The 72,089-nt window shown below is 39.3% G+C and overlaps 3 protein-coding genes and 1 pseudogene across 4 annotated transcripts in view; 1 reads left to right on the top strand and 3 right to left on the bottom strand.

Moving 5' to 3' along the window:
• LOC149827108 (ATP-citrate synthase alpha chain protein 1-like) overlaps positions 1 to 3,507 on the bottom strand; it is an 8,096-nt gene extending 4,589 nt beyond the window's left edge. Inside the window, exons 1-7 of the mRNA XM_090020226.1 lie at positions 3,409 to 3,507; positions 2,246 to 2,422; positions 1,871 to 2,032; positions 1,375 to 1,455; positions 987 to 1,038; positions 743 to 857; positions 62 to 143 (exon numbers count right to left, since the gene is read on the bottom strand). Coding sequence (XP_089876352.1) covers positions 62 to 143; positions 743 to 857; positions 987 to 1,038; positions 1,375 to 1,455; positions 1,871 to 2,032; positions 2,246 to 2,422; positions 3,409 to 3,507 — 768 coding nt within the window. The remainder of the gene's footprint in view (positions 1 to 61; positions 144 to 742; positions 858 to 986; positions 1,039 to 1,374; positions 1,456 to 1,870; positions 2,033 to 2,245; positions 2,423 to 3,408) is intronic.
• A 16,408-nt stretch (positions 3,508 to 19,915) lies between these two features.
• On the bottom strand, positions 19,916 to 23,891 carry LOC149827107 (protein FAR1-RELATED SEQUENCE 5 pseudogene; annotated as a pseudogene). Its single transcript, XR_016435137.1, has 2 exons — positions 23,578 to 23,891; positions 19,916 to 22,561 (listed from the first exon to the last, which is right to left on the bottom strand). The product of XR_016435137.1 is annotated as a protein FAR1-RELATED SEQUENCE 5 pseudogene (transcript).
• Positions 23,892 to 54,570: 30,679 nt separating this feature from the next.
• LOC149827106 (uncharacterized) lies at positions 54,571 to 59,484 on the bottom strand. The gene is made up of 8 exons (XM_090020225.1): positions 58,951 to 59,484; positions 58,095 to 58,128; positions 57,691 to 57,888; positions 56,779 to 56,868; positions 55,402 to 55,467; positions 55,207 to 55,298; positions 55,083 to 55,130; positions 54,571 to 55,004 (listed from the first exon to the last, which is right to left on the bottom strand). Exons 1-8 carry the CDS (start codon positions 59,376 to 59,378, stop codon positions 54,887 to 54,889), a joined length of 1,074 nt encoding a protein of 357 aa, XP_089876351.1. The 5' UTR covers positions 59,379 to 59,484; the 3' UTR covers positions 54,571 to 54,886.
• Positions 59,485 to 64,949: 5,465 nt separating this feature from the next.
• On the top strand, positions 64,950 to 65,645 carry LOC149827105 (ubiquitin-ribosomal protein eS31 fusion protein-like). Its single transcript, XM_090020224.1, has one exon. It carries the CDS (start codon positions 64,973 to 64,975, stop codon positions 65,441 to 65,443), a length of 471 nt encoding a protein of 156 aa, XP_089876350.1. The 5' UTR covers positions 64,950 to 64,972; the 3' UTR covers positions 65,444 to 65,645.
• The last annotated feature ends 6,444 nt before the right edge of the window (positions 65,646 to 72,089 follow it).

Genomic DNA, 72,089 nt, shown 5'->3' with positions numbered 1-72,089 from the left:
GCTCAATGCAAAAAAAAAAAAGAGGTGAAAATTTAATAAAAGGAACATGGTTTTCACTTACTTTCTCGTCCAGCCCATGAATAAAACTTTCAGTAGGACTCATAACTCTACCAAAAGGCAATGGAAACTCCACGTTATCCCACCTATAATTGAAAAAACAAGATGCCACTAAGATACTTTAAGTAAGCTAACATTTAATAGATACCTGCAGTCCTCTTTGCAATAAATAGTGAAATGTAAGAACCTATGTCACACGGACTCGGCTAGGGGGTCGATGCACCCACGTCGACACGCCCCGACACGGGTGCGGCTTCGGACACAGGACAGACTCGATCAACCGGTGTCAGACTCGATCAACGCACCTGAGTAGAGTCCGTCCCCTTTATAGACTCGAGCAACTTTGAACAAGTCTATATTAGTCTATTTTTTAGGGCAAAAAACTAAAAAAAATCAATTTTTTATATATTTTTTTAAAATATATATATAGCCAGACTGTGCACAGTCAGTCACAGACTGCGTGCACAGTCACATGGCCAGTGCTATCTTATTACTTTGATTGTTCCCAATGCTATCTTATTAATTTATTATTATATATAATTATATATATTTAAAAAAAAAATTATATATATAGCCGAGTCCCCGTATCCAAAATTTTTGAAATTGCGCCGCACCCGTGTCGCACCCGCACCCATTTGACGTAGGTAAGAACTCAAATGGTTACTAAGGCAAGATAATGCCATACTTCTTGAAGTTCTTGAATGCTGCAGTATCATCCAGCTCTCCTCTCATGTCCAATGGATAAGGCTCTCCATTGACCAAAGTAAATGGATTCATCTCTAGAAAAGTAAAGTCCAGATCTGGGAACAATAAAATGCAAAATTGCGACCAGATGTTAGAGGCATTAACTACTAAACCATAATTTAAAACCACAAGAGATCAATCACTAGGTTGAATGTGAAATCATCAAAATAGGAATATCTAAGTACCTAAAAATAGAGCAAAAACCCCCTTGATAAAACCCTCAACTTTAGCACAAATCTGCACGAAAAAAGTTTTAAGCATATGCCTTAGGAGCGCTAGCATATTACAAGTAGCAATTATATTAACATATTGAGACCAGAATTGAAAGACAATTTTGAGGAACTGTCACAATTTACATTCTAGCTGCCAACTACTAAGTTATAAAAAGAAACTAGAACACTCAACAATGTTAATGTGATGCAGCAAATAGGTAAACAGAAGTGTAAGGCTAAGCTCCTTAAAGGTTATACACAAACATATCCTGGATTCTGTCAACAAACAATTTTCTTAAGCATCTCTGCGCATGGTGTTCCTATATAATGTGAGCCTAAACCATCAATCAATAAAAATTACCTCCGAACGAAGGGTTACAATCAATGGGGTACATAACTCAGATGTTAGTGACTGCTCAGTTGGAACATATACAGACTTCACCTGAACAGCATAAGCAACAAACACCAAATGATCATAACGAAATCACATAGAGCTTCAAAACTAAAAATATCACTAGCAAAGAAAAGCCACAAATTGGAGATCAATCAGGAGAAATTATATCATATGAACGGCATAAATCTTCAGATATATATATATATATATATATATATATATATATATATATATATATATATATATATATATATATATATCACTAAAAATCTGTGTAAGATGACACTGCTGTAATATGAATATTGAAAGAAGGCCTAGCCCAACAGTTGAGAGCATGAATGAGTTTAAAAAGGTAGAACAAATAGTTCTACAAAGTCCGTTCCAGATTTGCACCATCAATCCGTTGTTATAGAGGGATCGTTGGAACTATAGGATAAAAAAGAACAAAAGTCCAGAAACCTACCTTTTCCCAGTTCTCTTCAATTTCAATTCCCCCACATTCTGAAAAGCTTATGTTGCACCCAAGCCTCTCAGAAACAATTGAAAGATAAAATTCTTCAGTATGTGGGATAAAGGGTTCTACAATGAATGTAGTTATAGGCGCCCTACGACCTCCCATCTCAACCTGGAAAACAACATAGAGAAAAGGAAAATGTCAAGAAGCTAAGGCAAGTGATTGATGTGATCAACATTTTAGCATACCTTATAGCACATATTGCCAGACATAAAGATGCAAACCAATGTGCAGCAGAAACGCAAGCATTAGAAAGGGAAAGGTAATAAAAGTGAGCACAAAAGTTAAGCATTCAGACCATTAGACAACTTAGCAAAAGATTACCTCTTTTCCTAGGCGCTCCTTTGTAAATGTAGCAACCTCAGCCAGATCTAGATTTAATCCCACCAAACCACTCTTCCCCCTCTTACCAAACAACATGTCGGGCTTCACAACCAACCTTTCTGATGAGAGCCATGGTTCTTGGGCTGATAATTCGTTGAAATCAGTTGCCTCCGTGATCTAAATCAACAAAACAAAAGTATCACAATAGAAAAACTATTAATTACAGAGTCCAACTCTATGGTACAAAAATTTTTAACCTAGTAATATATTTCCTCAAGAAGCCTGATCTTTACCAATCACTCATCGTTAATCTTCCTCCAATAAAAACAAGAAGATATAACGTCTTCCTAATTATTGTAGATTTATCTAACTACAAATAAACAACCAATGGCATTTCAAAGTCCCCGCAGAAAAGTTTTTTCTTTTCTTTTCTTTCAGTAGCCATGTGGGGAAATAGTCCTGGCGGGATACAAACCCCAGAACCCTTGGTTAAGACTGTACCAATCCAGCTTATCTCAATCAACCAGACCAGAGATTACCTATTAGATAAAAGCTCGTTATCTTCATTCCGAACTACGGAAGACTTTTCTTTTTCTCTCAATTCACTTTCTCCGTTAAAATATAAGCATTGGTATTTTTTCCTTTTTTATGCCATCCACCATTTGTGTAAACAACACCATTGTAACCCATTATCACCATTTTAACCCTTTTTTTGTTTCGAAAACCTCCTAATGTTTTTTTTTTAACTTTAATGATAGAAAGGGTTAAAGTCAAGATATTTCCTTTCTATTTGACTTTTAAGTAAACCCATTTAAACTGTTCTTAATCTCTTTTTGGTAATCTTCCCTGTTAGTTTTCCTATTTCTTCAGGTTAACCCTTTTTGCAATTCAAACTCTTCGAGAAAAAAAAGAGAAAAATAAGAAAGCTTTCAAATACTGGTTTTAAAATATCGAAAGTCCCAGCATTTTTTTATACATTTTACGCCATCTATCAAACATTAGCACCAAAGAAATGCACCAAAGCTTGAGACTTTTCGACGCATTTCTGCATAAAAGTTTGTTCAAAACCCCATGAAATCACAAAACCTAACCTTCCATCCAGAAACTCACAACCTCCAGACCCTAACAAAAACACAGAAAGGAGATCCAAAGAATGCAGGCACCTGAGCCGATCTGATCTGCAGTTCTATCCCAGAGATCCTCTTCAGGTGCTCCTTCAGCAGCCGCTTCGAGTTGTACTCTCGAATCTTCTTCCTCGCCATAAGAGTCCTAGATTTCCGTCAAAATGAAGACTGGAAAATGAGATTCCGGCAAGGATCAACGGGTCCAGAAATCTACACAGAAAACGAAGCGACAAACTCAAACCGAAGAAGAAGAAGAAAAGAAGGAAACAACAACGTTCCAGATGGAGAGAGGGAGACCTCGAGGGCATGACCTGAATAGTCTCGCACGTGAAGGGATGTCTGCAGGGAGGAGGGATGTCTGCAGGGAGGAAGAGGAAGGGAGAACGATGAGAAGCGTAGCCTCCAACGGCTAATTTATAGATCAGACAACTCGGGTTAACGACCATCGTATCGATTCGGTTTTGAACTCCGAGTGGCATGGGATGGCTCGCACGAGACGTATTGTCCGCTCCGTCGCATTTCATCCGATTCATTCTCAATGGGTTTCCCACTGGCTCGGGTAGGCAGTGAAAACGGATCGGGTATGTGTCAGATTATGTTCTACCCAAACTTGATTCCAATTTATGCACAAAATGGACCCCAATTCCGAGTCTGGATCTGAATTTGATTTGATGAAGTGGGTTTAAATGGAGTCGGTAAAAGAAGACTGAAGGCAAACAGCTAGGATTCGATCTGAACATAGGAAATTTAAAGCTGATTCAAACGCACATTTGGATTTTACCTTAGGATCCGTTTGAAAGCCTGAATCTCAAGTACGATGGATCTGATTTAAGAATCGAGTATTATAGATCCAAACATCTATTAATCAGTAGACTAAAAAATAAATATGAGATCATAAAAAAATGAAGAACTAAGGCCGTGTTTGAAAATTTTGCATCTCAAATATGAGGAAGAACCTTGAATTTGAGATCCGAGGATCTAAGAACATAACCCCTCCCCTCGAGGATTTGCCCAGAGATCTCAAATCCTTGATCTGATCCTTTATTTGAATACCCTCGAATAGAGATGTCAACGGGTCGGATCCAACTCGAATCCAAATCTTATTAGTTGGCTTCGTTTGCCAGATTTGGATCCAATTAATAATCAGATTCAGGTTCAGTATTGAGTTTTTAGCAATTTAACCCAAATGCAAATTCTACTAAAATCCGAATCTGACTAATACATCAAATTCAGTTAAGTGCAAATAGCGGGCTTTAAGTTAGTCAGATTCGGACTCGGTTTTAGCTTGTTACATCCAACTCCAAATGTGAATCTAATCCGATTAAGTCAGATTCAATTAGGTCGGATTCAGTAATCCCTATATCCAACCCCGTTTACATCCATACCATCGAGTCTAGGCATGAGGGCCCATGCCACCTCAAATCTTTGGGTCTGATACCTGAGGTTTTCAAGCACCATCTAAGGTTCAATATCCCCGATATCCAAATCCAATTCAGATCCACATATTTAAAAATAAAGCCTCATGGTGATTCCCTTGGACGAGGGGTAAGCCCACAGAGTTTTATTCTGTCAAGACAGATCATAAGGCAGGCAGAGTCAGCGCGGCTAGGTGACTCTCTGATCTTGTGGGCGATTTTTCTATATATATATATATATATATATATATATATATATATATATATATATATATATATATATATATATAATTTGTAGCGCTTATAGAGAATCGGAGTCTTATGTGTGATGATATCCGATACTGTAGAGAGAATCGGAGTCTGGTGGATACCAAAAAGCAAATATCGGGTTCGCGACGTGCAGCACACAAACCTTCCCTCTCACGTGGCACTAACGAACAAAAGAGGACTGATCCAGTAGTGCAATGCTCCTATGAACTACCGAGACCAAGCAGATCTGGCCGTTCATTTTTAAGAATAGACGAGCGGATGCATCTATACAAGTCCACATCGCTCCACCTGTAGGAAACTCTAAAAGGAGGTTATTGTTTTATAGTTAAGCGAATTCTGTGGGCTGAAATGGACCAGGACGATTAAATGACCCGAGTGGGTCAAGTTCCTTTCATTTTTGGACCACACCTGACTGTGCTAGTTTTTGGACCGGGTTTGTTAAGTGGGTCAGATCCATATAAACTTAGTCGGGTAACCAAGTCTTATGTAGAGATGTAAGTGGGTTAGTATACCTGATCCGAACTGAGAACTGAATTGGTTGGACTGGACTCAACTCGACCAAATTTTAGTAGACCCATGAATCCTGCTCAATTTGGAGCTTGGACTCATTCATAAATTTGGCCAGCACGTAAGTATGAAACTTTAGATAATGGATAGAGACTAAATACCGTCTATGTGAATTTGGAATGAAATGATCATTTCCGGTTGTTTTTTCTTTAGGTTTGACCCTGAAAATATGTTCAACATGATCTCCTAGAAAGCGACACTTTTTTATATAATTACATGAAGAAACCGCTTTCAGGATCATAGACCTAGCCATGCTGGCTCTGCCTGTCGTACTTACCATCACCTGACAGAGTAAAAACTATGTGGGCTTGACCCTTGCCCCCAAGGTAGGGATGGTAGAGACAGGAGGACAACGGGTCGCCCCACCTCGCCCCGTTTGGACCGGGAATGAAGGGCATGAAATGGGGATAGAGATGGGGATGAAGGTTAAAATCTATCCTTATGTGGGGATGGACTTACGCTTTTCCCCGCCCTGCCCCATCCTCGTTTCAATCCCTGCCTTTGCCTGTCCTGCCCGGTCCCGTCTCCAATCCTTTACAAAATAACTATAGACCGAAGGGAAATGGAGCTCCGCCCTGCCTCACCCCGTTTAGACAAGGAATGAAGGACATGAAATGAGGATGAAGGTTGGGGTGGAGGTTAAAATCCATCCCTGTGCGGGGATGAAGGTTCAGATTTTGAAACAGGGCGGAGGTGGAGACCTTGTCCCCCACCCCTGGCTACTGCCATCCTTACCCCCAACGAGTAGCCATAAGAATCCAACTTGATTTGTGTTTTTTTTTATCAAAAATATAATTTTTAAGCCTTAAAAATGTATGAAAACTTATGAGCCATTGATTTGTAAAGTTTTCGAGAATACACTTCAGGTGTTGTAATTAAACGACACAAGAGCAGGTTCCTATAAAATCAAGCATGTAGAATATATTTATGCAGTCAGATTTAAAAAAAAATTTACAATGTGCTGAAAATGTGGATTTATTTGGTAGATCATGAGGATGGTTGTTTGTACATATGCGTTGCTATGAAATTCTCATTTTCCATATGAAAACGAGGGGGGTGACACTTTAATTACAAGTAAAATATAATTAAAAAGACCTCTCACATGACATTAAGAAAAAAATAAAAAATAAACACAAAAAAAGAATATTACTAGGGATGGCAGTGGACCCGGGCAGGGGCGAGGGACAAGGTCTCCACCCCCGCCCCGTTTCAAAATTCTGCCCTCCATCCCCACACTGGTTTTGATTTTAACCTTCACCCCCATTCACGTTTCATGTCCTCCATCCCCGATTCAAACAGGGTGAGGCGGGGCGGGGCGGGGCAGGGCCCCCAGTTTTCCCTTGATTCATTGCCATCTCTAAATATGACTAGGCAAAATGTAATCACTAGGACACACACTCTAGATGTAGGATTGTCAAAACAATACTATACATCATGGCACTTACTGGACCATACAATCACAACTCGTTTCAATATCAGCAAACCCAACCATACTGCCGTCCAAGCAAGGAAAACTGCAACCACAAAGAAAACAAGAGCTTAGATCTCCACAATTAGTGATTAGTGATCGAATCCAATACTTAAAGACTCGTCCACTCGACTCGAGAACTGGGCTCATATTGCTCAAAAGTTGACAAGACTTGGCGACGAGTAGGATTCTGACCATTCTAGATCAAGTCCAAACCAAGTTGCAGTGAGTTCAAAGATAGTATGAGTTCTTGGCTTGTCCGGGGCATGGAGTTGCCTCAGTGTCAGAACTTCGAACTAACAGATTGAAAGACCCACAAAACCTGTTTTTAACCTGGTTTTGGGTGTTATCCAAACGGATCCTATGTGTCTGATAAGATAGCTGGACCGGTTGGAGTTACACTATCTCAACCGAACCATCAGGTTCGAATAACAATGGAGGCACCCCTAGCTTGACTATCAAACCAAGAGAGAGAGAGGGAGAGAGAGAGCCTGTAATAGTATTCTCCAATGATAATCAAGGCTGCACAATCAGAAGTGTTGTTTAAGCATTAGAAACCCTGATTTAAAGATTAATATGATGATTAGATGTGGTCACTTAGAGGGGTACCGGACCGGCTTTTCGATGACCGGCCTAAGACAGGCCTAGTTGGGGATAGGTGTTTTTTTATGATCAAGCTGGGGGATTAAGGCCCTCCTCTTTTCTAGTAGACAAGCCCTACTGGTAGCTATACAACCAGGCAGTTATACAATCACCCATACCAGTTGAGTCCTAACTTGCAAAGTCCCATCACATGGTGACTTACACAAACTGCACCTACCAAACAGATGGAGCCCCAGTTGGTTAGTTGGGAATAGTTATATAAACCAAAACCTAACCAAACCGAACCAGATAACACTGGGCTCAGCTATAACCCAATATGGGTTGGGTCCGGTCGTTGGCAGATCCGTGCTGGGGCTTTGGCTTGCTGGGCACTAGTCATGATCAAGACAGGTTGGGTTTGCTTAGCCCAATGTTCACCCCGTCTAATGATCAGACCAATGTTCACCCCGTCTAATGAACCTAACAAACACTTATGCAATGGTTCAAGATGCCCAATTTCATAAAAGTAAGAGAGGAGAGTAGTATAGTCCTTGATAAGACAAAAAAAGAGGCACCAGTATACTCTTGCCTAGGGATGGCAGTGGAATTGGGGGGGGGGGGGGGGGGGGGGGGAACGGGGCCCACCCCGCGATGAATGTTAAAATCAAAACCCATGCAGGGATGGACTTACGCTTTTCCCCACCATGCTCTGTCCCCATCTCGATCCCCGCCTTGCCCCACCCCATTCTCAATCCTTTTAAGGATGGCAATGGACCAAGGGAAAACAGGGCTCCACCCTGCCTTGCCCCGTTTGGATTGAGGATGGAGGACATGAAGCGGAGATGTAGGTTAAAATTCAAACTCGTGTGAGAATGGAGGTAGGGATAGAGGGGTCCAGATTTTGAGACGAGGCGGTGGTGGAGACCTTGTCCTATGCCATCTCTACTCTTGCCATGTGTTTGTCAGCATTATATTTAGAGAGCAATAAAAATTTGATAAGATGAGAATATCATATTTTTATCTCCACATTAATGTTTTTTACTATCCTTAATTAAAAAATTTCCCTATGCTTTTATATATTTTGTTAGAACTTTAAAGTGACCTGAAAATTTCTTGAAAATACATGTTTTAAAATTTATAGTGAGATGTAAATCCCTGTTTGCTTACGAGATCAATTCAAGAAAATGTTCCGTGGTGTATGTTGTTTGCTGATGATATTGTTTTGATTGATGAGTCTAGAGCTGGGGTTAATGCTAAGTTAGAATTATAGAGACAGACATTGGAAGCAAGAGGTTTTAAGTTGAGTAAGAGTAAGACAGAATACATGGAATGTCGGTTTAGTAAGCAACGAAGTAATGATGAGAGTGTAGTGAAACTTGGTGAGCAAGAAATATCGGTGGATGATTGTTTCAAGTATTTGAGATCTATCATTCAAAAGTATGGAGAAATTGATGGAGATGTAAATCATAAGATAAAGGTTGGGTGAATGAAATGGAAAAGTGCAACTGGAGTGTTGTGCGATCGTAGAATGTCATTGCGGTTGAAGAGAAAGTTTTATAGGACGACTATTAGGCCTGCTTTACTATATGGTACGGAATGTTGGGCTGCCAAGAGACATCATATTCAAAAAATGAGTGTAGCTGAGATGCGTATGCTGAGATGGATGTGTGGAAATACAATAAAAGATAAGATTCGGAACGAGGAGATACGTAAGAAGGTAGGCGTTGCACTTATTGAAAATAAGATGAGAGAGAATCATTTACGGTGGTTTGGACATATTCGGCGAAGGCCTAATGATGCTCCAGTTAGAAGAATGGAGAAATGGGAAAATATATTAGTTAAAAGAGGTCAGGGTAGGCTTAGGAAGACATGGATGGAGGTGATAGGAAAGGATATGAATGCTTTGAACCTCACCAAGGACATGGCATTGGATAGAAATGATTGGAGGAGAAGGATTCATGTGGAAGACCCATAATGATTTTCTGTTTTGGTTCATATCGCCGACCCCAATTATTTTGGGATGAAGGCGTAGTTGTTGTTGTTGTATGTAAATCCCTGTTTCTAGGTTAGTGATATTAGTTGAAGAATCAAACATAGCTCATTCTATAGCCACGTGATTCATTGGAAGTTCACTTGTGGTTCACAGGTAGACCTTGCAAAAATAAATGAATTACCCTAAGTCTATGTCACAACGACACGCCATTTAGAGGGTGTCTCATGCGTGATGTGAGTTGGAAACATATGAGACACTGATAAGATTCTGACATGTACGAATATTATTTTAATAATTTAATATTTGAGTAAAATAATGTTTTATTTTTTTCTTTTCTTTTCTTTTTAAATAAAAAAACCGCATCAAGCTAAATTATGAGTTCGTGTGTCGAACTAGAGATGCGTGTCAGGTTGGACCCTTATCCTTGTGACGGCCCCAGTGGCAACCTATGTTCGCCTTGACACAGCATATTGGATCTGCCTAGGTCCAAGTCGATCAATCAAGGAACGAACCGCATCAAGCTAAATTATGACTCGTCTCAATTTCCCTAACTGCACCAAACCAAATTCATGGCTTAGCCAAACACAAAATATCCGAATACTCAAAGTTTATGTTCTAGATTATCTCACCTGGATCACAGCTTATCGTTGAATTCCAGCCATTGCACAAGCACAAATCTCGGCCTGCATTATCGTCATATCTGCACGTGCCGCCAGTAACCTCGCAAGCTCTGTGACAAATATCGCGAGATTTATAAAAATTGCAAGTTCTTATTATGGAAGCCTTGGACCAATGGTGACTCTGAGCTACAACCAATTGACATGAACACATTATCAGGGGTCGGCTTCAAGTACCGCATGTGCAACTCTTCGAGCACGAAGCCATTGCCGGTGCCTCGCTTTAGCATGCTGCATGTTGACATTCCAGGATCAGAGAGTATTAACACTCTGTAAGCATAATCGATGCTAAATACAGGATAAGAACCAGATTGTATGTGTAACATAAGCACATCATTGATGCAGAAGAGTAGGTCCCTGTATCCAGCATTGCCGCAGCCATGCCGAATGCCGAAAGGGTAGTCGACGTTGATGTTGCCGCAGTAGGATCTACATTGATGATCAGCAGTTTGGGCTTGGCTTGAAGGTGCGTCGCATTCCAGATGACTGATTGACAGGGTACAGTCAGGGGGCAACTTAGATGACCCTTTGATGAGTTGGTGCAGGATAACTGAAGCCTCATGCTGCACATCTAGACCCAACTCAGGTTGGGTTGGGTACAATAAGATAGCTGAACTGGGCAGAGACACTATCTAAAAGGAGAATACAAATCCAGCAGAGAAGGGCAAAACAATCTTGGTTTATTCTTGAGTCTTCATGATCTTTTTCTATATCCTATTTCTTTTGGACTAAGAAATTAAACACTTTAACGGGCAACAAAACTTTAAATACAAACAAAATAGCCTCCAATTAAACAGATTGAAACTGTGAAAAAGATACCAAGTAACTTCGAAGCGTGTAGGCAAGGCCTTCTTTCTCAATCACCAAGAAGAAGTCACACCTTCTCTTTCTATGCCTTCTTAAACCCTTTTTTATTCAATCACCAAGATGAAGTCACACCTTCTCTCTCAACTCCTCTTAAAAATACTGGAGAGCCATTCAAGAAAGCCCAACCACCTTTCTTCTTTTTTTTCTCAATCACTAAAGGCCAAGAGATACCTCACATTTTGCAAGAAAGAACTCAAAAAACCAAGAGACATACCTCTCTCAACACCAAGAAAGTGTAACGAAGTACAATGAAACAACAATGCCAACAAAGGGATTTAATAAACTCATTTAAGGTTGGTCACTAATGGACCAAATACAATCTCAAAAGAGATAAAAATATCAAAAAGCATAGAGGCATACAAGCCTATAAGATAGAAAAAAACTCTAGAGAAAACCCTTAAATGCTTCTAAGAGCATTGAGGAATAACAAGGGAGTGAAACTCTATTTATAAAACCTTACTCTAGCACATGGAAGGCAGTCCAGCTCTTTGGACTGCCTTCCAACCGTCATTATTATGATTGTTGGGTGGCAATCCAACGTCTAGTGGGACTGTCTTCCAACAGTCATATTTTGACGGTTGTGCCTAACAATCATAATATTGTTGGACATGTTATTTATTATAATGCTAAATTACATTTCAGTCTCTAGTGGATTGTACTATATGATAAAAGATAGAAATATCCTTATCGGGTATTTGAATATAATTTTATTTTTAACACTCCTTCTCAAACTTATGAGAAATCACTGAAAGTTTGCTAGGAAGATACAAAAATTGAGGCAATGGAAGAGCTTTGGTGAAGAAGTCTGCAATCTGAAATTCGGACTGAAATATGGCAATGTAATAGTCCCCTTCAAATATTCTTCGCGAACATAGTGACAATTCATCTCAATGTGTTTTGTTCGCTCATGAAATGTGTGATTGTTGGCTATATAGATGACACTTTTATTATCACAACATAGCTTTAAAGGTTCTGAGACATCAACACCTATATCGAAAAGTAGTGCTCTTATCTACACAACTTCAGTGGTTGTGATAGTTACTGCCCTGCACTCAGCTTCCGTAGAGGATAAAAACACTTTTTGTTATTTTTTGCATCACCAAAAAATGAGAGAATCACTTAAAAATGCATAAAAGCCAGTAGTTGAGTGACAATTATTAGGATCTCCTCACCAGTCAGAATCAGTGTAAGAAATAAGACTTAAGGATAATAAAGAGGATAAGAATAGTCCTTTAGATATAGTTTTCTTGATGTATTGAACTATTCTTAATACTGCACTCATGTGGATAGTTGTGGGCGCATGTTGAAATTGACTTGTAGAATGTATGGCATGCACAATATCTGATCTTGTAATTGACAGGTACATCAATGATCCAATAAGTTATCGATAAGGGGTTGGATCATCTAATAATACTCCATCTTCAGCTCGCATTTTCACATTTATTACTTCAAGAGTATCATCATATTTTGTGTTAGTGATTCCTGAATGCTCAACAATATCAGCTGCAAACTTGATTTGAGATAAAATGTATCATCTTGGTGAGTAAGCTACTTCAATTCCTAAAAAGTATCTCAAAAACCATGATCAGTCATATCAAGGGATTTTTTAAGCAAAATTTTAATATCTTCAATTTTCTTTTGATCATTCCCTGTGATGATCATATCATCAACATACAAAAGAAGAATGATCAATGAGGTACCTGTAGATCTCACAAAAAGAGCAGTGTCAGTGTAACAAGATTTAAATCCAAGTTTTAATATCGTACTACTGAACCGATCATACCATGCTTTAGAAGCTTGTTTAAGCCCGTATAGGGCTTTTTGAAGATGAAATACCATGCCTTTCTCAATAGACAGACCAGCGAAAGGATCCATATATACTTCTTCATTTAAGTTTTCATTCAAGAATGCATTTTTAACTTCTAACTGATATATTGACCATTTTCGAATGGATGCTATAGCAACTAGAGTTCTAACTGTAGTCATACGAGCTACTGGGGCAAAGGTCTCTTCATAATCTATACCATATTCTTGAGAATATCCTTTTTCAACAAGTCTTGCTTTATATCTCTCAAAAGACTCGCCACTTTTTGTTTTAATTTTAAACATTCATCTACACCCTATTGTCTTCTTTCCGATAGGAAGAGGTTGAATTGCCCAAGTGTAAGCCTTGTGTAATGCATCTAATTTAATTTTTATGGCTTCAACCCATTCATTTATATTTTTGGCCTCGTTATAGTTGGATGGTTAATGATAGAAATGAATGACTAGAAGACATGCCCTATAGTTTGGTAAGAAGGATTCGTATGAGACAAACCTACTTGGAGGCCTATGTGTTCATTTTGACCTTCTAACACTAGTTTCTTCAGTATTTGTTAGTTGATTATATCTGTCAAGGGAACATGGATGCTCCCTAGTATTTTGTCTAGAGTATTAAAGAAGATCTTGAGATGGTTCGCTACTTGAGTTATTAATAGACTCAAAGGTTTCAATATCATTACTAATACCTTTATTGAGTAACAAATCAAATAAGAAAGCATACTCAGATTCTTTCTTAGGAACTTTAAAATCAAATCTATTGTCATTTTCTAGAAAAGTAACATTTCTAGAAACAGAGAGTTTATCATTTGTTTTATCATAACATCGATATCCTTTTTGTTATCAGCATAACCAAGAAAGACACATTTTATGGCTTTAGGAGAGAGTTTGTTATATTTTTCAAGAAGCACAAAGCATTTACAACCAAATACCCTTAGCCTTTTTAAATCAGGAGAAATTTTAAAGAGTTTTTCAATAGGAAACTTGTTTTCCAAATTTTGAGAAGACATTCTATTTATTAGATAAACTACGGTTAGGGCAACTTCAGCTCAAAATTGCTCTGAAATTTCTTTTGAAATAAGTAGGGTTCTAGTAGTTTCAATGATGTGATGATGTTTTCTTTCAGAAATCTCATTTTGTTGAGGTGTCTTAAGGCATGATTTTTTATGCACAATTCCATGATTTTTTAGATATAATTGAAATTCATTTGAAAAAAACTCTCCCCCAGAGTCGGAGCAGAAGACTTTAATATTTGTTTTAAATTGATTTTTAACTAGATTATGAAAGTTTTTAAAACATGAAAAAACTTCGGATTTGAGTTTTAGAAAGTAAATCCAAGTATGTCTACTAAAATCATCTATAAATGTAACATAGTACGAATAACCACCTTTTGACATAAGAGGAGCGGGACCCCACACATCTGAATGCACTAATTCAAAAAATTTATGTGTCACAAAGGTTCTAGACCTAAAATGTATCATTTGCATTTTTCCAAGTATACAATCTTTATATACAAAATTTTTATCTTTACAAATTTTTTTCAAAAATGGAAAAAGAGATAATTTGGATATACTTGGGTGTCATAATCTTTTATGCCAAAGATCTATATTAATGTCTTTGACATGATTACAAAACAAGTATTTTGGTAAACACAAGAAATCTATGTAGTAAAGGTCTCCTTGTCTATGGCCTACACCCAACACGCCTTAGATGAGAATAATACTTTACAACCATAGTCAACATTTTGGAAGACCGAAAAAAAAAATTAAATTCAGTTTGGGAATGACTCTCACTTTTGGAACAAAGATTTTTTTTTTAAATATCATCAAGGTTTCCTAAGCTTTTGACTTTTAAAGAGGTACCATCGACAATTGACACACATGAGAAATATAATTTAGTGCGATCGGATAATAGAGACTCATTATAAGTCATGTGGAAAGAAGCACCCGAGTCTAGAATCCAAGAGGTCTTACATGAAGGAGACGAGGAAGAGATGGCAACCCTGGATGTAGAAGGTGTAGCCTTGAGAAGTTGTGAGACGACTTCTGCTATTTGAGCAAGATTTCATGAATTGAAGTTGCCCCCTTTTCTTGATTCTTGAGGTTCTTCACTTAAGGCTGCCACCTTTTTAAATTTAGGATATTCTGGTCTTATATGTTCGAGTTTCTTACAATGATGACAAATAATTTTACCTTTGTATCCTCTCTTGTATCATCCTCCATTGTGTCATTCCCCATTGAACTTCTTCTCAAAGTAAGGTGGTTTATATGTTTTCACAAAATTTTTAGGTCTTGCCATGGCAATGACCTCATCATTAGACTTGTGCATTCCAAGTCTTGTCTCTTCTTGACAAATTTGAGCAAGGGCCTCACTTATAGAAGGAGAAGTGGTCCTATAAAGTAAGAAAAATCTTGTTCAAATTTCGATCGAAGGACATAAAGAAAGGAAAAAAGATTTTCTCTTTCGATTTGGGTCATTCTCATATCAATAGCTGACCTTTCCCATTTTGGTTCTAACATTGTTAATTCATCCCAAATAGAAGATAAAATATCATAAAATTCTCTTACACTTTTATCTCCTTGTTTTGAATTTTGTATCTTGTCTGGGAGATAATAAAGTCTAGCCATATCCTTTTGGATAAAGGTACTTCTTAGAAAGCTCCATGTGTCACTTGCCTTCTTGAATTTGATGATATTGGTGGCGATCTTGAACTCCATGGTATTCATAAACCATGAGAGTATTTGTGCATTGCTTGCCTCCCTATCTTCCAATTTATTTTGGTATTCTTTCAAGGCTTTTTCTTTTTCTTTTTCGAACAAGGCTTTGACTTGATCTCCTTCTCTTCTAGTCAATTTGAGTTGTGGTTGACTAGTAGAACCACTAACAAAACCCTATATTTTTTTCCTTTGATATGATTCTTCATAGTCGTCGCCCACATCAAGTAGTTGTTTTCATTGAGTTTGTAGGTGATGACAGTGGCAGACTCTCTTTCTCCCATAATGAATACTTGAGTTTAGAATAAAGGAGATAGGGAATGATCAATCATCGAAGAACACTTTCTTCACGAGATTCTCCTTCTTTCAAAAGCCTAGCTTTGATACCATGTAATGAAACAAGGTACAATGAAACAATAGTGAAATAAACACAATGTCAACAAAGGGTTTTAATAAACTCACTTAAGGTTGGTCACTAATAAACCAAATATAATCTCAAAAGAGATAAAAATATCAAACAACACAAGAGGCATACAAGCCTATAAGATGAAAAAAACTCTAGAGAAAACCCTCAAATGCTTCTAAGAGCATCGAGGAATAACAAGGGAGTGAGGCTCTATGGGAGGCAGTCCAGCTCTTTGGACTGCCTTCTAACAGTCATTATTTTGACGGTTGTGCCTAACAGTCATAATATGGTTGTTGGGCAGGTTATTTATTATAATGCTAAATTATATTTCAGTTCTTAGTGGACTGTATTATATGATAAAAGACAAAAATACCTTTATCAAGTATTTGAATACAATTTTATTTTAAACAGAAAGAGCCAAAATAGCTAAAAGACTATAATCTCCTCCAAGAGAGAACCATCCTCTCTCTCATTTAATGTTATAAAAGAGAGTAACCTACTCTCTTTCTTTTTAATTTTCCTTTGGTATCTAAGGAATTCCCATATTTTTTTTAACCAAAAGTTGATATAAAATGTGGTGATTGGATCTCACTCAATAACTCGTTCAAACCACACAACTCAACAATTTTAAATTGTGTTTTGGGTGTCATCCAAAAGATAACTAAGTTGGCTTCTCTTATTCCCACTCAAATGCAATTTTCCTTCAAAAAAATGAGCCTACGAACAAGTACCATTGAGCTTCTCCATGGTAGTAAACTCCCAAATTAAGATCGGGTGCAATGTGATTGTACACTTTAAGCATACAGTTGCATGATCATCATCTGTTGTTGGGCCACACGGCTAACAGGTTGTATACCAATTATGGTAGGTGATAAGGTGTAGCAGCACACTAAAAGTATGCAATCACATTGGTTCCTCCTACCATCCATTCAGTGCACTCTTTTGAATTTCCAATTTTTTTTATAATCTAACCTTATAAATGTAATCTGGAATCAACTCTTAGATCATGACTACTAAGTAGGGTTTTATAAGGCTTCAAAAATCAATTTTAAATATTTTTATAAATTTTAAGGTTCATAAAATTATATTTTTTATCAAAAAAATACAATCCAACCCAATTCTTAGCAAATGAATCATGTTGAACACATATATGAAGTCAGATTTGCATAAAAAACCTAGAACATCGAAAATTGGAACTGTCTACACCATGAGGACGGTAGGAGGAACCAAATTCCCTATATATATATATATATATATATATATATATATTAAAGCAACAATGTAAATATGGTATTGTAAGTTAACTCCAACTTTAGTAGTTTATCAACCTTATGACAGCAAGTAAGAATTAATAAAAGAATTTCTTTCACAAAACATCTGAATATATTGATTGCAACTAGAAAATAATCCCATAAGTTTATGCTTCATCAAACGAGTGTACAATTGGGATAAATTTTCAATAGAACAATAAAATATCACAAAAAAATGTTCAATGCAACATAGGTTTTAGAGTTTTACATAGAATATATTTATGAAATAAGATAAAAATAGGATGGATACATTAAATAAAAAAAAGTTCAATTTCATCTAGCATATTGCACCCTTCTTATCATTAAAATTATGTAAACAATAATAAATAAATAATTAAAGATTATAAATAACACGTGTCAACATCTTTTTCTTATAAAGAAAAAAAAAATCTTATCTAAAGGAGAATTATGAGAATATGTTTTTCAAACTAAGGAAAATGTGTTTCTCATATAAAATAAATTTCTCGTGAATTCACTCAATGGGAAATGCGTATTTCATGTATTTCTCTCAATTTTCTCACATGTTTTAGGAACATCATGTTTTGCATTTGGGAAATAGGTTTATCATATACAAGTAGAGTTTTCAGTGACTCTGACCCAAATTCAACTCAAAATCCGTGCTTGCATAATTTGCATAATTCAACCCAAATTCAACTCAAAATCTAATTATGCATTATTTGTATTTGTCATATTTGAGAATCCGTGCTTGCATCTGAACTGAATCTAACCCATATACATCCCTACTTATTGAGTATAAAACCCGCCTATATCTAGAGTTTGCAAGCAACAGTTGAACAAGAAAATTAAGGTTGGGGTGCAGGGTCAGACCCTGCTTTGGGTTGGGCTTCTCATGGTTCAGGACATGGAGGCAGTTTTGTTGATTAATTGGGACCATTTTTGGATAAGGTATCTCCACCTTTGCATGTATAGAAATGCAATTGCTTCTAAGAATGGCAACGGTCCAGGGCGGGGGACAATGTCTCCACCCCCACCCCGTCTCAAAATTTTGCCCTCCATCCTTAGTCCATCCCCATCTCAAAATAACGTTATTCCTATTTTAAGAGGATTAAGAAGAAAATAAAGAGAAGAAGGGTTTCGGGTTTTATATATATATAATGTCCTTCATCACAGAAGTAAGTTTGAATGAATCCCCGTTTTTCTCTTGTCCACTGCCATCCCTAACTGCTTCTACCAACGGTGACTCTGCTTGTCTGGCAGGAGCAGTTACTGCTAGTCACCTTGTGTTGGGGCGTCGCAAGTTCAAACCCCAAATGGTGCGGTTGTATAACTGGTAGGGGTCTGCCTAACCCCAGCTTTCTCTGTCGAGAAAAGAAAAAAAAAATGCAATTGCTTCCCCCACGTTCAGTAGGAGGCTGTGCCAATAGCTTGTGTTTTTTTTTTAGGGAGAAAGCCATTTAATAATAATAATTAATACAGAAAAGGGGCTAGACCTTCCAAAACCGAACTTGTACCGCACGGGAATCTAGTGGGAGACCCAAGCATTGGACTGGTAGCAATCCGATGCAGCATCTAAAAATGTAGGAGGAAACTGTCGTTTGAAGTGGGGTGGCGTTGAAGGGAAATACCTCGCACTTCGCCTCGTTGAGGCAAAGTATTGACATCAGAGCAAAGACCTTTTTTTTTCTTATAGAGAAAGCTGGGGTTAAGCAGACGGCTACCAGTTATACAATCATACCATTTGGGGTTCCAACTTGCAATGTCCCAACACAAGGTGACGTGCACTAACTGCTCTTGCCAATAGGAGCCCCCGTTGGTAGCCCAAAGGCCTCTTTAGGATACACTGCATTCTCACCATCTGATGAACGAAGTGCTTTAATCCAAGATTGCCTATACTGAACTCGTAAGTATCCCTCTGACAGCACTAAAATGGTGTTTGGCCTGTCGTTTGTTGTAAACAATTAGTGTTAGAGACGTTATTAAAATAATAAAGATCGCAATACCCATATTTCTTTGGAACAATTTCCAATCAATTTATGACCAAAAAGCCTTGGAAAGGAGAAACGAGACCAGTTTTCATTCTCTTATGTGTGGCCAGGCCATGAATATAATAACTATTTAATCAACAAATTATAAGGAAATTTATGTTCAAATATCATGAACTTAAAAATTTACTTTTAATAAATTTATTTTCAAAAGTCTCATCCAAACGGCCCGAGTTTCTAATTGTCAAAATCTGCTGTGGCTTTTTGTCAACTGTAAGTACGCTCTTTAATTCGTGAAGTTGGCAAGATGGCACAATGGGTTACGAAAGGGTGTAGAGAGGTAAATGTTGGGGAGAATTCTTATTAGTGGAAACAAGCAGCAGAACTTCCCCTCTTCATGCTTCTCTAGCTTCTGACCCCATCAGGAGAAAGCAGCATTGCTGCAATGGTAGGTGTTGCTGTGGGGCCTATAGTTGACAAAGACTGAACCCTCCAATGAAGCATCTGATAAATGGAATAAGAAGAAAAGAATCACTAAGATCATGATCCAACTTCCAAGAAAATTCTGCTAATAGTCACCAACATCCAAAGACCTGCCTTGGAACAACAACCATGAACCAGAGTTAGGAATGACAGTAGGATAATACAAATAAAAAAAAATGCTCGTCACAATTCCCCTGTTTAAACCAACCCACCAAAATTTGCAATTGCTGTTATTAATTTGCACCGTGCCAATAAATGGGTGGATAGAACAATATGACTCATAGATTTCGTTAGAACTTTGGCTGTTCTTCACCCATCCCACCATGCAAGAAGTCACATTCGAGCTCAACACCAGAACTGATGGAACAAGCTCTAGCAAACATCCAGATGAGACATAACCATTAGCTCAAAGAAGTCACCTACAGTCGAACACAAAATGCAACAGAAGGTTTTCAAATCACCCTGTGTCCTTCAAGCATGGACACTGGCGATCATCATGATCAAGTTGCTTGCAAAGCTGGCATTTTCTTTTCTTCAAGTGCTCCTCTGAGCCTGCAGTCGAGTACACTTTCCTCCTCACACATCGAGGATTATGTGAAGTTACATTGTTAGTTTCACTATCTCCTGCACTTCACAAATGTTGTCATCTTGAACGCTACCTCTAATTGGGGATGTAGGTTGTGCAACTATTCCATCACTTGTTTTAGCGACAACAACCTCCTCTAGTGCCTTTCTTAGGGCATGGGAAGCCACATTGTGTACATCTTTACTTGATGCTCCTTCTGCAGCAAATTTAATTGCTTGATCACATAGTTCATTGAATCTGGCAGTCCAAGATTCCTTAGAATCAAAATGGACAGCAACAGCATGATCGTTCAAAAGATCCCCAGCCATGGCATATTTTGTCCACCTTTTCAAGGTATAATGTGATGGAAGAAGCAATATGTTTTTCACACTAAAGACTCTCAGTATATGCCTACAAAGAATGCCACCATACTCAAATTTCTGGCAGCTGCAACTAGCTCGCAATTCTGAAGCATTAAATGTAACAGTATGTGCCCTCTTACCTACCCCAAATTCTGAAACATTAAACATAATGGTCTGTGTATCATCCTTGGTTATTTCAGCAATATAACGGAGACAATGGAATAATTCCTCTTGGAACTTCATAAACAATGTTCTTGTGTAAATTTTAGCTACCTGGTTCTCCATTGGTAAGCCTGTTTTAAGAACTGGCTTCTTGAAGCTTGTTCTGATATCCTCTTCAAGCTCTTTTTCGCACCAGTAATTTATGGCTCTCTCACACTGGTTAATAAGAATTTGTAAAGGGGTATTAGGATCGACATATCCATCAAAAAAAGGGTTTATACTTTCATCATGTTGCCCTATGGGCATGCTTGTTGAAAATGCATCTTGTAAATACACTTGTATCCATTGTTTTCGATTTTCATACAACGACTGGAGCCACTCATTGCCCCTGAGCTCATATCTATCAATGAACATTGACCAACATATCTCAAATTCATCATTCAGCTCCATGTCGATGCATTTGATGAAGTCATCTTTAATATTTTCATGCTTGTAATATATATCACCCAACTTCTCAGGCAATTTCCTTGTGATGTGCCATCTGCAGAAATGATGATTCGTACAAGGAAATACATTCTTAACTGCCATGCATATTTTAGGGTCATGGTCAGTGATAATTGCCTGCGGATAGTGCCCACACATTGCCTTAAGCCATGTGTTAAATACCCAAACAAATGAAGGTTCACTTTCTACTAGTAATAGTGCACAACCAAAAAGGACAGGCTGCTTATGATGGTTCACCCCTAGAAATGAAGCAAATGGCAGGCCATTTTGACTCGTAATGTAACTGGTGTCAAACGTAACCACATCGCCAAAAGCTTTATAAGCCATCCTTGACCTAGCATCAGTCCAGAAAAAGTTGGTGAGATGATATTCTTCATCAATTTGGACTGCATAAAAGAAATATGGATTTTTCGCTTGCAAAGAACTAAGGATCTCTAAGAAATGTTGTGCATCTCTTCCAAGGATCTTCTTTCTTATGCTTTGGACATAGTCTGTGCAATTCTCCAATGTGAAATCATTAGTTTCAGATCTGCAAGATTCTTCTCCTGAAATGGACATCATACTAACGGTGCCAATTCCAGCTCCATCAAAGACACTAATTAGGTTTTTCATCTTATCAGAAGCACGCCTATGCGATCGAAGACGGTGAACAATTTTTTGACTAACCAAATCATGATTATGATCTTTTATGAAGTTTGTCACAACCCATTTCCCACAGTCCACCTTCTTGACCTTGATCATTGCCCTGCAGCCTACCCTCGTTACCGGCCGATTGCTTTTATATTTCTTTGCACGAAATCCCTCTTTAGAGCATACAAATTCCCGGCCAATAACTGTTCCATCACGTTTTGAACGGCGGACAAAGCTCACTCGGACACTAAAGCCCATATGTCTGGCGTACTCATTGTAGAAGATCCTTGCAGCTTCATCAGATTTGAACTCCATACCGATAATTGGCTCAAGATTTTGCAGTCCTTCATGACCTACCAGCACACTTTCCATCGAGTTCTCCACAACTTCATCAACCTCACCACCACAATCACTGGTATCCACTGCTTTTGTGTCACTATCGGAACCCATGTTTCTCTGCCATATTAAAACTTGTCACAAAGTAGACATGTTTCAGGCATGGAAAATAAAACCAAACAAGATCAATTTTGCCGGGTGGTAGCCTGAAACTCCAATTGCCCAATTAAAATAGAACCTCAATTGTACAAAAACAAGGGACCAACAATGTGCATAGTACACAGAAATATATAAGGGGTCTAAACAGTAGAGCTTACTTACATTGTTACCATTTGAAGGAAGCATGTCATGAAAATCAAAGGATTCTATTTTTGTGAAAAGTGAAAACATTAACCATAACAACAAATTATTCAATATTTGAATGAGAAGGACTAGGTATATGATTTCCCCACCAATCAGCCACTTTCAAAACCAAGCCCTCCAAAGAAGTATCAACACAATTAAGGCATGATAACAATTTCCCAAAAATGTCATGCTTTATTTTTATTAATTCCTAACGAAAACCAAACTCACAGAGGTGGCAACAATTCATCAGTAGTTTGACTCTAAATTTTCTCTGTCTTCAGTGTATGATGATTCTAGATACTTCATGAAAACAACGAGAATGATTTTGAACAGACAATTCTTTCCTTAAGCTAAAGCGAGCAGAATCACCAAAATACTAGCTAATTCAAAATAGTTCTTATGAATTTTATGATGATCAAAACGTGATTTTGGATAGCAAATTGAGCCTAAATTGGGATTGATCAAGTTCAGAACTCGACCTGACACATTAACAAACCAAAAACTCTACTTATGATACATTTTAGGCAACTCATCACCACTATTATAAAATTTGAATCTGTTAACTTGCTACATTATGGATAACGTCAACCCAAGAACTAATCGTGAAAAGCAAAAACTACATATTAATCATCAAATCCCAAGAATCATGAACAAAATTCTGGACGACAACTCGAAAAATTATCAAATATCAATAGAAAAACTCAATTTAGTTACAATTCGCAACGTCTATAAAAAAAATACTGGTCATAAATGACAACTAGAACCAAATGAGATGGTCGAGAGCTTCATACCAGAAAATAGACCAAAACCCTCCGGCGTGAAACCTGATGGAAGAATAAGATAAACCTCCAACGGTAGCTCGGGTCCCCAATGTGAAAAGAACCGCTCAACGGTTCGCAAGTAAACCGAGATAACTTCCGGCTAAGCCCAAAGCTTAAGAATGAGCAAATGGGTAGTCAAAAGAAACCCTCGAATGCAAACAAAACGAGATTTTTCGCAGCAGAGAAATGGGGGGAAACATCAAAAGGTGAACAATTGAGAGAGAGAGGAAGAAGAAGAAGCCCTAGAAATAGAAGATATGTGTATGAAACGAAGCCCAGAGAGAGAGAGAGAGAGAGAGAGAGAGAGAGAGAGAGAGAGAGAGTTTGGCGGTAAACGGAGAGTTGAACCAGTCAGGGATGATAGAGAAAAGGGTATCTCTTAGTTCCGTCGTCTATGCTGGCGGTGTGCTGCATAGAAAACTATGCTTTCGCCCATTTCTTGATACAGGGTCCTCCGCGGATGCATGCTGGTGATGGTGCCTTTCTCTCCCCTTTCTTAAAAGAGCCTGATGTAGGGTTGCAAACAGATCGGATATCTGATCTGAATCCAACTTGTAATTGTCAGATTCGAATCCTGATGGTATGATTTGAATGTGGATTTGGATCGGATTTCGGTTTGCTAAATCAAAATCATTTTGAGTCATCTTCATAAATGCCCAAAAGTGGTATTTTCCAATACTTCACCGATTAGGAATGTAAATGGTTCGGATTCTGATTGGATGGGGTCAATATCATATCTGACTAATAGAATATTGGCTAAATGGATTTGGATTCGGGCTCAGATGGTGAAAAACTCATACCAATTACCTTTTTTTACATGTAATTCGATTGAGATATCTGTCGATTCCGAATATCTGTTGGATCCGGTAGCAAAAAATCAAAACCATATATGCATCCGATTATGATCGGATATGATTTTGTCTTACCAAACTCAAGTAATTGTTTCAGGAGAGGGACCAACCTTTCACCTGAAATTTCAAATTTAGAGTCAGGTACTACCTTTCTGAAATTCCTGATACAGACCTCGGTTTATTTGACAATGGTCAAATAAAGACCTTGCCTAAACTACCGATACTCTCACCTAGTTAACCTGAGTTAAATATTTTAAATGCCATAAATACCCTTTTATTTGGTTCTTGTTTTAGATCTGAATCCAACTCAGGTCTCAGAATAAACCTATTGAATTTTAAGTAAAAGAATTGGGTCTCATTTAGACCCACTTTTTAACCTAATCACAACTTTAATGCTTATCTAGTTATAACCTGTAACCAAATAAGCCCAAATATGTTTGTTAATGATCTAACCCAATTTCAAATATATGCTATCTATTAAGATATACGGGTCAAATCTAGTTTTGGATTCAATTTTTTAATATTGGTTTTAGTTTTAGACCCATAACTAACTTAGGCATTACAAGGATGAGGGTCAATAGCGGCGATGAAAGGCGCCACTGTTGCTCTCTTTGTCGCCGTTATAAACCTATAACGGTGACAAAAAGTGGTTGTCTAGTTTTGGCCTCTATTGAGTAATAACGGCAATAATTATAGGTTGTCGTTAAAGGCTACATCCCAATAGCAACAACTTAACCTATAACGACGTGACCTTATAATGGTGACCAACCTTTAACGGTAACTTCATAGTCGCCCTTTAAGACCTATAACAGTGACACAAGAACGTCGTCGTCATAGCCCATAACCTCATAGTCACTGTCATAGGACATAACGAGTTTAAGACCTATAATAGCAACATAAGAATGTCTTCGTTATAAGCCTTAAACCTGTAAAACTATATTTTTATATTAGTTTAATTTTTTTTTTACAGAATTTGCATATGAAACAATAACAATGCAATAAAATTGAACAATAACAATGCAAATGAAATCACTCAAACAATAACAATTCAAACATTACATTTAACAAAATTAAAACAATAGCAATGCAAATGGAATCACTCAAACAATAACAATTTAAACATTACATTCAACAAAATTCAAACAATAACAATACAAATGAAATCAGTCAAACAATTAGAATTATACAATCAAATGAAAGTATATGATAGCTTTTAATATTCATTAACAGAAATAGAAGTTCAAGTTGCTTAATCATTGACATGAACTAATTCTACTTCTCTATGCTTTCTTGCCATAAAAAAATAAAACACGTTAGTACCTATGACAATTACTAAGAACATAATGCTCAAAATCACAAACACTCAAGTAAATGTGAAAACACACCAAAATATTATCCACTTGCTATATATTAATAAGAATTTAAGATATACTAACAAAGCACTTGATAGAGCCTTACCTTGTATTTGAAGTTGAACATGCCCTAAGAGAAATGTGACTCATTTACTAGCTGCACAATAATGCCACAAAAAATAAATAAGTAAATAAGATATTTCAAAAAACCAGTTCTATTATCAATTTAGGTAACATTATTTCACACTTAAGTATTTCTCGAGAAGACAAGCAGCTTAACATAATGGTAAATATAAATATGAAAGCACATTTAATTTAGCATAATTCATTTAGCGTAGATCCATTACTATATATAGTTGTATATTTTGGATATTTTCTTTCTTGAAAGGTCTTCCTTTCCTATATATAGATAGATAGATAGATAGATGGAGAGAGAGAGATGATGAGGAGGAGGGTCATCCTCACAAAGCTTAGAGAGGGTCATCTTTCTTGACGAGCAAGCAACGCTTAACATGATGATAAATATAAATATGAAAGCAAATTTGATTTAGCATATTTCATTTAGCACAGACTCATTGCTCTGGAGTACCTATTCCCCACATACTAGAAATCATTGTTGTAGGTTGTATCTTTTCAATTGAACCTTATAGATGTACTCAACATTGTTTATTTGATAGGAATCATGCTTTGGATCATGTTTTTTGGACATAAATGTAAGATTTTTTAAATCATAAAATTTTGATGTTTGGATCATGTTTTTTGGACATAAAAGTAAGATTTTTTAAGTCATGAAATTTTGATACATTGTGAGCTGTTGGTTTTTAAAGGTCTTAAAAAACATACATGTATGCTATAATAACATGATCCAAAACTTATTTTCTATTAAATAATGCTTACGGATCATATCTATAGGGTCTGATCAACTAAAAAGTTTAAGAAATTTGATAATCGAAAGCTTTAATTAGGTGGGAGTAGGTACTCTGGGAGCACCTTATCATTACTAATATATATATATATATATATATATATATATATATATATATATATATATATATATAAAAGTTTTGGATGAAATGACAAATGTACTCATTTCTCTTACGCACACCCATCTCTCTCACATGTCCAGACTACTCTCCGAGGACCTTCACAAAGACTTCTCGCTATGACATCGACGTGCCTCCTTGTGAAGGACATATTTTAGCATCTTCAATCTCCACATTTCACAGTATAATCTGTACGTCGATGATATATAATTGATTATCATTAACTAATGATAATATACAAAATAGAATGAATGAATGTGACACCACAAAATATGAGTTACTTACATAGTTATATGATGCTTCGTTGTAGATGAATGTCTTGCAATCTGAATGGGTATGCATCAATATGTAGAACTCACTCATCGTCAATTCTTTTCGTTCTATTTTAAAAGTTTGCAAATAACAAATTTAGAATATATTATATCAATCATATTTAACATTATACTACTAGATAAAATAAAATAAAAACTTAGAGAATAAGAAAATTACCTTCGTATGAAACTTATAGAGGAACAAAGACGATCCAGTGGTATGTTGGACCATCTGTTAGCTGAATTTTTCTTGAATGTTTTCTGTTAACCAAACAAAGATCAATTAGTAGATAACAATCTAACAATTTAAACATTTATTTACTTATAAATATATATTTAATATTTATCATCTAATAACTTCCAATGAAAAAATTGCAAAGAACTTTTCATGCTTCATAGCCAATTCCCTTGGGAGGATGTCCTTATGCTTCGGTGTGGTTTTGAAACGTCTTGTAATGCTTGTAGGATATTGCTCATGCTCTTTTGTATAATAACTAAAATTGCTTATCCACGGCAACACAATGGTCAACTATATACTCGTCTAAAGTAAACTTTGTCTGTACCAAATTATCAAAAAATAGTAACACTTTTTTTATGGATTAATATGTTTATCAAAATATACTTACAAAAACTGTCTCACACAACAACGTCTTCTCGTCCTCCGAGACCTTAATTTATCCATGACTGGTGAGTGAATTTAGCCTTCTCCTTGATGATACACGTAAGCCTCTTAGAAAACTGTGAGGCATCCTCGCCCACAACCCAGGCTTGACTACTAAAGTTTTTTCTTGCTTGAGTTGCTTCTGGTGGGCTATGCATTTGTTCTTCTCACGTTTGCATTGGGAAGAACCTTCAATTACTAATTTGTATTTACTTACAAATATTAATAGCAATGACATCAATAAAATTTTAATTATACTAAAAAAATACTAGATTAATATTTACCTGATGTTGCCTTGGACAGCTCTGGAGTTGTAATAGACTATGGTGTTGGGAGGGCTCCTCTTCCTCCAATGAAGTATCACCTAAGTGTGATCTATGTTCAATCTCGTTGGGTGGTGAAACGATTCTAAAGGAGGAGAAACACATACATTCTCGTTATGCGGATTACGACATCTGTTAATTTCATGCAAACAATATTAGATCAAACTACAATATATAAAATTAAATCATAAAAGAATATTCACTGTCATACAAGAACATTAAATTTGATATTATACTGGTCATATTGCACACAATTATAAAATATAAACAGAGCAATAACACATGCACTTACATTGCATTTACAATAGATAGATGTTCAACTGCACTTATATCAGATTTTGGGTCTAACCATGAGTCCACCAATCAATTAGGACTTTCTGACAACACAGGGTTTTCCTTCTCCGCTTGTGATAGAGACTTGCTCTAGTTTCACCACCCGACCCCTAAAATTCTAAGTTTATAACTAAAATCATGCATGTGGAATCAAGTTCAATGTTGATTGAAAACAAAAAGTACATAAATACCTAAATGCTAATTGAAAAAAATATATAAAAACATCAAAACCTAATAAAATATTCATGGCTCATGCTATTTAAAAATAAAAAGTAAATAAAAAACCTAAATCTTAAACAAACATCATTCACGTATATATGCTAATTGAAAAAAAAACTAAGATGTTGGAGATTTCTCAGAGTTTCTCTGTTGAAGCAATCAACAAATGTTATTAAAAAGAAAATCATCCAAAATTGGTTTGAGCGGCCCGATCCCTCAAGGATATACTTAAGTAGAAATGATTGTACAACTCTCTTATAATGCTCATATTGATACAGAACAATGCATTGGAATATCAACATGATACATCTAAGCCAATGTCAGATTCATTCTATCAAGTACAAATCTTTATGCAACTTGTGTCTCTCTTTCATTAAGATAGCATGACCATAATTGTCCACAGGGGTCGAAGATTTCAAATCAATATACGTTAACGGTGTCTGACAGATAATGCCAATGAATCCAAAAGATGGGGGCTGTAAATGAAGCAATGGTACAAGATTCTCCATGATGCAGGATAATCCAAGATTACATCCATCGATATGAAATATAGAAATATTTTGTAAATTATTCCCAACACCAAAAGATCACCTTCCCATTTTCAAAGTGTGGAGATGTTCCTGTAATGGCCTAACTTTCCTGATGTCAGAAGCTGGCAGATTGTTTAGCACCTCTTCATGCCTATAAGCACTTTTTACATGTATTTGGTTCTTGGAGACCAACCCTTAAAAAGAAAGATCCAAATCATGCAAAATGAAAAAACACCCTATAACACCACATCCTGATAGGCAAATCATCAAGCATCTCAGGCTGGCGATACCATCCATATTTAAAATAACTAATATAAATTACAACATTTGGTCTCCATGGTCCCAATAATAAAACTGAATGGGGACCTCCAAACCACAATTATCCTGAACGGTTTTGAACCTCAAGTTCAACAAATAACACTACAAGAAAAATGCTAATTAGCGACAGAAATTTGCGATGGATTTTTTCTATCGCAAATTTGCGACAGATTAGCGAGAGAAAACTATTTGTCACTAACATTCAAAATATTTGCAAAATTAGCGACGAAAATATCTCCCTCGCTAAATCCGTCGCTAATTAGCGATGGATTAGCGACAACATTTTTTCGTCGCCAAAACATTACAAAAAAATGCTAATTAGCGACGGAATTAGCGAGAGAATTTTTTCGTCACTAATCTATCGCTAATTAGTGATGGATTAGCGATAGAAAAAATCCCTCGCTAATTCTGTCGCTAATTTTCGATTTAAACTATCCCGCCTTAGGAGCAAAATTTTCCCTCCCCTTGTTCAAAATTTTCCCTCCCTCTATTTTTATTGGTGGAATTGCAGGTTTTATTGGTCATGGAGATCCCTACGACCATGATTTGCTGATAATGGTGGCTACGGTCCCCACCACCACCACCACCACGCGCTTTTCAAGATGCCAAAAGCCCCGCCCTTCCTCTGATGACGCGCAACGGCCACCTCTCGCACCCTCCGAGCGCGATAATGGTGTCGGCCCTCGGAGGTCAAAGGCTCGCGAGATCAACTCCCGCTACCTCTCCCCCGCGCCGTCTTCCTCCTCCCGGCGGTGCCCCTCGCCAGTCTCCACTGCCCGTCCTGCCTCACCCTCATCGGATCCTGTCTCTACTACGACCCCGAAAAGGTCGCAGTCGGTCGATCAACGCCGCTCCTCTACCCCCTCCCGCGCGTCCACTCCTTTGCCGACAGTTTATTCCGTGAAGCGGGCACCGGAGGTCCTCTGGCCGTCGACACGGAGCTTGTCGGTCTCCTTCCAGAGGGAGTCGTTCTCCCTTCCGATCGGCCGCCGCGAGAGACCGCCTGCGACTGCCCGCATCCCTTCTCCCACCGTGACTGGCTCGCTGCCGAAGAGTGTCCCGACACCAGAACGCATCGGTTCTGTGCAAAAGACCACACCGGAGAACGTGCTTGTTCTGTGTAAAAGAACGCGCTGGAGAATGCGTTGGTTCTGTGCAAAAAAAATTGCTCCTTGCCGGAGAACGCACCAACAGAGAGCAAAATTTTTTAAATTTTTTTTAAAATTTAACGACGGATTAGCGACGAATATTATCCATCACTAATTTAAAATAGCGAAGGACTCGTGACGGATCATGTCTGTCGCTAATCTGACGTAAATTAGCGACGAAAGTAACGACAGATAAGTTCTGTCACTACTTAGCGTCAAAAACTTCACGTTGAAAGTTATCCGTCTCTAATCTGACGCTAATCCGTCGCTAAACTGTTTAGCGTCAGATTAGCGACGGATTTAGGTCATCGCTAATCCACAGGTTTCTTGTAGTGTAACCTAGAACTCATGCTTTGATGATGAAGGCACAAAGTAAAACTGTAATGCAAAAAAAGTAAAACGGAAGGATTGCTTAAAAACAAAAACAGAACACTATCTGCACCAACAACGAAGCAACCATAATCCATATTACAAGAGAACATGATTTACAATATGCATAAATGAGTTTACTACCAAGATAAACAAAATTCGAAAAGCAATTAAATACACTAAACTTACAAAAGCCAAACCAATATAATCTGAGTAAGGACAAAAACAATGGGTTGTCAAGAAATTCTCAAATAGACAAACAAGTTAACCACTATCAACTATCAAAACTTATGATGCAAAATCATAAGATCTTCCTAGAATCATCAGCCGACTCCCAATAACAGGTATTAAGTCCTCGAAATCCAATCCTACCTTTAATTACAAGATGCCAACAAACCATAACACCAAATTGCCATCATAAAAATAAAAAAACCGCATCGAAAAACAAATACCAACATCAATATTTCAATAAGACACCCAACAAACGAATCGACCAACATATAGTTTTGAAAGCATTTATGTTTTCCTTCAGGGTATGTTTGATGCATAGTGATAAATATCACTAGATTTATAAAAATCTTGCGATAATATCGCGAGAAATTGCCTGAAAGTTTAAAACGACAATTTCTCATGAGATTTTCAAAATTTCATGAGATTTATGAAAAATGTAAATAACACAATTTAAATGCGATATTTAAGTTTTAAACTGTTTTTTATCATGAAAAAACCATGCATTTTTATTTTTAAATATTTTTTATTAATATTTTCTTATAAAAATAAAATTTATTTTTTTTTAATTTATTTTTTTATTGGCAAGATTTTGCAGAAAAAATGTGAGATTTATGAAAACTTTTAAAAAACAAGATTTTGTCATTTTTAACGTTTGTCACTATGGTTTGATGCACTATCCTTGGACAAAAATTGCGTTGGGGACTTTTTTCAACAATCATTGGATACACGGGGATGAGAGAAACAAAATAAAAAAAATGGGGGGAAGAGGGGTCCCCGATTCTCTCACTCTTGCAGCCAGGCAAAGACTCGCTGGGGTGAGTCGACACTGGTCATCACCGGCGCCGGTAGTGGGGAGATCTAAGATCCTTAGCAACGGTCATCTCTGCCCCCTTTTGTGCTCATCTCTTCGTCTTCTTTTTCTACCCTTCTTCCCCATGCCCCAAAACCACACAGAGAGCAGTAGCAACAACCATCACCAGAGCGAAGAAGAACCCCAGGGAGAAGGCATCGTCTCCGATGAGTCATCCAATGAGGAGGGCGAGGATGCGACCTTCCTCTCCGGATTAGTGACCGCCAACATCGTCGACCTCCAGTTCTACTCCGGCTGCATCTCTGGCCGGGAGATGGTGTACCTCTGTAACACTCCTCCCATGGGGCAGTTACGAAAGAAGGGGTAATTGTCGCACCTTCCTCTCACATGAAATTGAACGTGGGAGAGGAAGACAGGGGCCAAACGGTTCTCCCCAAATTTTTGAAAGAGCATAAAAAGGGGTAACTGAAACCCCCATGGCTATAAAAGCCATAGGGGGGGAGGGCTCCTCTCCTTCCCCATTCGCAGTGTAGAGGAGCAAAAAGAGAACATGAGAAGAGACCCCCAGCGACACATAAGCCCTTCTCTCTCTCCTTTTTGTTTTAATACAGGGTCGCCGACAACTTCATTATTGCCAGCGAGTTTCAGTGAAATAGGGACAGGGAGAACCATGTCCCTGCGCCACCGTTTAAAAGGTGGGGTAGCAGAGGGATATTCCTCTGCTACCGCCACTGGAAGTAGAAAAGGTGGGGCGCCGACGATCAGGATCGCTAGGGGTGTTGCCCCTATTTTGCAAAAGCACACAACAATCCAACAATGGAGACTGTCTGAACTGTTGAGATGTTTGCTAGCAGACTGGGTCTGGACAAACCGTCTCGGTTTAGACCAACCGAGTCGGGTCTGAGTTAGGTAACAGATCGACCGAGCCGGGTCTGAGTTAGGTAACAGACCAACTCGATTTGGATTAATTGACATATCGGCTCGGTCTGGATAGACAGTCTGGATTAGTTGACAGATCGAGTCGAGTCTGGATTACTTGAGAGATCGAGTCAGATCTGGGTGGTTGATAAGACTGACTCAATCTATGGACAAACCAAGTGAGTTCTGTGACACTCGACATACTGACTTAGTCTGGACCGACTGAGTTAGATTTGTGTATTGCAATTGATCGACTCGGTCTAACTGGATCGAGTCAAGTCTAAATTAGTTTTTAGACCGACTAGGTTTGATTAGATCGAGTGAGGTTCATAATTATAGAATGACTCGGTCAGGCCAAGTCGGATCCGATCAAACCGACTCAGTCTAGACTGAGACAAGTATGTCTAGCATGGACACTATGCTTATGTCAAACCATCACAAACAGGTTTGGGGTCAGGCATACCAGATCTAAGATCCAATTAAAAATTTGGTTAAAACCTAAGTGATCCATTTTGAAATCAGTATAGATTTGAATCTAAAATTTAGTACAAAGTTGACATGGTATAAAGGTGTGGTGTAAAGACAATATAGATGTTACAATTGGTCAAAATATAAAATGATCATTTTGCCCTCACTATGCTTAATTAGTAAACAAGGCATAACTTGGTACCCCGAGATGAGATTCAAGTAATTTTTGAATTCTTGGATTCTACTTTTCGAGTAGGATCCATTAGCAGGAGATGTGATGACAAACTCTGAAATAATAAAGTTACAATTTGACATTTAAGCCCAAGGGTATTTGATAATTTTGATAAAGATGAGACTGTAAATGATGATATGAGATATTCATTGATTTCATATCAAAATTTGCAAGAAGGCAAATGTATTTTCTTAGAGTGGGAATTTAAGCGTTTCATGTAAGTGAACATTTACAAATTTCTCCTTAGTTCAATAAAACACATGCTAGCCAATTTAGGCATCTTTCAATATGATTTCACGTGCTTGAAGTATACTATTTTTATTTATTGTGAATAGAATACTGTTTGGCATGCTTAGGGATCCATGAAGTTTAATGTTTAGTATGATACTTAAATATGATGATACATATTTCTTGACTCATGGTATGAATATGAATGTATCATGACATTACTGCATGTAAAAGATTGATGTATGATTTTGAGAATTAAGGGTAGAGTTCCAAAGTCTCGGGGTAGGAATTATCTTGAGAATGTCACATTTATGCCTTGGGAGGGGCATTCTAAGTATCATGAATTAATAAGTCCGTGGTGGGTTGTTATCTTTAAAGTTCTGACACGTGAACACGTGTTAAAAAGAAGTTAATGGATATACATTGTTGATTGCATAACGCACTAACTTTGAGATATGAATGTTGAAAGATTGTTGTATATAGGATAACCACACAGAGCATGATAAGGAGCTCTACTAAAAGGCATGGTTTGGGGCATTGTTGAAATGTGTACCCCATGAATACCTTGGAAATATTTCAAACATTTCTACGTGACCCTTAGGGGTTAAAACATTGCCCACTAGACACATGTAGGATGTAGCATGAACTACAAAACCTTTGGGGCAGGTATAGCTCTTTGAGACACCTTGGGGGAAGGTATAGTCACTCTGGTTCTTCAGCTAGCTATCGATTGAGCTCTTGAGCTCTCGGCTTGCAATCGGCGAGCAGCTGCAGCACTTGTGTCTGTAGTCTGGGTCAGTTTGGACTACATTGTTGCAAGTGGTTCATATGTTTGACCAACATCATAGACTCTGAATTATTTGCATGGGTTGCTATGCTCGAGAAGGTTAAGTCTGGTATAGTCGATTATAATAAAGTATGTGTTTGAGAATAATGTTAGAGACACAAAAAATAGGGTAAAAACTCATAAATAACATGTGTGCATAATTAGCAAACTAAACTAAGACTAGAAGCTTAGAGCTCACTACAGTTATAATGGCCGTGTCTATTTGTAAATGAAATCTTACTGGTTATAGACTCACCCCATCTTTTGGTTGCAATTGTAGGTTTAAGAACTGCTGACACCTGTAAGATTTAATAGCGGACTTCGACTCTGTTACTGTTGAAGTATGATTCACTTTCAATCTTTTATTTATTCTGCTTATGTATTTGGATGGTTATGTTATTGTAAATGGATATATGGACCTTCAATTATTAAATAAGAAAAAATCTATAATAGTTTTGAGGTTGTGTTTGAGATCATTAGTGTAATTTTTCTCTGAGAACTAACGTCCACGAACCCAGGCTTAAGAAGCCCCGGATCGGGTCGTTACAACCTCATTCGGTTGCCATCCAACCCCTACGACCGCAACGCAATCAAGGTACTCAACACCCGATCACAACAGGTCGGCCACATCGAGCGCTCCATCACGACCGTCATCGCTCATCATCGTGATGCTGATCGCCGTTATTGGCATCGTGCCACAAAACGCTAAGAAACCCTAAAAATTCCAAATGGAGGAACCCCTTCTGGGTCCCTTGCCAGATAAATGTCTTCGTCGGACCGGAATCCATCAGTGTGGCCCTTACATCCAAAATCATTGACAGTGCTAGACACACTCCTTGATCGCCGCGACGGGCAATGATAGGCCCTGAAACTTCGCTCCAACCCACAAACCTTATGGGTACTCATATTGACACATGATTACACCCAAACATTAAGTCGATCATATCATCTTGACATGTTGGGAAGAGAAGGGTTTCTTTGGAGCTAACGCAAAAGGTGAAGGAAATTGTTGATAGAGATTTCCATTGACTGAGTACGTGGGGAAAGATATTGGGGACGAGTTGTCTGTCGGCATCTTCAAGAGAAAGAGGGCCACTTGAGTTTTGGATAGCTAAAAATGAGTTGTCACTAAAGATGGTACGAGCCTAATCTGCTTTTGTAAAAATTTAGTTTTGAAAACGTCATTATAATGCTGCAATGAAGTTTTGAAATAAAATATGCAACTACCATATGTTTTTAATAAATTTATTTTTCAAATGAGTCTTTCAACTTGAATTTAAAAATGCTATTCAAATGTTTTTTAGTAAGAATCAGCTTGGGGTAGAGGGCCTAAAGGACCCCTCTTATTAACCAAGGAGACTACAAAAAAAGTTAAATGTTTAGGGGTCAAGCCAAACCTTTTTTTTGCATATTGAATCTAAACCCGTATCCATCCTAGTTTAGGGTAGTGATTCATGACCGAGTCTATTTTGTTTTTTGAGGGCTTGTGTGGTGGTTTGTTTAAGATTGGACAAAACAAACAAACAAACAGAACACCCATTATGTTTGTTCTGTAACAATTGTACTCCATCCAACGTTTGGTGACTTGTGCACGAAAGTTGTGTTCCTTATGTCCAACGTTTGTTTTACGTTGTGCGGACAACTTGAATATACATAAATAATAGGTCGAATAACTTCGTTTTGGATCATTCGAATCAATCCACCGAATCATATGAGTGTTTTAACATGTTTATTATGAATTTTAACTTCAAATATATATCTCATATTAAATTTAAAAACTAAGAAATGCTCAAAATTTGGGTGTTTTGAAAAAATTTAATAATTCATATTTTTTTATATATAAATGCTTTAATCGGTCTCATATTAGATCTAATTATGAAAGTTTATCAAAAGATTATGATTTCTAGCCCAAAATATGAATCTCAAACATGATCCAAGTGCAAAAAAAAAGTTTATATTTTGGATAATTTGAGAAAAAATAAGAATTCATATTTTTTGATATATAAATGCTTTAATCGGTGTCATATTGTATCTAATTATGAAAGTTTATCAAAAAATATGGATTTTAGCTCCAAATATAGATCTCAAATTAATCCAAGTATAAAAAAAATGTTTAAATTTTAGGTAATTTAAAAAAATTAATAAAAAATCATATTTTTTATACACAAATGAAAAAACCATAAATAAATCATAAAACCCAAAAATGCAAGAAAATAAATCATAAATAGACAAGAAAAACTAAACTACAAGAAAATTAAACCATAAAAAAATCATAAATAAACCGCAAAATTAAATATAAAAAAACCCTAATTTAAACTCTAACAAAATTAAATATAAAAATTTGATTCAAAATCTTAATAAAAAATCAAAGAAAAAAGTTTTAATCAAATTAAATATTTAAAACACTAATTAAAGATATTTGATTAAAAGCCCTAATCAAATCAAAGAAAATCCCTAGTAAAATTAAATAACAAAAGCCCTAATTAAAGATATTTGATTCAAAGCCCTAATTAATGAAAATCGAAGAAAAACCCTAATCAATGAAAATCAATGAAAATCAAAGAAAAACCCTTAATTATTTTAAAAAATCATAAAAATATAAAAGAAAAAAAATCAAAGCCTTAATCAAAGAAGATCAAAGAAAAAAATAAATCCTTAATAAAAGAAAAACAAATAAAAAATCCCTAAGAAGAAGAAGAAGGGGGAGAGAGAGAAATTTAAGAAAAGAAAGAAAGAAGAAAATGGGGAGAGAGAGAGAGAGCTCGTTGTCTCTCCGCTGACCTCGCCATTGATCATTACACAGGAGAGAGAGAGAGAGAGACTTGTTAGACCCCCCTCTGCCCGCTAATTCTTTTTTTTAGACTGTTTGCTCTGTCCTGTTCTCAGCATAATAGGGGGTGGAACGGTGAAACATCATTTTAGAGATGTGGTGGATGCGTGTGTTGAATGTTTGTTAAACGCAACATAATTTATGGCGGCATCATCCCAAATCATGCTACAAAACAAGCCCTCAAGTCACATTTTTTTTATATTCGGTGCAATAATTTAAATTCCTTGTCAGCCAGGTAGGGATGGCAGTGGACCGGGGTGGGGCCGGGGACAAGGTCTCCACCCCCGCCCTGTCTAAAAAATTTAACCTTCATCCCCGTGGCCGGGGAGACTTTGGACCTCCACCCCCGCCCCGTCTAAAAATATTAATCCCTGTCCCCACCCCCGCTTCATCCCCCTCCTCGCCACTGCCACCGCCACATCCCCGCCCCGTCATCTTCGACCTTCACTGGAGCTGTTCTTTTTAATCAGAGGGCGGCAACTCAGTTTTTTTTCAAGCTTTTGATTTTTGAGAAATCAGAAACCGAAGCGGCCCTTTGTCTTCCACCGGCAAATCGATGATGGCAAACAGTTGTCGTCGTCACCATCGACCAATCTTCGCAGTCCGCTACCTAGGTTGGCGACCGACAGCCATGATTGGCTGTCGATGGAATGGTTAAAAAAAACTGCAACCCTTTTTTTTCGTTTAGAACCCTTTACCTTTCATGGTGTTTGTCGGGGAGGTGAGGCGGCCGACGATCGCTAGCGACCTCGCCAATGCCGCTGGCAGAGTAGGAGCATTGTCGTTCGTCGACGGTGTTTTCAGTCGGCCTCGAGATCGATTGGTCGATGATGGAACCCCTTCATTAGAAGGGGGTTTTCGCCGTGGATCGCTGGCGGTCTCGCCGGCACCGTTGGCTGCAAAGAAGGGTTGCCAGATTTTCGTTATCACCGAACCGTTGTGCCAGCCAAAACCCCAAGCTCATTTGTCAGTTGGGTTTTCTCGCTAGGGTTTCTACATTTGGGTTGTTGTCGGGACAGGGGTTGTCTTTCGCAGGGGGTCACCAATTCATAAGCAGCCTCACCGACAACATTCCGTATAACCGGGAGGCCGATGGGGCTTCTGGCTGCAACTTCTCAGAGATGGTATAAGAGAAGAAAAAAAACCCATTTACCTTCTCTCTCTTTTGGACGATGATGGCTCCAAATGATAAAATAAAGGGTTAGGATTAGTAAGAGGAGTATTTATGAATGTGGTTATTTTGTAATTTTTATTTTTTATTTAAGGTATTTTAGTAATATTATTAACGTGGCGGGGGCGGGGCGGGGCAGGAGCAAGTGTCAGTCTATCCCCGCCTCCATCTCTGCACGAGGATGAATTTTAACCATCATCCCCGCCTCCATCCTCGTTTCATGCCCTCCGTCCCCAGTCCAAACGGGGCGAGGCGGGCCCCGCTCCCCCCTCCCCGGGTCCATTGCCATCCCTACAGCCAGCTAGGGTTAAGAAGACCCCACCAGCTGTTATTCAATCATATGTACTAGGGTTTGAACCTGCAACATCCCACAATAAGGAGACAGCTCCTACCAACCACGGGGAGCCCCCGTTGGTGCATCATTAGCAGAGTGCTAGACACATTGCATTGCGCAATCAGGCAGCCGACAATGATAGGCGCTCCAACCCACAAACTTAAAGGGTACTCATATTCACACACGATAACACCCCAACATTAAGTCGATCAACATGTTGGGAAGGGAAGAGAAGGGCTTCTTTGGAGGTATAGGGATTTTCTTTGATTGTGCACTTGGGAAAGGATATTGCGGATAAACTATCTGTCGGCATCTTTCAGAGCAAGAGGGCCATTTGAATTTTGGATAGCTAAAAATGAGTTGATGGTACGTGCCTATCAGCTTATGTAAAAAAATAGTTCTAAAAACGTCATTATAATGATACAATGATGTTTTGAAATAAAATATGCAACTACCATATTTTTTTTAAAATGCCATTCAACTTTTTTGTTTAATAAGAATTAGCTAGGTGTAAAGGGATGGCAGTGGACCAGGGGAAATGGGGTGGGGCCCCGCCTTGCCCTGTTTGGACCGGGGATGGAGGACATAAAATGGGGATGGTGGTTAAAATCAAAACCAGTGTGGGGATGGACTTATGCTTTCTCCATCTCCACCCCCACCCCCACCTTGCCCTGCCCCGCCCCATCCTCAATCCTTCTTTAGGGATGACAGTGGACCGAGGAAAAATAGGACCCCACCTCGCCCCGTTTAGATCAGGAATGGAGGTATCAAAACGTGTGCAGGGATGGAGACAAGAATGGAGGGTAAGATTTTGAGATGAGGTGGGGGTGGAGACCGTGTCCCCCGCCGTCGGGTTCACTGCCATGTGTACTCCTAACTAGGGGTGGCAATTTTTGACACGACCCGCCAACCCGCCTCTTAGGCGGGTTCGGGTTGGGCTTAAGCCAACCCGTTTAATAAACGGGTCGACCCGTGTAACCCGTTTATTAAACAGGTCGGGTTCGGGTTGGGGGTATGCCAACCCGACTGACCCGTTTAATAAACGGGTTAGGCGGGTGGGTCAACCCGCCAACCTGTCTGCCCGACCCGCCAACCTGCCTACCTGCCAACCCGATCCGTCAACCCTCCAACCCGACTCGCCAACCTGACCCGCCAACCTGAAAACCCGTTTACCCGACCCAACCCATTTATTAAATGGGTTGGCGGGTCGTGTCGGGTTACCCGTTTATTAAACGGGTCGGGTTCGTGTTTGCCACAGCTGACCCGTTTAAACTACAAGAAAAATGTTAATTAGCGACAAAAAATTGCGACGGATTTTTTCCGTCGCAAATTAGCGACAGATTAGCTAGAGAAAACTTTCTCCATGAATCCGTCGCTAAGTAGCGACGGATTAGCGATGAAAGTTTTCTCTAGCTAATCTGTCGCTAATTAGCGACAGATTAACGACAACAATTGTTTCGTCGCTAATTCTCAATACCAGAAAAACATTTTAGCGAGGGATTTAGCGAGGGAATTTTTCCGTCGCTAATCCGTCGCTAATTAGCGAGGGATTTAACGACGAAATTTTTTCGTCGCTAATCCGTCACTAATTTTCGATTTAAACCGAGCGCGAAATTTTTCCTCTCTCCCTTTCGAAATTTAAATCGATCGCACTCGATTTAAACCGACTTCTTCGGAGGACGTCGACGTCGGAGAGTGCGTTAGAGAGCATGTACATGAGAGTGGAGGACGGCGACGCCGAAGGACGGTCGGCGATAGCTGGAGGACGTCGGCGTCGGTTCACGGAGGACGAAGACGTCGGTTCACGGAGGACGGCGACGCTGGTTAATCACGGAGGATGACGGCAACGCCGGTTCACGGAAGATGACGGCGCCGGTTCATGGAGGATGGCGACGCTGGAGAGCACCGATTCACGGAGGACGGTTCACGGAGGACGGCGACGCCGGAGGACGGTCGACGATCACTGGAGGATGTCGGCACCGGTTCACGGAGGACGACAACGCCGGTTCACGGAGGGCGGCGACGCTGGTTCACGGAGGATGACGGCGACGCCGGTTCACGGAAGATGATGGCGCCGGTTCATGGAGGACGGCGACGCCGGAGAGCATCGGCTCACGGAGGACGACGGTGACGCCGGTTCACGGAGGACGACGACGCCGGTTCACGGAGGACGACGATGCCTGTCGGGTGCGGTATAAGTCCGGCTTATTGCTGCCGGAATACCGCCCGACATGGATCATTTTTTTTTTTTTTTTAAATTTAGCGACGGATTAGCGACGGATAATGTCCATCGCTAATCTGTCGCAAATTAGCGACGAAATTAACGACAAATAAGTTTTTTCGCTAATTAGCGAGCAAAAATTCGCGATGGCCTCTATCCATCGCTAATTCGTCGCTAAACTGTTTAGCGACGGCTTAGCGACGGATTAACGATAGATATAAGCCGTCGCTAATCCATGATTTTCTTGTAGTGTTAATAAACGGGTCGGGTTTGGGTTGAGGTATGCTGACACGCCAACCCGCCAACCCGCCAACCCGACCCGATTGCCACCCCTACTCCTAACCAATGATACTATACATAAAAAGATGATATCCAATGTTGTTAGTATCAGTATTAGCCCTGAATGGTTGTGCTGTCGATTCAATTGTATCACCGATACTAATACTCAGCTGAATCATTTTGTTTTGGCTTAAAAATAAAATAAAAACTATTATGTGTCAATCATAACGTGACGCATGTTAAAACCATTAAGATAATTTAAAAATAATATTAAAAAATATTTTTTCATACTTTTTTACATTTGTTAAAAATTAGTTGAATTGGGCTTGAATAGTATTGAAATTATGCCAATACGCACCGATACTTATAACATTGATCCACTAACTTTAGGGGGAGGATTCCAACCTTGGTATGATTCTTCAAAGAAGGGCATTTAAATTGTGTGTGGCATTGTTATGAACAATAATATGTTATCATATTATAGTACTAAAGGTTATAAGACTTGTTTTATATGTCAAAGATGGTACTTATAACATGTATTTGAGACATAAAAATAAGATTTGTTAGATAAGAAATCATATTTTTTTATATGAAAAACATCAGTTTTGTAAGAATAAAAAGGGGTTTGATAGTACTATTAAACTTGAAGGAGTTTTCACCCTATTAATAAGAAAAGACGTTGATAAAATGCTAAGCCATATTCCAAATACACTTGGTAAGAATTTTACTATAACTAAAGAGAAGCGAAAGATGAATAAAGCTAACAAAGCACCAAATGAAGATGTGATGTCAATATTTCTTATTAACTAAAAAAATGAATATATTCTACCAGTTATCATATTGGTCCGAGAATAAACTCAAACACAATCTAGACGTTATGCATATTGAAAAAAAATGTATTTAATAATGTGCTTGAGAATAAAGATCATGACATAGCTATACTAATGAATTCAATTTTGTAAGGGTTGATCTGGCTGAAACAATCATATATATATATATATATTATTACCTATATATATGTATAAAAAAATACTTTTTAAAAACAGGCTGCTAGGATTTTGCAATTTTGTGTTGATTCTTTGCCCAAAATGTTTTTTAGTTCAGGGTGGTGCTTGGATGTCCAAGCTTGTGTTAGTAGACAGTTCTCTAGTGAGCAAAAGTAAGTTTTTCTTTTTTTATAACTTTAATATACAAGCTATGATTATGCTTACTAACTTTGGCCTGTAATCGAGTCCCACTTGCATCATAACCGGCCTGTGCCTTTTTTCTCTCTTGTAAACAGAATAATGACCCCGAGATTGTCTTATCCTCTCAGCCTCCTCTGAAATCAACAAGAATAAGAATGATTGAAGGTGCTGAAGTTTTCACACACACACAACCCTTGAGTTGCATTGGGTGTTAACAAGTCTATTGCATTGGTGAGAGAGAGAGAGATCTGTTCAGTGTGAAACCGCTACCCGAGACAATCGATGAACATCTTGTCTTCATATGTTGTGATGTATTTATGAATAAACGACACAAAAAAAATCTCTCCTTTTTTGGATAGTCAAGGAAAAACAACACAGGGTGGCCAACCAGAACATATGGATATGGGTCAGTGTCAAGCTAGGCACATTTCGTGTTTTCAGATAGATACCAGTCCAGGGTGGACAAGGGCAGGGCTCAGAATTTGAGCCTAGGACTGCTTCGTATGTAACCAAGTATGGCTCTGGTTTTGAGGGAAAATCTTTAAAAGAAAGCCTATGACTGGCTTAGGATAGTATATCCATCATTTGTTGTACTGTCTGTTGTCCGCATTTCTTTGTGTCGTTCCTTTATTTAGTTGCTTTCCTTTCTAAGTGTTTTTGGACAAACTGTTGCACTTTCATGCCTTGGTAAAATTGTCTAAATGCACCTCATCTTTGTTGAATGAGAAATACTTTCATATTTTTATGTTCCTAACATTGTCTTTTTATGATTTTCGAAAATGGCAGACTGGTTTTGATTGGCTCTCATTTCCAAACTTCGGTCGCCAGTGGATTGATTGATAGTCTACAATTTGAAACATGGTGAGCAGATTCTGCTGGGCTGCTTAATTTCCAACTCGGCGTTTCATCTGTTGTACTCCTTAATTGGAAAGTTTATGACCGTCTTCCATTTAGATTGACCATGTATTCAGGAAACCTCTCTGTAATGGTAAGTTTAATACTTTAAACTAATCTAACAATCTCCTCAGGTGGTTAAAAACTGTGGATTAGTACCGACTGTTTGAGTTGAAGGAGGTGAGTGTTATTTCTTGATCAAGCGGTGATTTAGCGGTCTAATACTAACATATAGTGCAAATCAGTACTGATGCACGCTGATAGTTGCACTGGATGCATATTTCAAATATGAAAGATGATTTTTTTGATGGGGTTGAGCCTGTTTCCTTCAATGGGCCAGCGCGACGCGACGACCCTTCCTTACCACTGCAAGCCTACTTGTCAGCTCGTTTGCCAGTCGTGAAAGTTTGTAATTAGAGTGCACGAGAGCAGGAGAGAATAGAAGGAGAAGAATTACAATCACAAGAAACAATCACAACAAGGGTGAACAAAAGAAAGCTCAACGCATTTAATTCATTCACAATTTTGCCTGAGGGCTATTACATTTCAAGCATACGGGTTGCCCCTTCGGAGTATTGATTCACCTGAACAACTTACATCAGACTCAACAAAAGCAAAACAGACCCTAAACACAACTTTACAATGTAAGTCGCAAGGGAACATTCTTCTCCCTTCAAATCATGCACCGTCCTCGGCACCATCTGTTTCATGGTAAGCCCTGACTTTTGTCGGGTAGCGGCTGTTCATTCAGAATGCAGACTCCCACGTTGGTTTCGTTGTTTCCTCTCATTGTACTAGATATTTCTTCGCTTCACTCAAGTAGTTGACCTTGTGACGAAAGATCTTACTGAAACGCTTCTCGGCCCGTTGTATTATCGGGGCCCTCTGCATGATGGGAGCGCGTTGTGGCACACCACGTTCTAGATCTCTATTGTCTGGATGAAACTATTTGAGGTTGCACAAGTGGAACACCGAGTGCACCTTGAAGTCTGGGAGCAACTTCAGCTTATACGTCAGCTTGCCTACCTTCTTTGTGATGATGAAGGGTCCATCATACTTTTTGAGCAGTCTGCGGTGATGTCCATGGAAGATGCTTGTACAGCCTGAATATAACTTCATCAACACTTGGTCCCCAACTTGGAACCCAGCGAGCTGACGATGCTTGTCCACACACTTATTCATTCTCTTTGTTGCCTTGTGTAAGAATGCATTTGTCAACTCATTCTGCTCTTGCCAGTTGCCAACAAATTGGTAGGTGAAGGATGGCCTTTCCTTTTCTTGTGCGGGGTCAGTGGCTACTCCCGTGGCTATCTCAAACGGGTTGTGGCCTGAAGACTCGCTCTTTTGCAGATTATAAAAAAATTGTGCCACGTCAAAGAGCTTCACCCAATTTTTTTCGATTGGCACTAACAAAATGCCTAAGGTACTGCTGAAGTATCTCGTTGATGTGCTCTGTCTGCCCATCTGTCTGTGGATGGAAGCTTGTTGAAAACAACAAATCAGAGCCAAGTAGTCAAAATATTTTACGGCAACTTGCCCGTGAAGCGAGCATCGCGATTACTCACAATGCTCTTTGGTATGCCCCAGTGCTTCACCACATGCTTTACGAACAACTCTGCAATCTTCTCTACAGGACACTCCTTAAAAGCTGGGATAAAGGTGACATACTTTGAGAAATGATCCACCACAACTAAAATAGAACTGAGGCCCTTTACCTTTGGCAGACTAATAATGAAGTCCATAGAGATGTTATCCCAAGGACGTTCTGAAATTGACAGAGGCTCAAGGAGATCGACAGCCTTCTGGTTTGTCCCATTATCTTGCTGGCAGATGAGGCATGTCCGCACATACCCCTCAACGTCGTCTCTCATCTACGACCAATAGTATATGTACTCAAGGAGTGCTAAGGTCCGCTCCTGACCAGGGTGACCGACCCATAGTGTATCATGGCACTCCTTAAGCAGTTCTCGATGGAGGCTTCCCCATCGCGACACGAAGATACATCTCTCTTTTGTCACAAGGAAGCCATCCTGTAGCCAAAATCACTGAGTCTTCTCTGCCTGCGCCAGAGAAATAAGGTGTTGTGTTGTCGGATCCTGCTGCATCCCTTCGCGTATTCGACTCAACAATGTGCCCTCCAAATGCACTTCAGAAGGCTCAGCGTGCGCAACTGCCAGTTCAGCCCTGCGGCTGAAGGCATATGCAACAACATTGGTCTTTTCAACCTTGTACTCTAAGGCAAAGTCGAATTCAGCAAAAAACATCTGCCACCGATCTTGTTTAGGTGTCAGCTTCTTTTGTGTCTGAAAATAGCTCGTAGCTACATTGTCTGTCTTGACGACGAACTCAGCACCCAGAAGGTAGTGTCGTCAGGTCCTGAGGCAATACACGATGGCAGTCATCTCATGTTCATACACTGTGTAATGCCTCTCTGTATCCTTAAGCTTTTGACTCTCATATGCAATTGGATGACCCTCCTGCATAATAACTCCATCAATGGTAAAGTCTGAGGTGTCTGTGTGGACCTCAAAGGGTTTTAAGTTATCAGGCAGTCGCAACACTGACTCCCTCACTAAGGCTTTCTTCAAGCCATCAAAAGCATCTTGACACACACCTGTCCAGAGTCATACTTGATTCTTCTTTAACAAATCTCTGAGGCGCACAACAATGAAGGAATAACCTTTGATGAAATGCCGATAATAGTTTTCCAAACCAAGAAATGACCATAATTTTAGCACTTTGCTTGGCGAAACTCATTCCTGGATGACCCTTATCTTCTGCCCATCCATACATAGCACACCACGCCCCACAACGTGGCCAAGGAAGTTGATATTCTCCTGCTCGAAGAGACACTTCTCTCATTTGACACAGAGGACCTTCTCCTTCAGCACCTAAAACATTGTTCGCAAGTGCCTGACATGTTCCTTCATGTTGCTGCTGTAGATCACGATATCATCCAGGTAGACTACCACGAACTTGTCTAAGTAAGGGTAGAAGATCTGGTTCATTAAAGTTGTGAACGTAGCTGGAGCATTTGTCAACCCGAATGACATTACTAAGAATTCATAAGCACCATAGCGAGTGATGCAAGTTGTCTTCGACTCATCACCTTCAACAATCATCATCTGTCAATAACCCGATCACAAATCTAACTTGAAAAAGATACGGGCACTGCCTAGCTAATCGAACAAGTCCGCTATCAGTGACAATGGGTATTTGTTCTTCACCGTGACCTTGTTCAAAGCACGATAATCTACACATAATTGTTTGGAGCTGTTATGTTTCATCTGAAAAAGAATCGGGGCATCAAATGGGGCTTTCGATAGACAAACGATGTCTCTGTCCAACATCTCGTCTAACTGCCTGTGCAGCTCCTTCAACTCAGTTGGTCTCATACGGTATAGAACCATTACGGGAGGCTTCGCTCCTGGGGTCAACTCAATCTTATGGTCGACCTCACGTCTTGGTGGAAGATGCTTTGGCAATTTCGGAGGCATCACCCCCCGAAACTCCTCTAACAGTGGGGCTAGAGACGGCGGCACTACCGCTTCTACCTTCCCTTCTTCTACACGCACAACAACTAAGAATGCCTGCTTCTCATGCTTGACACCCTTTTTTAGCTGCATCATCGATAACACTGAAGACTTGCCTTTCTGCATAAGGCACTGCACTATGTGGGACAGGTTGGACCCCATAATTGTCAACGTGTTAAACTTTGGCAACATCATAACATTTCGGCTCCGCAGAAACTCCATACTCAGAATCATCTTGAAATCGTCCAGGAGCACCACAAAGAAGTTGGCTTTGCCGGCCCAACTCCCCACTTGGATAGCCACATCTCTTGCTTTACTAAGGATGGGTTTGGCCTCAGAGTTTACCATTTTGATGGTCATCTGCTTTGGCCTGGGCTTTTAAGCCCAACCGCTCTGCCTCTTCCCGCGAGACAAAGTTGTGGGTGGCCCCGGAGTATATCATAGCTGAAGTAGACTTTTCATTCGTAATGACTTCGAGATACATAAGTTCCTTACTGACCTGCATGTTTTTAACTGTGTAACTTCTAGCTGCGTTAATCGATCGCATGACCCTCATCCTTGGTTGCATGGTCTTAGTGTCATTGCATTCAGTATCACTGCAATTCTCTTGCGTTGTATTAGCTTGCTCGTCGTCCTTCACGAGGCGCTTAGGGCACTGCCTGACGATATGCCTATCGTCACATAATCAACATGTCACAACTACACCTTTGTTGTTGTTGTTATGCTGTGTGTAGTTATGTTTCTTATCGGATTGATGGCGTATTGATGCCTCATCTTTATCGTCACGTCGCTTATCCTTTTTGCCTCCGTGGTCAGGTTTCTTCTCGACTTTGGTTGATAGGGTGAAAGGCTTGCGCTGAGTGTCAACTAAGCGCAAGGCTGCCACATATGCATCTTCCAAAATACGGGGGTTGCTCCTTTCCACTTCAGATTGTGCCCATGGTTGAAGTCCCACAATAAACTAATTGAGCTTGTCGTATTCTGGCATGTTAGGCACCTCCAGCATGAGCATCTGAAATGTTCTGACATAGTCTTACAACGAAGCAGTATGTTTAAGATCACAAACCATCTGGTATGCCTGCCTCTGCGCATTCCTTGGCATAAAGTAGTTGCGCAACTCTATTTTAAAGTCGTCAAAGGTGTCTATCACACATTGACCCGTCTCCATGTCACTGCGCTTCCGCCTCCAACAGGTGATAGCATCACCATCCAGTAACGTTGTTGCAGCCTTTATCCTGAGATCTTCAAGTGTCACATTTTAAATATCCAAGTAGTTCTCTACTTAGAACAAGAAGTTCTCAATGGTCTTGCTGTCTCGAGAACAATTGAACTTTGCTAGTCTTGACACATCAATCCTTGATGACCTCTCACCATTTCCTCCATTTAGGGTCACTGACTGCTACAATGTGCGGTTTTTCAACTGAAGCTCCCCTACTTCAGTCTGCTAGTCAGCCATTGTCGTCGTCAATGAAGTGATTTGCCCCATCTTTAAGTCCACATGTTCTTCCAGGCTTGCCACCATATCATTCAGTCCACTGAATGATTCAACTGCGCGTGGAATCACTTCCTCGTGCGAAGTCACATCTTTCACCATCTTGTTGACAGTTGTAGCCATCTCTTCTTGGCTCTGAGGTGAACCCATCTTCTCAACTTCGGCAACTGTCTTGCCTTTGGTATTGCGCAGATTTTGATAAGGCGCAACGATGTCTTGCTCATAAATCGCAACATGTCGAGGTGTCTGTCGACACTGACTCTGGAATCTCTTCCCCAGCATGAGAACGGGCACTGATACCACTTATCACGGGCCTATTTCCTTCAATGGGCCAGCGCGATGCGATGATCCTTCCTTACCATCGCAATCCTACTGGTCAGCTCGCTTGCCAGTCGCGAAAGCTTGTAATCAGAGTGCAAGAGAGCAAGAGAGAATATAGGGAGAAGAATTGTATTTACAAGAAGCAATCACAACGAGGGTGAACAAAAGAAAGATCAACACATTTAATTCATTCACAATTTTGCTCGAGAGCTATTACAATTCAAGCATACAGGTTGCCCTTTCAGGGTATTGATTCACCTGAACCGGGCAGCTTACATCAGACTCAACAAAAGCAAAACAAACCCTAAGCACAACTTTACAATGTAAGTCACAAGAGAACATCTACAATCCATTGCATAAATGGAACTGAAACCCACGCGCATTCAAAACTTCAAATATAAATTGGTCACTGTAAATTACTCATTTATATTTGGGCTAAGATCCAGATCCAAATTATGTGGCACATACGGCCAACTGTAATTGTGTTCTCACTCAATACTTTGTTGGCTAGATCCTCGATGCCTCTGCCTTTAGTCAATTGTTTCATGCTTCATTGTTTGGTTAATAGAAGAAACGAAGTGATATACACCACAGGTACATCCTAGACGCAGTTAACTATGTTGTTGCATCAACCTATGGTGGGTGATGTGCATCATCGATGAAGGCTCTTTGATCCAAAGTTCATGACCTTATTCCTATGGTGGTTTGGTTATTTAGGCCCTGTTTGGGAACTGCCTTTTCAAGATTGGGTTATGGGGAGTTCCTAGCATCAAAATCATTTGGGAGTTATAGGAAATGATGGGATTGGGACAGTATTTTTGCACCTACTCATTTCAGCTCTCATTCAAACGAGGTAGCAGTGACTAACTACCATGCCAGTTACTATACCCAAGAGCTTCCGATTGCTCCAGTGACCTCCCTAGTTGCCTTCCTGGCTTTAATCTCAGATTGAAACTGCCTTAAAAACAAGCATAAAGGTGGATCCCCAGCGGAACTCTACCAATGCTCCCAAACAATCATCTGGAATTGCCAAAGGCATGAACGTTGTGGATTCCATATTTGCATCCATAACTGCTTCTGGCAGGCAGTTCCCAAACAGAGCCTTACACTCCTTGTTAGCTCCAGAATAAGGGGCAGAGCTTTGTTCTCTTGAAGAGATACTGCTCTGTTTGCATGCTTCTATTGTAAGTACTAATTGGATTCACCTCCCATGCAAATGCACCCCTTGAATGGGACAGGTCTTGCAAACAAGAGGCTGTGGCCCAATCAAGCACGGCCCATCATGGTCAAGTCCCTAAAACTTGTCTGACACTGGTCAAGTGATCATGCATACATTTTATATTTTATTCACATGATTTTATGCATGATTCATAGAAAAATCATATTAAAACCTATTTTTATCGTTAGTTTTGAGAAACCGCATTGAAATAAAAAATATCAAAAAATCGTGTATTTCAAAGCTTGCCCTATGTTTTTCGGTGTTTTTATTAGTTTTAGAATTTTCTTAATTATAGTTTAGTTAGATTAGGACTTAATTAATTGTTTTTAATTAGTTTTAGAAAAAAAGACCCTTTTGAAAAATACATTTTTGAGAAAGACCCTCTTTAGAATTTCTAAAAACATTTTTGAGAAAGACCCTCTTTTGAAAATATGTTTTAACCTAATTTTTGTTTATAAATACTTCTTTTCCCGCCAAGAGAAGCTATTTTTTTTTCAGCAGCCTCAAGTCTTCCTTTGCTCCCTCTCCCTCTCTTCTCTTTTTTCCTTGTTTTCGATCCTTGCCGATTTCTCCCCCTCTTTTCCTCTTCTTCTTCTTTTTTCTCTTTTCTTCACATCCAATCTGTCGTCGGCAACCGTTCTTTTCGTCGAGGAGGCATGTGTTCAGCTGGAAATAACCATCTTCTCTTCTCATCCAATCTATTGGAGGCGATCCATGACAGTTTGCTTCTTTCTTCCTCTTTTTCACCGTAGATCTAGTTTGCATCGTATAAAGCATTGCATCGCATATCATTTTAGTTGATCATTGCATCATCAGCATATTAATCTAGTTTATTTCATATATTGCATCTGAAAAATAAAAAGAACAAAAATATTTTTTGTTTTGATAGTTTAGCCGTTTCCTTGATTTAAGCATTGAAAAATCTTGATTTAGATAGATCATAGTTTTAATATAGGTTTTATATTTTCTTTTCCTGATTCTTGATTAGTTTTAGATTAGTTTAGGATTAGATTTAATTTAGAAAAGTCTACAACAAGTTTTTTTTTTTACTCGCCATTGTTTTAGCTATTAAGGTTAAAAGAGAGTGTTATAGAAATCTAAGTAAGAGTCGTGATAGTGAGAATTTGGAGAAGTATATGATAGCAAAGAAGGAAGCTAAAAAAGTTGTTCGAAACGCGAGGGCTAAGGTATATAAGGAGGTTTATGACAAGTTGGATACCAAAGAAGGCGAGAAGGATATTTATAGGCTTGCAAAGATGAGAGATAGGAAATCGAAGGATTTGGGTATGGTTAGATGTATCAAAGATGAAACGCAAAGGGTTTTAGTCAAAGATGAGGAGATTAAGGAGAGATGGAAAGATTATTTTGATAAGCTATTTAATGATAGTCATGCTCAAGATCTTGGAGACTTCTCCATTCCTTTTCATGAGATAAATCGTGACTTCATGCGCAAGATTCAAAAGAAAGAAATTGCAGAGGCTTTGAAGAAAATGAAATCAAGAAGGGCAGTTGGCCCAGATGGTATACCTATCGAGGCTTGGAAATGCTTGGGAGAGAAAGGTTTAGAATGATTGACAAATCTTTTTAACTTGATTTGGCGAACAAATAAGATGCCTAATGAGTGGAGGAAGAGTACTTTGGTGCCTTTATATAAGAATAAGGGTGATATACAAGATTGCACAAACTATCGTGGTATAAAACTCATGAGTCATACTATGAAACTTTGGGAGAGGGTGATTGAGTCTAGGTTGAGGAAGGTTGTCATGATATCGGAGAATCAATTTGGTTTTATGCCTGGAAGATCAACTATGGAAGCTATACATCTTCTTAGACAACTTATTGAAAGATATAGAGAGAGGAACAAAGATTTGCATATGGTTTTTATTGATTTAGAGAAGGCATACGATAGAGTACCTAGGGACGTTCTCTGGTGGACAATGATGAAGAAAGGTGTTTCTCTCAAGTACATTAGTATAATTAAAGATATGTATGAAGGAGTAGTAACCAATGTCCGCACTTGTGGAGGGGTGACAACCAATTTTCCGATAACGGTTGGGTTACATCAAGGATCTGCTTTAAGCCCTTTCCTATTTGCGATAGTGATGGATGAGCTTACGAGATCAATTCAAGAAAATGTACCGTGGTGTATGTTGTTTGCTGATGATATTGTTTTGATTGATGAGTCTAGAGCTGGGGTTAATGCTAAGTTAGAATTATGGAGACAGACATTGGAAGCTAGAGGTTTTAAGTTGAGTAAGAGTAAGACTGAATATATGGAATGTCGGTTTAGTAAGCAACGAAGTAGTGATGGGAGTGTAGTGAAGCTTGGTGAGCAAGATATATCGGTGAATGATTATTTCAAATATTTGGGATCCATCATTCAAAAGTATGGAGAAATTGATGGAGATGTAAATCATAGGATAAAGGTTGGGTGGATGAAATGGAAAAGTGCTACTGGAGTGCTGTGCGATCGTAGAATGCCATTGCGGTTGAAGGGAAAGTTTTATAGGACGACTATTAGACCCGCTTTACTATATGGTACGGAATGTTGGGCTGCCAAGATACATCATATTCAAAAAATGAGTGTAGCTGAGATGCGGATGCTTAGATGGATGTGTGGAAATACAATAAAAGATAAGATTCGGAACGAAGAGATACGTAAGAAGGTAGGTGTTGCACCCATTGAAAATAAGATGCGAGAGAATCGTTTACGGTGGTTTGGACATATTCGGCGAAGGCCTAATGATGCTCCAGTTAGAAGGTTGGAGAAATGGGAAAATATATTAGTTAAAAGAGGTCGGGGTAGGCCTAGGAAGACTTGGATGGAGATGATAGGAAAGGATATGAATGCTTTGAACCTCACCAAGGACATGGCGTTGGATAGAAATGATTGGAGGAAAAGGATTCATGTGGAAGACCCAAAATGAATTTCTTTTTTGGTTCATATCGCTGACCCCAATTGTTTTGGGATGAAGGCGTAGTTGTTGTTGTTGTTGTTGTATTGTTTTAGATCAAATAAATAGAACTTTGTTTTCTTAGCCGATTAACATAGTTTACTATTAGCCTTTTTTTTGTGCTTAGTTCTTGTTAATTGTTATTAATGTGTGATATTAGATTAAATTAATTAAGTAATTGTCATGTTCATCTGATTGTGTTTTTGATCTTTTGGTGTAGTCAATTTATTGATTTCTTGATTTAGTTAATCATACTTTGTTAGAAATTAGTTGTTAATTGTTAGTTAGGTTGTTTTGTTTTTTTGTCTTTTAGTGCTTTAGGTTGCTAAAGTTTGTTCATAGTTAGTTCATGTTATTAGTTTAGTTCATGTTTTTATGATTTTTTTTCATATTTACCTTTGATTTTCTCATAGATTTCTTTTTATGCTTTGTGTTTTGCAGGAAAGCGGTTGAAACATACAGTGAGCCCCTTTTCGTACCCTCAAAGTCCCCTCAAGCCCTCAGAAGTGCCCTTAGAGAGCCCTTTAACAAACCATTCAAAAGCGTTCAACCTAGTTACCCAAAGAGTACACAGAGGGAAGGATAAAAGGAAGCAAATCAATTCAAGAAGGGACCTAGGACTTGAGCACTGAAGACATTTTCTCTTTATTTTAGCATTAGGTTTTTATTTGAATTATTTGGGTTTGTAATAATGTCGTTAATTATTGTTTAAAGTCCTCCGCAGAGGGAGGCACTCTATTCTTTATTTACTCAATTAATTGATTTTCTTTTTTACAATAAAGAATAGTTTAGATTGTGTGTTGAATATAAAGTATTTCTCGTTCCTTGAGTTCGACTCGGACTCCACCACTCGTGCGAGGTGATTTTTATATTTTTGGTGTCTGGGTTTCACTTGATTTTCATTAAAAATATTGTTTTAAAAATCATTTTCATAAAACTCATACCATCAAGCCACCTTGGGGCCTATGGGCTAGGAACCCATCTCAAATAAGACTGGGCCAAGCCTGGCCCAAGTTCAATTATATACGTTTTTGATCTGCCTGTTGATGGACCATGGGCTAGTCAAAGGCCAGCCCATCATCTTAGAGGCCAACCTAAGCCTGGTTCATAGCATACCAGCCGAAACTCTGCCTGCATGGAGCTGCCCAGCCCAATGTCCAGACATGGGGCTTGTAAAAAGCTTTCAGGAGGGAAAAAAAAAAGTTCCTGGTCCCAATTTGGCATAAATTGATTATCTCATAAATTCACAAAATTCACAATCACTAGTAAAATTTTGTTTCTGTTGAATGGTGGTCATTGTTCCATGTTCCAATCAGTAAGGCTCACAAAGGGAAATCATGCAACTGCAGGATGTACATGGAACGGTAATATATGAAGCTCCTTCCACTAACATCTACATCGAGCGCACTTTACAGTATAAGAGGGAAATTTTACAATGCTGTAACTAAAAAAATCACTTATTAGATGTTATGCCAATGCAGAAATGTTTCACATATTATAAACACCCATCTTCCCTTCTATTTCTTCTTTTCTTTTTGTAAATATTTTTTAGTGTTACCCCATGTTAGTATGAATTTTCCAAAACTTTTATCTAAACTTTATGTTGTCACCTTTGGAGGTTTCTCCAATATGGTAAGCAGCTTCAATAAAAGCTCTGTTCACATTTGCCATGTCACTTTGAACATTGATATGATTGAGGAAACCATCTTGGGAAGAAGAAGTGTTTGGCCTTTATGATGCAAGCAAACAATGCATAGCATGGGATGTGCAACAAACCAACAAAAAAGTACCTGAAAATTGAGAAAAAAAGGAAAGAATGTTACTGAATAGAACTAAAAGAGAGAGAGAGAGAGAGCATCAAAAGTTACCATAGAGGAGCCCAGGGAGATGACAGGTCAAGAAATGGGTACGGCCACCTACAACAAAGTCAGATATTCAGATCTCTCTCTGTCACACACACACACACATGGAGAGAAGAAAAGGAGAACTTACCATATAGACACAGAAGCATGAATAACCCACTGGAACATAACATATGCACAGGTCCATAAGATAAAGTATGCGATGCGATACCAGGGGAATCGCTGAAATGAAAGAAACATTCGAAAGTTTTAAGCTGCATCTCACATAAAGTCTACCCTACCTAGTCGAAAATTCAGGAGTTTTATCTATGGAAGCAAGACTTACCATGCAATTAACTGAAGTATCTATAAGGAGAAGCACAACATTGATTGAGTGCATACTGATCATCAGCTGCGAACAAAATTATAACAAAAATTACTCCTTCCAGATAGACATCTCGAATCAAATATGACCAAGATGAAAACACTTTATCTATTACGGTGGTAAAAAGGCTAAAAAATTTACAGGCTTTTCCTCTTCTAAGTAGTTTCCTTCTTCAAAAGAAGTAAACTAAACTGTCAACTACCTCACTTTAGACATAAGAAAAACTCTGTACTTGTCTTTGCCTTATTTCTGGCTTTCTTTTTCATGTTTTTTTATTTTCGCAAATTTTCAGTAAAATGTTAACCAATGTCAAAATCATATATACAATTCCATGTAGAGTATCTATTCTTTTTCAGATAATCAAGTAGAGGTCAAACAGAACTCTACCAGTTCAAATATTGATAAACAAAAAAGTTCAAGATTAAGATTCATTTACATTGGGGAATCATTATGGTGGTGAACCAAGTCTGTCCATCTTAGCCAAGAACCTAAGTAAATTATGCATTTCCTTAACATGCAGACACACAAAATCAGTTGAAATGGAAAATTACAGAATTTATCCAAAGTCCATCATGATTGGTCTTCCCTAGACCCCAGTATTGATCTTGACATTCTTATTTAAATCATCAAGTGAACTTATCAAAGAGAACCGTACTGTCCCGTCAGCACCTTTTTCTCGTATAAGGCATCCACTTTGCAAGTAACTGCCTGTATGATCTCCGACTGTAAGCCAATATACCATTTTTCCTTACATAGGCTGTATATATACATGCAAAATTTTCCAGTCCACTGTGTGGAGTCCATCTTCTTTCATACATCCATGTAGTCTCTATGCACTTGGTTCCTTATCTCCAACATGAAGAATGCAATCTCTCACCACATTAAATACTTCCCATATCACACTATCAACAATTTCAACAAATTTATCGCTCCTTATCTGCAATATCTTTTTAACCACTAGGAAGGTGGTCATCAAACATCTGTTCCTAGCATTTCTTTGACCACGAATCTAAACCAGATACTCTTAGAAGAAACTGTAAGAAAGTACATAATCAATCTAACTACCTTGTCATAGTGTAAACATTGCTTTGTAGACAAACTTTTTTGTTCATTTGGGCGTTTTGGTTTTAGTTTCTGAATAAATAGAGCTACATATATCCAGTGGAAAGACAGTGAAGACATCTCAACACATCTGGGATAATACATGCCAGTTGCTAACTTCTTTCACAGCTTAAAGGTAATGATATTAATAACTAATTGAAAGATGTAAATTACGGAAATCACAAGAAAACAAATTCAGAGATGTTATTAAGTCTTTGTGTCATGAGTATCACTTACAAAATTTAAGCTATAATCTTTTGCAGTGAGAAATGGGAAAATGATAAACCAGTAAACACAATCCGTGAGCATCACAGCTCCTGCGCTGGTCTGTCAAAAATCACAAAACAATTTAGGCCATTCGCATGATTGCTGCAGAAGAAAAGAGTGAAACACATACTGGAAATGTACTCTAAACCAAGAATTGATTAATAACACTCAATGCAATTAATCAGAAAGAAAACATTATGGCTCAATTAGAACCCAAAAACAGCTTTGTTTCAATTGAAACATGGATATTAAAAATGATATTCCTAATATTCCATCGGTTTGCAATGGACATTAAAAATGATATCCTAATATTCCATCAGTTTGCAAGTGGTTGAACAATTTACTCAAACATGAAGCATAAATGGGCTTGCAGACATCAATTCAGGCCAGGAAATAGCAGACATGCACTACTAATTTTACACCCTTTAGATATTCTGTGCTCGTCCTTCCTAAGGAGAGAATGAATGCTAACAGCCTAGCAATGTATATACAGCTATTAGCATTGCATGCATATGGTATGCCAGGATGGGCTTCATAGTTTTGAAACAAGGGATCACCCAAATAAACTGGATAACAAGGGCAAAAGGCCTACTCTGAGAAAGAGTATAAACCCAAGAAGAAAGTGCTGTCTAAGGACCAAAGAGGGTTAGAAGAAAAACTTCTCCAGAATAATGAATCAGTGTAATGATATAGACAGAAGGTGATAAAAAGACATTATAACTGGAGAAATAAGGGCTTTTCTTCATAAGGCAATCAAATAAATTGTCTCATGAAGATGAACAAAAAACATAAAGGCTACATAGACATATACTTCTCGAATGAAAACTATATCTGAACTTTTCTGACTCTACCATGATTATTGAGCATTATACAAATACACACCTGAAACATGACCTGAAAAATGTGGCCCCAAATCCCTGCCTTTTCACGAACATATCTTTCTGTGTGGTTATTGATTGCACCCATGTTTCCGCTTTCCCCACCTACGGGAGGCACATATCTGCCTCTCCCAGTATTTACATCATTACCTCCATTCTTGAGACAGAGATAGCAGCCGTACATGGACAACACAGATCCAAGCTGCAAATCAAGTACTGAACATAAGTCACCAAGCCATTATTTATGATAAACAAAATATATGAGAACCTGATTTGATAAGATATCATGAACTTCTGTCATAAGCAAAACACATACAAACTTCAAGAGAAAATTTTCTATCACCATTTTCAAGATAGAATGAAAGAGGCAAAATAGAATGCATTCCTCCTCAAAATTAAATGACGTACCCCAAAATAAATTGTTATCAATGTGAATGTCCACCTGTTCAGCACCAAATAGAATTGAAATGCAAAGTTACAATCTATAGAATACCACTTCAAGCCTGTAATGAGATACAAAACTATTACTGATAATATAGGATAAGTGAGAAAAAAGGTTGCAATAAATATTGCTGGTCCAAAGAGTTACGAGGCAAGGATATGGAACCTCCACTGATGGTTCTATGTCTTGTTCTTCAACACCTGAATTTTCAGTTTCTTATTATGCTTTTCGACTTCATACTTAGTAGTCATTTGATCTCAAATATTTATGTGAAAGCCAACAAATGTTTTTAATTGAATACACCAGAAAGAGAACAAGTACAAAGAAGAGTAAGACAGCATGCTAAATGTATTCATAACAAATATTTGTTAGCTTTCACATGTAATATTTGCGAAAAATGAGTACTAATTTTGAAGTGGAGAACGTAATAAGAAATTGAAAAAATCAGGTGTTGAACAACCTGTAGGACCATCAATGAAGTACAAGGGATTTTGTAAAATGATATTTATCAGATATAGGCTCTAGATGCGACAGAGTGTAAAAGGAAAAGTAGAATTCTCTAGAGTTGGTCTTTGGAACCTCATAGCCTATAACTCAGTGTTAGGACAGTTAGGCCCAGCTAGTTAGTCTATCTGACTGAATCTGAGTTGGGAAATATAATTTCAGCAAGAAACCCATTGAACGAGATTGAGAAGCTTCTAGACTCATTGAACTCCATTGGACTTCATTGGATTGAATCCTAGTTGACTCCCAAGTCCCAAGTAAGTTTGGTCATTGGTTAAGCTATCTACAATTGGCACAGTACATGAAGAATCAGCTTACTGAGTATAGAAGTACAACATGCTACCCCCGTCCAAAATGATATTGATGGAGAGCAGAGATGCCATTAGACAGAAAGCAACAACACGAAAAAACAGCAACAAAGCAGGATGAATTTCTTTCAAGCACGGTCTCCAAGATTGATCTGCATACAGTGCATCATCCGTTTCTCCATCTGAATCCTCTTCACGGCCTCGTCCTTTATTCGATGCATCATACTTCAGAATCAAAACTGATGCAAGAAACATCGCAAGAAGTATCCATATTGCACATACAAAAACTTGCCAGTGCATCCAGTACTCGAAATTGGTTGTATCGGCCGTCATTACTGGTTTCCAAGTGGCCTTCAAAAACCCTGTATAATTCATAGGGAACTTGAAGTAACTCTCAATTACTTCAACTCTAGTCATTTCTCTCCTCATACTTCCCATTTTCCAGAGATACCACTAAAGATCCAGTTATTAAAACACTTGAAAACAAAAAAAGTACTACAAAATTCAAAGTAGAAACTAGGAAAGTATCAGAAAGTTTACATTGCTAAAGTACAAGATTCTAGAAAAAGAACAATGCATTGTCTCAGAAGACCAAAAAGAAACAACCATAAATTTCTCAAAACAGATAAATGACTCAAGGATAACAAAATGGTGGCAACTTAAAAGGATAAATAACTTATCAAAAGATACACTAAAAAAACCGAAGAGTCTAACAAAAAATCTCAACTAACTACAAAACCAATAAAAAATTAGAAGATGGGGATGACAGATTCAGATGAAGACTACAATATTCTTAAAGATCTCCTAAATTTCAAAACCAATTTCCCCCCAAAGGAATGGCAAAACCGATACCAACAAAAATGAAGACAGTGAAACACCAGCTACCGAAGACAATGGAGAAATCAAACAGACACCCCAACCATCAAAAACCAACAGTTACACCAATCTCTGAAACAGGCGGCTTCACATAACAACCCCACTAAATGGCTCAATGCACAAATGCAAACCATGAATTGGGAAACAAAGCCTCCCATTAGAGGTATGGTCATTTTTAACGCACAGGAATCTGACGAAACCGGCAATTCAGGATGGGTTTGCCCATCACGTTTCTCATTCAGTTTTCAACACAAAACAGCAAGAAATACAAGAGATTACCAAAAGGGTGTGCTTGCCGATTAAAAGCAGGAATTCAGGGTGGTGTTGAGCAAGATGCTTTGCTTCTCTTCTTTGAAAAGGATGCGTTGAGTGTAAGACTCTCTCTCTCTCTCTCTCTCTCTCTCTTCTTTGTTAGAACACACACCAAGTATGATTCAATGACGCTCTTTCGTTTCCTCCCATTGTTTAATTTAATATCTAATTTATTGGCGTTATTTTAGGTATTTCAGGTTCTTTGACAAAACGTTGAGTTTGAAGCATAAGCCTTGAAAAAATTCGAAGCCAAAGCCAAATGAATTTTACGAATTTTTATACTCAAAATCTGATTCATTCGTACGTAAAGTACTATTAAGACCTTGATCGTGACAGCTGGCAAAGAAAGGCTTTGGGCTTGACTTTTGGGTTGCATCATGTACCAAACATATAAATAAAAGAATATAGTAGATTTCTCTTCTTCTTTTTTTAGTATTTATTCTCTTCTTCTTTTTTTAGTATTTATTTTTGTTAGTGCATCGGTTGGGAGCAAGGGATAGATGGGTTGGGATGGATGATGATGATGATGAGCAAAGTAGGCATCGATGAAACTGAGAGGGATGTTTGTATTGGCATCACCGTGATGAAGTGATGATGGCATGTGCATAATGCATGACTGCACATAGATCTTGTGTGAGCCCATCATGTAGATCGTCACCAACGAAGTTTATAAGGTCCATGGACCCTGGCAGGGTCACGATCCATTCTATGTGCTTTCTATAAGTTCAACTACGGCGGGCCAGTGGGACCCATCAGCAACGTAATTGGTTTCTCTTTGGCCATTGGTTTGCATGAGGTCCGCCAACCAGGATGTAACGTATTTGTTTGCAGTACGTATCGGGTCAGAATGAGTCCGTCGGAACTAGCCTGGTCCAAACCAAACAAAGTCGCGCCCCTTAGCGGGTGCCATAAGCTTCCGACTTCAATTTAGTGAGAAGTGAACTATCTTGCATCTGGATCTAGTCTGATCCATTAAGAGCACCAAACAAAAGGTCAGAACAACATGAGACATCTGAGTCAACTAGGATGTCCTCTGACTTGAACTTGGACTTTGTAAAAGGAACCTGTAATTGGTTTGGACCCAGACCCGCATGAGTGCCACCCATTTATAGCCCAACTTGAAGCATTCCTTAAGTGCAAAATCTATCCTTCATCCTTCAATGAGAGAGAGAGAGAGAACAAAGGCATCAAGGCAGCATGAAGCAATGATAAACTTTTCTGTAGAAAATAGAGTTAAGACAAATAAATGTGGTGACAAATGTCAGAAAAAAAAAATTTGTTCCATTGGACAGTATGTTTGATTGCCAAGGCATTTAGGATAACATTTTATATGGCAGCATGCATACCATTAGGGGTGAACAAAAGCAAGGTGTCTCTGATCTGCTTTACAGGGAGCCAGCTTCATATGAAGTTTCTTATTGAGAGTTTTGCTGTCTTAAGCTCCAAGTAACAAGATTTAGGTTGAACCAATGGGCCAGTATCTTGTGCACCAGGTGGTCAAGGAAAGAAATGGAATATGGTCGCCAAATGGTTAAAAAGTAGTGGGTAAACTTTTATCTTTTGGATCTAGACTTCAGTTCTAGTCCTTTCAATGGACACTTGAATCTGTCCCAGTGAGACCGGACAGACCTGCCCAATGGGTCCGATTAGCTTTTTATGTTCAGATCTTGTAGGAATCAAATACATCGCAAGTATTTTCAGCTTTGTGTCCAACAAATTTTGCATGTAAAGTCGTTATTTGTTGGCTATTGGCAAAGGAAACGAGAAATATGCTCTCTCTCTCTCTCTCTCTCTATACATGAATAGGCTACCATATAAAAGATTGATTTCCATGACGATAAAGCTTTAGGTCGTCAAATCAATCGAAGGCCATCTCATGTTTTTTTGCTCTCTCTCTCCCTCCCCCCACCCCCTCGCCTTTTCACCTGGTTCTCGGGTGACCAACATCCACCCGAGCTCTCTCCTCCTCTCTTCTTTTTTAGGTGGTAACCACTACCACTGTTTACCCCTCCAACTTCTTCACAGTGAGAACACAGAGGCAGGATGACCACTGTTGCCCAGTACCACCCTCCCTCACGCATATCTCTCTCCTTGCTTTAAGGTTTTTTGCTTGCCTTGCCCGTGCCTTCCTCATCTCTTTTCTTTTGAGGCCTATGCCCCACCCATCCTTTGATCGTCAACCAGCAAGCCATCTTCTCCCCCTATCGAAGGTTATCGAAGGTGTTCGCTTTCGCCCTGTGTCGCCTAGGCGCCTCCATTGCCCTCCCTTTCCACCTCTTATTCTGTATGTTCTTTTCCCTCTCGAAGGTGTTCGCTTCCTGTCTGACCTTCGGCTCACTGCTCCCTCGTGACATCCGGAATTTTATGTGGGAAGTCAAGGTTTGAGCCCGTTCATGCTTGCTCGATCAGTGGCTTGCTTCGTGCTCCTTTTTTCTACCGTATTTCTTTTCGATCGGACGGCTTATGTGGCTGGCAGGAGGTTAAGTCACCCTGACAGCGGTCATTTACCCAGAATCTATCTCGTTTTAATCTTTCTCGGGCTAAGCCGGGTGATTGGTGGTGTGTCACTTGTCGGTTACTCAACTTTCGAAAGTGTCACGCTTGCCTCCATTGTGCCTCAACTTTCCAGTCCAAGCGACACCCGGTCTGCCGGTGCTCTAGTGTTGTTCTCTCATCTCCTTCCTGTGGTCGGGCTTTTGCGAGTTAAGCACCCCCGTTGCAAAATCGCGTTCTCGCCTTGGGTGAAGATCGGCTAGTTGTAGGATCCTCCGTCGTCTTTCATGGCTATAAATATCGGTTCTACTTGGGTGTTGACTCTCTCGTCGTCACCCGTGCCTATGTCGTTCACGGGAAAACATTTTTGGCAAGCACATCTCGGTCGCGTCCCTCCTGGTGGACCTCTCTCCCTCAATGCCCATCTTGGTTCCTGTGCCTCCATGCTGGTTCCCCCTTTCTCTAATGATGTCATTGATTTCGTGGATTCTTCTTCCAGCGATGATTGCAGTTCTAGGGTGTCATCCAAGTGCTTTATGGTTTCTACGGCAAAAGGAATGGTAGGCAGTCTTTTTGACTTAGCTTTGCCTCGATTCCATCATTCAATCCTTTGGTAGCCGCTTTGGCTCCTCAGTAATCGAGCCCCGTTGCAGCCATTTACTCTGGTGGTTTCCTTGCCCGACGTCGCTGGATCAAAAAGCCCTATTGAGGTTTTTCATGGTACTCAGTCTGCTCTAGGCTCTCCCCTCGAGGCCTTAGTGTCAGTTTGTCCTCTTTTCCAAGACGGTAGCTCATCTCGTGTGTATTCTCAAAAGTCATCATTTCTCCTTTTATCTGTCGATGGGTTTGCATGCATCAATCATCAACCTTTGCATAGGACCTCGCCACCTTCCTTTAATGTTGTCACCTCTTCTCTTGGCACTTCATCCGGAGTTGACAACCGTCTTGGAGTTCGCCCATTTGTGCTTTGAAGTTTGTGGTTGGTATGAGTGGTGGTTCGTGTTGCACACATCATTTCACATCCTCTCCCCTTGCTTCTCATTCTCGAGGCATCGGGCCGACTCAAGGGGAAGTTGGCAGGTGTTTCAAGCCGTCTATGCCAAGATCTCGCCCCTCTAGTGTTTGGTGGGTTGAGTGGATGCTCGATAAGCGTTGTTCGTTGCGGTCGCCCTTTATGGTGGGCCACTTGCCCGAGGTTGATAGGCCTTGATGCCTTATCGTGGTCATCAAAGAGCCTCAGTCTTCTCTCAGCCTGCCTTACAATGCCGCATCATCGTTTCTGTCTTCTCTTCACGATAGTGGTTCAACTCCTATGCCTTTTTCGCATCTGACGGTTCATCTCTCGGATGCTTTTGTTTTTGCGTGGGTCAATCATCAGCCTCTACTTGGAGACTCGTGTCTGCCTCGATTCCTCTGTATTCACGTTGATGGCCTCTCGGTCGTGGTGTCGTCTCTCAAAGATCGAAACAACGTATCTCCTCTATGCCTAATTTCCAACAGTATTGTTTGTCCTCCACCATTCATTGCAGTTGTCTGGAATCAGTCCTCCTCTGTCGATACCTCATCCTCCAGGGAGTCCGAGTTCGATGGATAGGGGGGCTCTCTTATCTCACTCTCTCTTTCGAACGCCGCTTTGTCTTCTCCACACAGTCCTCTCTCATCCTATATGGGTATGTCCGTTGTCGAAACAGCTCAGCATCTCGATCTATCGCTCCCTCAGCCGCTAATACAAAGCATCTACATCCTTATGCATGAGTCCTTCGCTGCTATCGCAGATGATTTGCCGTTTTTGGTCGTTGTTGATCCGCATATCTCAACTGTCACCGCGCTTCCTTCTTCTTCGATCAGAGGCTTTTTATCTCTGGGGCGTGATGGTTTTTCTCACAGGAGACACCGTCAGATCTCACATTCTTTCTTCTTCCAGTATGGGGTATCTCTTAGGTGCTCAGCGCGGAACCGTACTCTTTGGAGTTTTCCTGATTTTCAGTTATAAAGATTCTGTACTGGAATATTAAGGGTTTGCATTGCCCCTCAAAGTGTTTGTTTCTTGCGAGCTGGATCCATCAAGATAAGCCCGATCGCATCGCTCTTTATGAGACTACGAAGGTCTCGTGCTGGATCGTATATGAAATCTGGCGAGGTTTTTTGGATCTGATCCATTCTCAAGTTCTTAATAAACTCCCAGCCCCAGTAACCATGATCCGATCAAACCCTAAAACTATCAAATATAAAAAACTGTATGACTTAAATAACCTTAAACATTAAATACAGAGACCACCAGACCCCTATATCAACCCTGTCTTCCCCAATCCCTAACCCTAATCTCTCTCTCTCTCTCTGCGTCTGCGAAGATGCAGATCTTCGTGAAAACTCTAACGGGGAAGACGATCACCCTCGAGGTGGAGTCTTCAGACACCATCGACAACGTGAAGGCTAAGATCCAGGACAAGGAGGGCATTCCCCCGGACCAGCAGCGCCTCATCTTCGCCGGAAAGCAGCTCGAGGACGGCCGCACCCTCGCCGACTACAACATCCAGAAGGAGTCGACGCTCCACCTCGTACTCCGCCTCCGCGGCGGCGCTAAAAAGCGCAAGAAGAAGACTTACACCAAGCCCAAGAAGATCAAGCACAAGAAGAAGAAGGTCAAGCTCGCCGTCCTCCAGTTCTACAAGGTCGAAGACTCCGGAAAGGTCCAGAGGCTCCGCAAGGAGTGCCCCAACGCCGACTGCGGTGCCGGCACCTTCATGGCCAACCATTTCGACCGCCATTACTGCGGCAAGTGCGGCCTCACTTACGTCTACCAGAAGGCCGGGGGCGATTAGGGCGAATTCGGTTGGTTTCTGTTCCATCCTATCCTTCGATTTGTCATAATCTGATGGGAAAAGAGCGGTTTTTAGGGTTTAATTTGAGTTTCTTAGCTCAGAGTTTTTTGTTGTGGTTCATGAACGTGGAATGAACTAATTTGGATTTTGTTGAGTTCGAATACTTTTGATTTTTATTAATAAACTTTGGTTTTGTTTTAGTAATTGGGGTTCAAATGCGATGAAATTTTTATTACTTGTGGATTTAATTTTAGTATTTACTTATGATTTGGTTATGAGCATTTGGAATTTGTTGTTTTGCTTCTGAGAGAACTGAGTGGTGTTTGAGAATGTGGTGAATAATGAATTTGTTATTAACTTGATTATTTTGCTTCCAGGTAGTAGAGTTAAATAAAAAGAAAAACTAGGGCAAATAGACGTGAATTCGGATTACAAAATCTGGGTGAACTTACGGATTTGAGTGGGTGTGTATTAAGAGTCTCATTGCCTTTTTAGCTATTCTGTTAGGCCATTGCACTTATCCGAAAAATTTGATGCTGAGGAAAAATTTATGGATTATATCTACATCGATTGGGCATGTTGTTTCATTGTACTGTTAGTTCTTGCTGTTCGTATTGGTTGATGGTGTTCTCTATTATATAATGAGGCCAAACAACTCTCCTGTTGGTATGAGGTGCAATTTCTTGATGTTGTCTGTGCTGCTAAAGTTTGGTGGGTTTTGGACAGTGTTCGAAGGAATGAGATTGATTGCTTTAGCTACTTCCTGCCGTTACCATTGTTTCTGATGTTGCTATTATCTCTCGTTGTTATTGCCACTATTGCTTTGTGTATTATGTGGTGATCAATGAATATCTGGTTGGCGCAAGAGGCAAGTTTATTTTCTTGTTTGAAATTTTTAATTTTTGTACATTTGTATTTTGAAAAGCTGTGAGTCATTTGGTTCTCTCGGATATTGGAAACAGTTGGTTTTTATGGAGTCTGAATCTGAATCTGAATTTGTTTTTGTTTTAAGGGGGTTAGCCATATATACGAATTATAGTTGGTTTTTAACTTGTGTGAGCATTTTCAGATTGAATGGTATGATTTTTTGCAAATTCATGGTTTTATGTCTTCTCATCTGTCCCCCGAATTAGGATCATAAGTTTATGATTATAAAGATTCCAGCATCTGGTTCCTTTGGTTACATCATCTCTCTATATACTTTTAGGTGATGGCCTAGTTATACAAAGAGTTTTATTGATCCAGGAACTGTATGCTTGGTCAAAAAATGCACTTTTACCTTTCTTCTCGCAAAGCTTGATTTTTTTTCTGTCCCTTGGAAATCTAACATTACCCACATGTACTTTTTTGACGCTCTTCTTCTAGTAGTCCGAGTGCAGTACTTATTTCACGTAGCTTTGCATTATTGGAGATCCATCTACGGTATGAAACTATTGTAATTGTGTTGGTTTCCCCCTATATTGCTAGTGGGAAAGGTTGGAATACGTGTTAGGCTCTGTCTGAACATGCTTTTCGACTCCTGAGCAGCATTGCCTACATCATAAGGGCTATCTCTGCCCCTATCTTTATCAGTGTTCGCATATTTACCCTCATAAGCTTATCAGTATGATGGTTGAAGCCTCTCATGACAATGCAATGTGGAATTGTGACGGTAGTAAATATGGATGTCTTACACCTTGTGTTATATATCGTTCCAACGTCATGGGATAGTCATCTAAGCTGCATAGTTGGTCCATTTATCCATCCATTCCTTCCTTTGTCTTCCATTTCTGTTGCTAACGTGCTATTCGAGAAGATAGGGTGGTCTTTGCTTCTTTTTGGTTTGAAGATTATTCATGAAAGAGAAGGGTTGTAACTTTTGGATTTTTTTTCCTTTTCCAACTCGTGAACAATATTAGATTGGGATGTTTTCTCTCTATATTGTTTTTTATGAATTACAAAAGAAAGAAATTTTAGGATTTATGCTTCTGGCAATCGAGAGAGGTGGGGATGCATGGAATCCACTTTAATGTCATCTCATCAGCAAACCTATTTGTCAGGAGGAGATGGCTGCAGATGCAGGGAATGACAAGAATGTCAATTGGCAACATAAAAATGCTTAGATGTCCATCCTATATTGTTGGATTATCATGTGACATATGAGCCATATGTCCTGCTGGTAGGGACTCTAGTATCATTGACATTCAGGATCCTTTCCCATTTTCTGCTAAAATGGCGAGTATAGTTAACACTTTTGATGTTTGCGACACTATTGTTGATGTAGAGAACCAATCTCTAGTGTTGAGCAGAGTTGTCTCCAGTTGGTCACCTGTTAATAAGGCCTTTCTTGGAAACAGAAACTTTTCTTGGCAATTTGCTGCTGTTGTTAAGTTGCGTAATGATTCCTTTAAACAATAAGAGAATTGGTGCTGCTAGACCCACCCTGCCTATCTTTTCCAATGGAGTAGTCATAGTCTCATTATTCTGGCCCTAGATTGTTTGGCAGTGTTGAAATTCAAAAAGTTTTCTTTTATTATGGTGATAGATGTCAAAATGGTTATAGAAATCACGGATAGATGTGTTGTTCTTGGTGGGCGCATCCAAATTATTTTTCTGCTGTCAGAAATGTAGTGCTAATTTCCTTGTTTGGATTCATTGTGTTGCATTTTACTTCAATTAAATTTGTTATAATATGAAATAATAGGCATTGCGTGTTGATTGAAATATCTTTGATCCTTTTCATGATAGGAGAAATTCAAACCCATGCTTTTGAAAATTTCACAGCCAGTGTAGTAATTCATCTTTGACGATTAAACAGTAACTTTTGTCTGGCTAAGTTGAATTAAATTACTAGTCAGTACAGAATAGAATCAATAGGTTCACTTATTTGCGTTTAACTTTTAATGCTTTAAGAACTAATGAACTAGCCTCATGAAAAGGGACTTGAGTTTCGACTTTCAATGATAACGAGTCACGTTGTATAACACCATGTTTCCTGATGTTCTGTCAAATAGTTCTGTCAAGATTTTGCATTATACAAGTTTTGGGTATTCTATCCTCGGGGTTTGTGGTGTGATCTATTATTTTCATCTTTGAAGTAAAATAGCCTAAAAGTAGTAGTGCACGTTCAGCTCATCAGCTCAACCCATTCCCTTGAATCATTACTTCGCTAATTGTTCATTTTTCCCCCTTTTTTTCGAATAGTGCAGCAGCTTAGGGCGCTTGTCATGTTAGTTCTTGAATTGTTTAGTCCCATCCTATATGATGTGACTTGACTATGTACCTTGGCCAAGATGCGTGTTCTCGTAGGGGGCGTTTGATTCCCCGTTTGCTTGGGTACACCAAGCGTGGCCCCACGTGCAGACATGCACCCACGCAAATGCCGGACACACAAGTGCTAAGTTGGTGCGTTCTGCAGACGGTTATTTGATGTCTGCCTGTTCCATGCCCCCCATGGAAGAGTGGAGAACGAACACTCTCGGACAAAAAATTAAAAAAATCATTTTTTTGGGGGGGGCATGTGGATAGGGCAGGACAGCATGTCCTGTCCTGTTTGTGGACATGTGTGGACGTTCTGGAGCATCCTGTCCATGTGCATCTGCGATTCAAACACATGCTTTTTCAGTCACAGACAGAAGAGGACAGGACACATTGTCCCACCCTGTCCACACCATAAAAAAAACTTTTTTCTGTTTTTTTAGGTCAGTTCTTGTCTATCCGCCGCTCTGTGGGGTGGCACGGAACAGCATCAGATGCTGTTTTCACATCCACAAAAGTAGCGTCCTGCATTTGTGTGGGAATGCGGATCTGCGTGGGCCCCGTGCTCGGTGCATCCCGTGGATGGGCACGAGCGGGGATTCAAGCATCCCCTTAATCACGCATCTGTTTTTTATCACTGCTCCGTATAGAGTTCATATTGGCAGTTAGGTTGTGTATGCTTAAGCGATGCATTAGAGTTGGGTGGGAAGATTCATTTTATGTCACTTTTACCTAAAAACTTCACTTGCACGCTTTGAGTGTTTCGCTGGAGATGGGTAAGAATATGTAGCTGCACTTATCTGAGTGTGTGACTCGAGGAACATGGTGATTCTGCATTTTGGAATTCAAACTTGGAGGTGAGATACTGTTTGAATATAATATAGTTAGACCATTGGTGTGCATCTCTTCTTGGCTCTATTTTGTTAGAGCATTGGGTTAGATCTGTTGGGAGAATGACAGGTTGGAGTATCCATTAACAGGGCAGGGCATAAATCTCTGGTTTTGTGGTTATAGTTATTGTGATTTGTTATACAGTGAAAGGGATCAGCCTACATATTGGAACTTTTGACGTGGAAACAGTGGGTATCTTGTTGCCAAACAACAAGTAGGCAACTGATTTGTTTATTCTGAGCTATTTTGCATAAACTTGTAGAAAAAAACAGTTTTCTTGATACTTAAATAGTGATTTTTGCATATTGTCGGTGGACAAAGAAATCTTGAGGACATGGGTTCCACTGCTGCTGTACGTGCCACCTAACTGTCAATCAGCAACCGATTGTCTCGCCTAAAAGGCAGCTTCAATCCCATATCCTGATACCGCTCCACTCTTCAGATATCTCAAGCCCAACATCAAAGAAACAACAATCAGCAAATACTGTAGAGAAGCATTGCTTTCTTCTTTTTTTCCATATGTGACGCTGTATATCCGATATGTGCAGCTACAGTGGAACGAGCCAGCACGCAAAATGAGTTTTTGCTCTTTAGAAGCGGTTGTGGACCGTCCGCTAAACGTCTCAGTTCTGCCGGACCTTCAGCAGCAGTTGAAAACCATCACTAACGCCCAAAGGGATGCACCCGGCATTAATAAAATGCTTTTTAGCGGCGGTCCAGAACTGAAGGGTGTTTTGAGCGTTTTTTTATGTTGTTTTCAGCATTTTTTGCAGGAAAAACGCTGAGCGTCAATGATTTTTCTTTTAATGATGATGGATAAAACACAAGCTTTTAGAACCGCTTGTTGGAACTTGCATTTATATTGCCTTTTTTTTTCTAGGATCCTCTAGTGTAAAACCCTCATGGTGTCCCTTGCCTTGCCTGATAGATAAGTCTCCCCTTCACTTAAGCACTAGAGCCAGGGGTGCCATCACTAGATTCCAACACTGGAGACCCAGGAAGCTGTGAACAATCCTCTCTGCTCTGTGGTGGGCTTTAAGAATGAGTTAATTGGTGAATATTGATCCTCAACCTTTTTATAAGCTGGGACATAGCTCCTGTTGAGACTCTTTGGTGGAGATAATGCAACTCAAATGATCCAGCTACCACATTTGCTCATGTGGTTGGTCCAGAATTACGTGTATCTCTAATCCTCAGGTCTCAAATCCAAGTTTGAGATCTGAACAACACTGTAAAAAAAAACATGCCAAGTTGGAAATTTCTTCCACATACAAAAAAGCATGCCGGCAAGCAATGCCGACACAGTTGTACCATCAAGTCTTTTGATTTAGAGAGCAGATCTGTCCATGGTACCTTGGATGCCATCCATCATCAAGATGAACGCCACCCAAGAGTTGTCAAAAAGGACGGTTCGTCCCAGAAAAAAATTGGATGTTGTGAACGGCTGAAGTTTGTCCATGGTTTTTGGGTGCCGTTAATTTTGATGATTGACGGCATCCAAAGAACCTTGGACTGTTTTCTGTCCAAGGTCCCTTGGACATGATCTGCTCTCTTTGATCAAAACCAAAGAAATGAACTCAATGCTGGCCATTCTTGGTCATCTTTCCCAAGACAGAAACGGGTTTTAGATGATTGTGTTAGATGAAATGGTTTGCCTTTTTGCATGATATACCTTGGTATAGCTGGTTCTAACATGGCCCAACTAGTACCAAATCATGTCTTTGAGAGAATTGTAGTTCCACCTGAAGCTTGATTCCCAGGCACTCATCCTTTCCACTTGCAAAGAGTGATTTTAAGTACACTCTATGGGGACTGGAGGAGATGTTTTCATTGCTAAGTTTGCAAGTTTATATATATATTAGAGGTGTCAACGGGTCAGGTTTACCCGGACCCGACCTGAACCAAACCGTATAAGGTCCAGGTGATAAATAAGAAGACCCGATTAAGACCCAGGTTCAGACCTGAAGGTCCGATTAATACATGCACCCGGGTATAGTTTGTGAAATTTTATACTAGAATCGGGCCCGGCCCGAGTTCCAATTAAGACCTGCAAATTTTCAATGTAAAAATGATAAAAAAAATATTGTTTTGCCGGGTATGATCCGGGCCTGGATATTTATTTCTCTTCAAACGGCTAACCATCCACATCATGTATAACCTGCCTCTCACTTCAATCCACCGAGAGAGAGAGAGAGAGAGAGAGAGAGAGAGAGAGAGAGAGAGATCTACCTTCCCCCAATTAGGTGATAGAAAGCTGAAAGACTCCATTGTTGTCTATGATATTAGAGAGAGAGAGAGAGAGAGAAATACATTACCACAATTAGGTGATAGAAAGCTGGTTGTTGTGTATGATATTAGGAACCTCAGCAAAGCTGGTCCCACATCCAACCACCTAAGCACGTGCCAGGGCGCGACCTAACGCTCAACCAAGTTACAGGAGCACCTGACCAACACTTGACACGTGTAAAGGGCTCTCAATACCTTTTTAGACCACAGCTGGCTTGTAGGGAAGGTGGGC

Source organism: Nuphar pumila, chromosome 10, assembly GCF_984573655.1.
Source record: "Nuphar pumila chromosome 10, dmNupPumi1.hap1.1, whole genome shotgun sequence".
NCBI classification, from domain to species: Eukaryota; Viridiplantae; Streptophyta; class Magnoliopsida; order Nymphaeales; family Nymphaeaceae; genus Nuphar; species Nuphar pumila.
The sequence above is the reverse complement of the archived record's forward strand: the minus strand, read 5'-3'. Positions and strand labels throughout refer to the sequence as shown.

What these genes read in the sequence shown, in the direction of transcription:
- LOC149827106 (XM_090020225.1), bottom strand. Translation starts at nt 59,378, where the DNA reads ATGGGAAGTATGAGGAGAGAAATGACTAGAGTTGAAGTAATTGAGAGT. An exon ending in TGATAACAATTTATTTTGGG is followed by an intron (nt 57,889 to 58,094) that starts GTACGTCATTTA and finishes CTTGATTTGCAG; the next exon opens with CTTGGATCTGTGTTGTCCAT. An exon ending in AAGATTATAGCTTAAATTTT is followed by an intron (nt 55,468 to 56,778) that starts GTAAGTGATACT and finishes TTTTGTTCGCAG; the next exon opens with CTGATGATCAGTATGCACTC.
- LOC149827105 (XM_090020224.1), top strand. Translation starts at nt 64,973, where the DNA reads ATGCAGATCTTCGTGAAAACTCTAACGGGGAAGACGATCACCCTCGAG.